At 37.8% G+C, this 72,089-nt stretch overlaps 3 protein-coding genes across 4 annotated transcripts; 1 reads left to right on the forward strand and 2 right to left on the reverse strand.

The window, feature by feature from the left end:
- Positions 1–200: 200 nt before the first annotated feature.
- On the reverse strand, positions 201–10,363 carry LOC103420644 (MADS-box protein SOC1-like). Of its 2 annotated transcripts, XM_029104744.2 has the most exons (9): positions 9,639–10,363; positions 9,252–9,468; positions 2,047–2,134; positions 1,899–1,960; positions 1,683–1,782; positions 1,522–1,563; positions 1,275–1,316; positions 743–915; positions 201–477 (listed from the first exon to the last, which is right to left on the reverse strand). In XM_029104744.2, the coding sequence occupies exons 2-8, from the start codon at positions 9,431–9,433 to the stop codon at positions 784–786; spliced, it is 648 nt and encodes a 215-aa protein (XP_028960577.2). In that variant the 5' UTR covers positions 9,434–9,468; positions 9,639–10,363; the 3' UTR covers positions 201–477; positions 743–783.
- A 10,060-nt stretch (positions 10,364–20,423) lies between these two features.
- On the forward strand, positions 20,424–21,198 carry LOC139197849 (uncharacterized). The gene has a single exon (XM_070825845.1). The coding sequence runs from the start codon at positions 20,461–20,463 to the stop codon at positions 21,196–21,198; it is 738 nt and encodes a 245-aa protein (XP_070681946.1). The 5' UTR covers positions 20,424–20,460.
- Positions 21,199–35,827: 14,629 nt separating this feature from the next.
- LOC103420645 (lysophospholipid acyltransferase LPEAT2) lies at positions 35,828–42,272 on the reverse strand. The gene is made up of 14 exons (XM_008358694.4): positions 41,698–42,272; positions 41,000–41,180; positions 40,827–40,886; positions 40,094–40,257; positions 39,945–40,008; positions 39,776–39,844; positions 39,541–39,642; positions 39,278–39,322; positions 38,481–38,551; positions 37,776–37,842; positions 37,005–37,055; positions 36,600–36,710; positions 36,442–36,489; positions 35,828–36,334 (listed from the first exon to the last, which is right to left on the reverse strand). The coding sequence occupies exons 1-14, from the start codon at positions 42,159–42,161 to the stop codon at positions 36,164–36,166; spliced, it is 1,668 nt and encodes a 555-aa protein (XP_008356916.1). The 5' UTR covers positions 42,162–42,272; the 3' UTR covers positions 35,828–36,163.
- Positions 42,273–72,089: the final 29,817 nt, after the last annotated feature.

Below are 72,089 nucleotides of genomic sequence, written 5' to 3' on the forward strand. Positions count from 1 at the left end.
CCTTATGGGTGACAAGCTCATTGGCTTGCATGGGCCCGAAACCGTGGGCTCTGATACCATGTTGGATTTTTGGATCGCCGCCGGACCTGTCCCACTCTAACAACACCGATATTGTCTTCAACTTTACCACCTGTCGAATTCGTCAGAAGTGGAGTTTTACGACAAAAAAAACCTCAATATTAGTTAGAGTAGGGTAATCCTATTTAAACCCATTGGGTTTCTTTAAACCCACCGATGTGGGACTTTAACAAAACTGCAATGTATTCTGTATACAAATGCTTTCCAATGTTCTCCAACATTAAAAATGTTTTGTATTGTTTGCTGAAAAAGAAAAAGAGACGACGTATCCGTGATGACAGTCAACATATTTATTACTCTTCTTATCTTCATTCAACAAGTGTTGTTTATGGGATTTGAACTCATAACCTCCTCAACAAAGTAGAGATGCGACCGAGTAGCCAATTGATGATAGATGCTCTGCATGTGATGAAAGAACACAGTATAAGGACCAGATAAAAAGAACACTGGAGAATTTCAATAAAACATAAAAGATATATAACAAAAATCAAATAGTCCATATATATTCATCAGTCATTTCCACAACGGCACCATGATCCCTCTTACAATATAGTTGTTATATATTACTTGCAGAGCAACATTACAGTATTAATTTAGTGGAACAACAATCTAATGCAGATCAAAAGTCCAATCTGAAACTATAGAAATAATAGATCTGCTCAACCATGGCTTTTAGATTATTCACATCCTCTCTCGGAGTGGAAGCTAGCGCCTCGCTCTACTTTCTGGCAGTCCAATGAACAATTCAGTCTCAACATCTGAGCTTGTACTACTATCAGTGTAGGTTGTGTTTTGTCTTCGCTCGTCCAATGTTTTCCTTGGCTGGAAACTACCACACTACAAAGAAAAAGTGAAACTGTTATTTTTTGTTCAACCATTAACATGAAGTTTTATCGATGATAAATACGATTTAAGCCTCTCAAGTGGTAACCAAATGTATATAACTCAGGCTTATGGCATTGAAATAATAGTTAACATGATATAAATGCTAGGTTTTGCTACTTTAGAGAATTTGTAAATAAAATTGACTAGGAACAATCACTCATGTTTCTTGAACACAAAGAAATTGAGCTTCTTTCCTCTTTCTCAGATGCCGTATCTCTATATTCGGATTTGTGCAACATAAAGAAACACCGGTGACTACAATTACAATATACATTATAAAAGAAGATTATGATAACTTAAGAAGGGTTTACCTTCTCAACCAGTCGTGCAGTTTCAGCTTTGAGGAGTTTCTCCTGAATTTTATCAAAAAAAAAAAAAAAAAAAAAAACTTATTTAGTTAACTACCATAATCACAACCTCTTGTTGGAATTAATTGTTCTGCACTGTCTGTAGATTTCTTAATTTTAGCTACGCATTTTGTAACATTTAGTCAGCTAGCAGTAGCACAACAGACATGCAATTTTTTTATTTTTTAACTTTATGTTGTAGCAGTTTTACCTTTTCTCTCAGTTGCTCAATCTGTTCCTTGAAAACCTGACTCTGTAGTATTAATTACACACAAAAAAATAAAGTTTGTTTAATATCCATTTAATCAAGGATAAGAAACTGCTACTGTCAGAATCTACTGGTGCTTAATTATCTTTAATTCTCAGATAAACCTTTCGGGCTCGGACGTTGTTCACGCTCTTCTCCAAGTGGTGCTCTATTTCTTGTAGTTCTGCAAGAGTGCATGATCCTAGACCCTCTCCCAAGAGTTTCCTGAGGCATAATTTGCAATTCCACGTTTAAAAAAGAAGCCTTTTGAAAAGGATAAAAAACTGAATATTTCGACGACATGTTAAGATATAAGAAAAGTTTCAGTCAAGGCCATGAACCGTTTTGATACTTCAAGAAGCTCTAACTGTTTCATCATGCTAGTTGCTTTTTGCTTCAGATGCTGCATGTTCCGATTTAAACGAAAACTCATCACCGAATATTTCGTGGGACTGAATTGTGAACACTTTCTGGGATGAGCTTACGTACCTGCATATTTTGTTCATTGGAACTGGATTTGTTGCCGGTTTGATTGCCTTTCGCGTGCTTCTGATATCGCTCTATGGTTCCCTGCATGCTGAGTTTATAACCAATTCCAAGTAATGATAAATCCTTCTTTTATATTAGCATATATGCAAATTGAATGCTTCAGCATGCATGTCTGTTGTTTTAGTATTGCTTCATAAAACTTTCCCTCTTTACACTATTAAACTCTACATTTCTGAAAAAGGTTGGTGACAATATATATTACTATTCATGAGCTACACCATATATAATAGGTCCCTATATCGGCTAACATAGAAACCCTATAGTTGCTATAATATCCAAAATGTTTGCATAAAGTTCATAAGTTAACTAGTTTGACTAATTTAGTATTCCTCTCTACTCTGTAAGTAGAGGTCTTAGATTCCAATTCGTTAATGGCAATTAGATATCAAATTATTATGACTTAGTCCATATTAATCTTCCCTGTCATTGTAAATATATAGTTGTATTTTTTTAGTTGGAAAATATGTTTTGTTCAAACACCAGTAGTACATAGGACATCATAATAAAGCTATCCAAAAGCTTACAACATAACAATCAGGAGTTTTTGAACTTTAATCTTTGAAGAAGATTAAAATTCAATAAAAATCTGGTGTTAGATTGGATATTGATTTTAATCCTCTAATGAGTACTTAATTCAAATTTATATTATATTTTTGTTTTAATATTTAATAGATATCTTATTTAATGTCATTACATTAAAATTAAAATTATTTATTATTATACACATTTTAATTCATTACATTTATTTTACTTCCTCTATTTAGTGTACCTAAACGTCCTTATTATAATATATTTTACTAAATTAGTGTACCAAAATGTCTGGACGTAAATATATGATACTAAATTTGTCACAGCCCGTTCCGGGATTTTATATATCGGGGACGTAAAATGACGAAATTACCCTTGACGGGTATTAAGGTATGTGTATGTGTGACATATCTTTTGGACTAAATACATTTATTTCATAAGTTTTTATAAAATTATTAAGTGGGATTAAAATGTTGGTTTGTAATTTATGTGGTTAGGGAGTTAGGAAAAAGAAATGGATGGTGAGGGGTTGTGATGGACCACACACACACACTTCCTTCCCTCTCTCCCTCCCCCGTGTCTCTCTCTCTCCTCCCTCACGGCTTTCTCTCTCTCTCTCTCCCTCTCGAATTGTATGGACAAGCTAGGAACCTCCCATTTCTTCACGGATCGAAGGTTCTAAGGTAAGATTTGAACTCCTAATAAGCTTGTGAGTTCGTATATGTGATTTTTGGAAGTTAAAACCCTCAGAATCGTCGTGAAACCCTAACCTCGAAAATGTGCACTATTCATGCACACGTAAAATATTGCATTTTAGGGAATTTTAAGCTCACAGTGAGCTTAAGGAGATCCTCACGAGCTTCGGGGTACTTCGTTGGTAGAATTTGGACCAGACCCTGCGTAAAGTGGAAGCCTTGTGCATTGGGTACGACCTTTTTTTATCGAGCTTTCTCAGGTAAAATCTAGTGGATTTTAGACATTGAAACTAGTCTATCGTGATTCTACATGTTGAGGGCTTCAAATTGATATAAAATACGAAGAAAACGGTTGAGAAATGAGGGAGAACAAGGGGATTGAAAAATCCCCAGTTTTCCAGCCACCGGAAAACACAGTCCGACGAACCAAGGAAGAAGACGCGCATGGGGGGCGCGTGTACCCGTGCCTGCCCTGGTGCGTGGGGCGTGTGCCACGTCAAAAAAAATTTCTAAAAATTTCTCGACGTCCGTGACGTCGAGTAGGTCGATGTGGTATATTCATATACCCAAATTGAGCACCGTATGAGAAGTTATTTCAAATTGTCGGTTATGTGCATTAATTAACGTTTTTATAGTTGTTTCGCATATAGGTGACACCTATCCCGAGGACGAGCGCATCCAGGGATGTCACGGGGGCTACGACCCATCGACTTACCAGTGAGTGGGCAGTTTTGTTTTCGTATATACCTATATACTATTAATTTTCCCAGAAATTGAATTTATATGAAAGTATGTTTTCAATTGCCATGCACGCATATTATGAATATTATGAATTGATATTAATGCATATATATGTGTGAATTGGTACTGTGGACTCACAGGTGAGTTTTATGTTAATCATGTGAATCATCGATAATGTGAATTGTGTTGAGAACTATAATCTGCACCCTTGGTGTTAGTGCTTATATTATTCACCGCACCGCACGCTCACCTTGGATCCAAGTAGGTGCATGTCGTACAGACCCCGAGAGGGTTCCGACATGCTAGTCGTACAGACCACTAGAGGTGGTTCCGACTAGTAGGTGACCTTAGATTACACGCGCAGATGATTGATGAGAGAAGCACTAGAGCGTATTATTTCACCATCATAGTCGTACAGACTACTATAGGTAGTTCCGACTTATGTGCAGTGTAATGCCGTACAGGTCACAGTTGGTGACTCCGGCAGGGCCGTACAAGTCACAGTGGGTGACTCCGGCTGGATGGGATATTGAGCTATAGAATCAGCCGTACAGGACCATTGTAGGGTCTCCGGTTGATTTATTATTTCACCTGATTTATATTGATGCATTCATATTATATTTTGGCATGACGTGGCATCTTCTTTCTGAAAAGCGGTGAAGGATTGTGAGTTGAGCTTTTGATGATATATATATATATATATATATATATATATATATATATATATATATATATATATATATATATATATATGTTTATATACTATTTTTCTGGGAAAGTATACAGGTTTTACAATGAGGGGTTAGAGACGTTTTAAATGTAATGTTTTGGAAAGCTTTGGTTTTACTGACCCACTCTATTTTGTTTTTGCGCCCCTCCAGGTTCTAGCTAGCAGTTGGTGGCTCACGAGGTTCTCTTCGGCGTTCTGACAGACACCCTGCATGTAGGACTCACCTACGGGTGTTGTAATTTAATTATAGTCCTACTTGACTGCACCTAGTACCTACGCTCTGAATTGTGTGTTTTACTACATAACTCACTCTAGCACGCTAGTTGGTTTTTACTGTTAGTAGTTGGTTTTTATTCCTTCGTATTTATTATATCCTTTGCTTCCGTATCGCACTTTTGGTTACGTCACACTCACGTGACAGCCAGCACGCCTTGATTTCTAGGTCGAGGTGTGTCAAAATTAATGTACCAAAATGTTGGTACCTAAATATATTATAATAAACTAGTGTACCGAAATGTCAGTACCTAAACATATTATACTAACCTAATGTACCGAAATGTTCGTACCCAAATATATTGTAATGAATTAGTGGCACAAAAGAAAATATATAAAAACATGTGTACCGAAAAATCTTTAGGAAAATATTTTCTTATATAAGATACTTACCACAATGAGAATTAAAATTTATAATATTTTCATAAAATTTAATTTATGAACCATAAAATTATAAATAAAAAGAGAGACATTTAATATGCTGGCATTAAATAAAGTCTAGGGACTAAAATCAATTTTTAAACATGTATAAGACATTTTTCTAAATTTCATCTTATATAAAGATTAAAATCTAATTTTCTATAAAATAAAATATAAAAAAATCTGCGTCTTATAGATAGTACATAGTACATAGGACATCATATATCGATATATTAAAAAACCAAAAACTGCTAACTAATTTGCATTATTTATGTCCAGATAATGTATACCATATTGTAAAAATTGGATCACATAGAATTAGGTTATGTAATGCATTATGCCAAAAGTAGATTGTTTTACTGTTTTCTACATAGTTTCATATATATTTTGTTTCTTCTTTCTATGAGAAGAAAGGTATTCGAATTTATGACATATTCAATTATGAAAAGAGATTTACAGCTAAACTTAGATAGTTTAATATAGGATAGTGTTATCCACACTTATTTTCATTTCTCACACACTTATTTACAGTCATCGAATTCAATGAATTGAAGATCAATAACAAAAAACTAATAAGGGTGTATGGGAAATAAAAATGAGTGTGTGAATAGCATAAAGGATATATTACTTGTGAGTCTTGTTTGATAATTTAAAAAAAGGTAGTTTTATTCATATACCTCTTTTTACCTCTCATGCACACTTATTAATATTTGTTCATTGATCTTCATCAACTTATTAGATCCAAAAGCCGAATTTAAGAGGGGTATGTGAAAAGTAAAAATAAGTGTTTGGATAACACAACCCTAAAAGAAATCTTATTTTTTGTAATTTTTGTAGTTTTTTTTTTTCTAAAATGAAATGAAATCTTTACATTTTTCAAACAATACCCTAATGAAATGAATATAAAATCATGTTGAGAGAAAAGTGGAGATAACACATTTGTGTCAAAGTAGATTTCTGGATGTGAAATATGGAATTGGATCGAATCCGGATCCTCTTTGTGAAGATCTCGGATTCACTTCATCGTATCCGTTTATCTGTCATCTTATGACTAAAAATTATTTTGAATTTTATTATTTAAAATTGAATACAAACAATACCTGACTAAAACTAACTGCACAATGTACAATGAACTGAGAAAACGAAGTAATGAATCGAGATCTTCATCCGTGAATTGCAAGGAAGATGACGTGGTTATGATGTCAATGAGGTTTGGTAAAATCCCCATAAAAGACAAAATAAAATTTTGTAAATCAGCGTCCTTTTTTGTTATTTCTGCTAATAAAATCCCTTATTAAATTCTCTTTTGTCAACAAGATCCTAAATAATTTTAAAAGTCATACAAGTTAACCCAAACTTTGTGATTAATCCAAGAATAATTGAATTAATTTTAGTTAACCCCAGATCTTGTGATTAACCCATTTCCCTAATATTAATTCATTTGAACTTTATTTTTGTCACAAAGAAGGTTTTCAACTCCAAATTGCTAGCTTACTCTTACTTATCACTCGACTCACCCTCGCTCCTGAACTAACCATACTGCATAAATTCTTTTGCATCTTTTCCTACCTTCTATTACTGAAAATGAAAGGCAAAGAAGAGAGGAGGAACGGAGGAGGAAAAGGAGGAGATACAAAAGAATTAATTGGTTTTTTTTCTTCCCCTCTCATCTCCTCTACTCCTCCTCCCTACATCCACCTCATTTTCCTTCCCCCTTTCTAGTCTCCTTCCTTCGTTTTCATTCTTGGTTCTCCTCTAAGTTTTATCTCAGTCTTCCCTGAGTCGGGTCTCATCTATCCATGAGTTTGTCTCATATTTGGGTTTCATGTCCCCTTATCTGATGTTTTTCGTCCGCTTTTACTGCTTTCTATCTTTTAAGTTTCCTTCCTCCTTCCTCCCTAGTTGTGATACTTCATCCTCATCCCATCATATGCTCGGATCAAAGGGTCCGATAAGAAATTGGATATCCGATCCACTTCCTTACCTCAATTTCCCTCCCCCAACTGGCATGCCGGATCCCCATCGAGACCAAGTGTTGGATATTTTACATACCCCCTTAGTCTCTCTCTACACATATGATACTTTGTATATATTTGCAAGGGTTCTTGAAGGGGACTTGGATCTAGTGTCTACTTTCTTGGTTCCGTGTTTGGCTTCCCCCGAGGATGTCACAGCAACGGTGGTGTGGTCTTTACTGTTGGAGATTAGGGTTTTTTGTTGTTTGTTTTTGCAACCTTCGAACCTAAACTTGTATGGACCTCCCGTTATATCTTGTTTTGCCGCTCTCATTTTGCTAGGGTCTTTTACTTTATCTGTAATTGTTTGTCCAGTTCTTTTTTGCCTTACACTAGTTTTTAATGTAATGAAAAATATCTTCCTTGACCAAAAGAAAAAAAAGGTAATAGGCAGCCAAAGATAGTGGAAGTAAAGGTCATAGGTAACCAGATCAAATGAGCCACTGCTACAGACTATATATTAAAGTTTACTATAAATAGTAATGCAAGGACTGCTACCAAAAATAAATAACTATGCAACTTGTTTCTGGATGAAAAGTAAAAAAGGACTTCCTAAATATAACCAAATATATAACCTAAAGTAATGCTAGGGAGATCGTACGATAAATTTGTAAACTATTTGATTTGTCACCGACAAGAAATAAGTACATTAATCAACATTGAAGTAATATTTCAATCATCACTAACGACGGGGCTAGGTAGAGGGCTACACTGGGCTCTAGCCTAGGGGAGTTTTGTGCTCTAATTCATTTTATCTCATGTAATTCATTTTATCATTGAAAAAGCTCAATGCCATTGATCATACAACAAGCTTCCTTGATCCAAATGAGTCCAATGTTATATTTTTTTGGTTTTTATTATCATATGTTGGTTCAATACTATTTTTTTTTTCTTTTTAACATTATTCACAACGCTACATTATTCATCACTAACCACGTCATATGATTTACACAATATATTTAAATAAATAATCTTTCTAACATTATTCATAACACTACTGTGTGCCAAAAAGGCTCGTACAGATCATCACAGTATGCATGACATTATTCATTTTAATGATCTGCTATTCTCTTGCAAATTAAATAAACAATTTTTATTGTTTTTTCTTCTTAAAAAAAATTGTTTTATTGGTACCTCATATTTTACATCTCATGTACTAAAAACAACTCACACCTACTTTTTAAATTAAAAAATGTTTTAATACACCCATTATTTTCCAAACTACCCTCACATCCGAAACTCTTCCCATACACCTCACATCAAACCTGGATATTCGTCTTCCCAAACTTGTTTCCTCCAGTTTTCTTTTCAATTTTCATATTAGTAATCTATATAATTCTTCAATCTTTCTTTTAGTCGAAATGGGCTTTCATTAAAGCAGAGACAAAAGGACTCAAGCCTCACCCAAACGGACTCAAGGGCAACTATTGCAGTTGTATGTATATGTGTTGAAGGTCTTGCAGTTGTATGTATATGTATTGAAGTGATAGAGTTTCCCATTGAGTTTTCAAACTTTTACAGAAAACTTGTTCATTCTTTTTTGAAAAAAAAATAGTCATACTGCTTATGTGAGAGCATAGAAGTAAATTTTAAGCATGACTCAAAGAAAGAACTTGGGGGTGTATTTAGAAACTTCTTTTTAATTTTTATAACATTTTAGGGTTTAAATAGTCATTTTAAGAGCAGTTTAATATTAAATTACTATGTGAGGGATTTATAGTTAATTAAATTAAATTAAAATACCTGGAACTTGCAAATTCGAAGAGTTTTCCTCTGGGAGAGAAGATGATGAGGGAAACCTCAGCATCGCAAAGAACTGAGAGCTCAAAGGCCTTCTTTAGCAGACCACTTCTCCTCTTTGAGAATGTCACCTGACGGCTCGTCGCGTTCTCTATGCGCCTCATCTGAGTTTTTCCTCTCACCATTTTTTATGATTTAATTATATTAATTTCCTTCTACCCTTTTAACACAAGAAAATGAAACTCTGAGATCAGTTTTTTTTTTTTTTTTTTGTCTTTGCAGAAATCATCAAAACAAAAACTTGATTAAAAAAAAAAAAAAACAATGTGTACAAAAGAGAGATATATATGAAAATAACTAAAAGAAGAAGAGAAGATAATTAAATCTTACCAAATAAGCAAAATTAACCCAGAAAGCTTTTTTTTTATATAGGTTTTGTGAGTTGGAGTGATGGTATAGATCAGGTGGAAGGCAATAGATCCTCTTCAATTCAAAAGGGTTGCAAGCAATCAATATATATATATAGATAGATATAATTTGTGTAAACAAAGGAGGAGTGCATATATTAAAATGAAGATATATATGAAGAGTAAAACAAAAACAGCCAAAGAAAGTGGATGCGACAGAGAGAGGGGCAAAGGAATACTAAAAGTGGGAAGAGAGAGATCTCTTCTCTAAGTTTTTTGAGCAAAGACTATGATTCCACCCTGAAAAAACACATATATTTGCATATTATATGTGTGTATATATATATATATATATAGAGAGAGAGAGAGAGAGAGAGAGAGAGAGAGAGAGAGAGAGAGAGAAAGAGAGAGAGAGGAGGAGGAGGAGGAGGAGGTGGGTGTTTTGTGATTGATTGATTGATTTCGAAGAAAAAGAGAAAATCTTCTTCAGAGTAGTGGAAAAGTTTAATGAGCAAATTTACCAAATATGCAAACAGACCCAGAAAAAAGTTATGGACAAATATGAGAGGAAGAAGATGCCAAAGAAAGAAAGAAAAACGAGAGGGGAGAGAGAAAATACAAAAAAACCAAGAAGGGAAGGAAATTATAAGGAAGGTGGGTGGAGTTGATTGACCTTTTACTTGGGGTAAGCATAGCCAAACAACAGACCTACCTTTCCTTTTTCTTTGTTTTTTTCTTGCCTTATTTTTCTTCTTCCTCCTTCCATCCTCTCTTCAAACCCCACCTTGAAAAGGAAACATTAAATTGTGACACCATTATTTTTACACACATTTTTGTAGATCTATTCCATAACATATTTTAATAATTCGAACCGTTTATTTTTTAGGTCTTTTACAAAATATTATATGTATCAAAAATCATTGAAATCTAAAACCGTATGACCATTAAATTCAATTTAGGTTTCTTTATAAAACTATATTCGTCCATTTCTTTCACTATAAATGAATGTATTAATGGTTTTAGATTTATCTAATTTTTTGTAAAAATAATCTATGAATGATTTCTAAAATATAAAAAAGTTCGGATCGTTAAAATATACTAAGAAATAAATCCTACAAAACGTGTGAAAATTTGTATAAACAAAATAGTATCACTAATCCGCCGTACTTTAGTAGTCCGTTAGGAAGGGGGAAGCCTATCAAATAAAATACACTTTAACAATATAAAAATCGAAGGTTGAATGTTTCATCCTTTGCTTGTTTTGGTAACCCCACAAAACACACCAGAAAAAGAAATTGTGGACACAAAAGGCAAATACTACGAGAAAGCAAGGAACTTTTTTTCTGAAATGCAGAAAGCAAGGAACATAAAAGTGCTTGTTTGATGAAAGTTCTGAGAAGAAAAACTAAAGAAAGGTACTGAGTCTCTGGGTTGGTACGTTATTCTATTAATATTTTTTAGATGATGCTTTAAGGAAAGTAAATTTTCTAAATTAAATTTACAAACTAAATAATGTGATTGTGGAGGATTAGATTAATTTTTAATTATTGATTAACATACTTATTTTTTATTAGTGATACATAATTTGATTTGCAAGTTTGGTTTAAAATTTTGATCTTTCTAGTGTTACCCATATTTTTATTGTTTAGTATGTACTGAATTTTGTTTTTTTTAATAAACGATATTATTTACTCTTAGCCACACAATAAGTTAGCAATAACGTGATTCAAATTCATTTTTGGCGAGAATCGAACCTAAAATCTCTTGATTACAAATGAAGAAAAATATCATTAGACTATAATACTAAATAATAATTTACTTTTTTTATTAAAATTAATATTTTACACCAATTTACATCAAAAAAAGGAAAAAATTCAAAACGCAGTGTCTTAAATAAAAAGACCCCAACCACCATAAATATTCATCATTTTCACATTAACTTTTGATATTAATGGTATGATGCGTTGATTATTATTTGGTTTCTTGTGATGGACAATTAACTAAAGAAAGGCGCCCACAAATGAAAGTAAAGGAAAAGGGCAAAAACAGAAAAGAAAGAAAGTATAAAATATTGGAGGGGTAGAGTTTAAAATGGCAAAGATCGTACAAGGTTAGCAATACATCAACGTCGTCCGTACGAATCGTACTCCTCCAGCCAATTAGAAGTCGAAAACGCAACAAGCCTATATCATTAGTTGCCCTTTCAAAATATAATGGGTGCAGTCCCCACAGCCCACCACCTTGTCTGGCACATCACATTTTCCCCTTTTCCCCAGTTTTGGTCCTTTAACGTTTTTAATGCCAAAATAATAAATATATATATTTATCATTTGAATTGATGGATTGGTTGGGTGTGATGTCATGAATCAAGTACACCCGGAAAGCAATTCGTAATACGAGGAGCTACTCAATTATTTATAATTACTTAAAAATACATAAAATATCTTCTTCTTTTTTTTTTATGTTAGATTCAATTCAATTATTTATAAATATATGCAGGTATATTCTTTTACAAATGTTAGATTCATACTCTCTACACATCTTTCATGTGTGGTGAATTTTGAAATCTAGGACGTGAAAAACATAAATCAAGTGCCATAAAGCACATGTGGCCTATAAACTTCACACTTAAGACAATTTGTTTTGCTAACATGAAGAAAGTTATGGTTCTTATGACAATCTGTTTTCATAAGAACCAAAAGTTGTAACATTGCATTCTGGTGCGAAAATTAACTTAACACACAAATTTTACCCTCTTTTGACAACTGTAGTATAAGTATAAGTAGGGATCGTTTTAGACCGGGGATTATGAGGGCTTGCTAATAACCTCTAAACTGACTCAAAAACATAAAACTAAACTTAAAAATACTTAACAAGACTCACAAGACTCAAAGCAAACTTAAAATACTCAAAACAGCTTAAAACAACTAAATAAACTTAAACTAGACATTAGGAATGACTTTGGACGAAAATTGACTTTTACTTGAATCAAAACATTTAAAAACACAAATTAAAACAGATTCTAACTAATTAGACACACCAAAGTAAAGGGGGATAGAGTTTTGGACGAAGTTGAAACAAACAAACAAGTATGAAAAACTAGACAGATTGTAAAATGAATTTGAGAAATAAGATGATGGATGGGATAGCTAAAAGTTTTTTCTCCACACATGATATGTATGCAAACAACTCGATTTCCAGTTACTACTTCATTGAATTATGAATGACAATGCTCCAAATTAACCATGACATCACTAGTTAACTCTCATATATTCCTTGTTTTATTGAATTGGATGACATCATTCGACAACCCAAAACATTCTTCAAAAGTTCCCTACATTACATCATAATAGAGATACAATAAAAAATCATTACGTTTAATGAAAATCATAAGCATTGACAAAGCACTTGCTACATGTGAATATAAGTTTGTAACGATTATGTGAAACTTCTTTATATTCTAGCAACAGATTTATGCATGCCAATTAAGTGTCGACCCTTAATTAACAAATACAAATAAGTTATCAATCAAATAGTTAAGCCAATTGCATTCACGATTCAAGAGTTCATAACTGGAATTTATCAAATCATATTACACACATAATCATGGCTTTGAAATCACCCCTAGCTAAGAGGGGTTTAGCCACTCATATTCACAACAAAACAAAAGAAAGAAAACACCTAAACGCTCTAACGATCCAAGTTGGACAACAAGCACGTCCAAGCACTTTCCTTCCCTTCCTTTGCTACGGCACAAGGTGTTGGTGAGTGTTTGAAGGTTTGTTTGTGTGGAGGAATGGATGTAAAGATGAATGGATATGTTTGGATGAAGGTTGTATTGAAATGGGGATGAATGATCAAGCAAAAACTAAACTATATGGTTGCCATACACACTTCCTTTTATAGAGGAAGTGCACGGCAATGGAGGGTGATAGGAGCATATTTATGCGCCTTAGTTAGCTAGTTCTTATGCATTTTCGTTATGTTTTCGTCGTTAAAGTAGTCTTTTGAGCTACTTTCATGTGTTTTCAGGCTTAAAGGGCATATGACATAAAAGGATGCAAATTGGAGCCTTTTGGAGCAAAATGGAGCTTAGATTGGAAAGTACATGCTTGGAGCACAAGGAATGGACGAGTTTGAAGGGCAAAGGAGCTTAAGAAATGAAGAAATGAATGTGAAGAACAAAGAATTCAGAATTAGAAACCAAAGTTTCTAAAGTTGGAAGTTTCTATTCTTGGAGGTTTCCATTTTCGAGAGTTTCTATTCTTGGTTTTGGGCTTTCTAGAAGCCCTATCTACAAACCCTAACCCTAGCCCACTAATTTGCCGCACCTAGGCCTTTAAAATTTCTGATTTCCTTGCCTTGCAAGGCATTCTAGAAGCCTAAACCCTAGCCCACTAAACCAGCCGAACCCTAGGCCTTTTCCCTTGCAAATTCTGATTGTTTTAACCTATTTTCTGGTGGATTTGGGTTTCTAGAAACCCTAATCTGATTGCTAGGGTTTTTAAGTGCCTATATATACTCTCTTAAACCTCTGGGCCGAATCTATCACCCCCCATATCATCCATTCACTCCAGAAAATCATTCTAAACCCTTGCCGCAACCACCAGTCCCATTCTCCCTAGTTCTAAGTCCTAGCCGTGCCTCCCTAATCCTTTTAACCCTTCTACCCTCTTCCATAGCCATCCATCCACCATAGCCGTGCCTTCCCACCACCATCACCACCTTGCGCAGCCACCAAAGGAGGAGAAAGGAGGAGTGCCGTGCAGTCCAAAGGAGGAAGACACCTTGCACATGCAATCTGCCATTAGTGGAGTGTTTGGAGTTCTTTCTTTCTTTGTTTCTGTTTTCATGTTTAATTTAAATTGTTGTTCAATTATGTTAGACATGTGGAACTAATTCCTTTATAGTTAGAGGTGAATTTGAAGCCATGGACATATGTTTTATATGATTTGATTTCTTCCAATTATGATTTCAGAAATTGTGAATGTGATTTACTTATCTATTTGATTGATAACTTGTTTATGTATGTGGGTTGAGGGTCAACACTTAATTTGCATGCCTAAACTTGATGCTAGGATATAAGGGAATTTCACCTAATCGTTATTAACTTGTATTCATAAGTAGTGAAAGTCGCTAGTCACGATTGTGTTAAGTGAATCCTAGGCAAGAGTAACATGCGTATCCCATAGTTATGAATGCCTCGTCAATGCTTATGATTTCCATTGAACTTAATGATCTTTGATATGTGTCTCTATCATGCGTATTCCATAGTTAGGGTCCTTGATAAGAATAATTTGGTTGTAATGCGTATTCCATTCAATTCAATGAATCTAGGGAAATCTGAGAATTAATTGGTGCAATCTAGTTAATTTGGGGCATTGTCATTCATGGTTTGTTGAAAGAGTAATTGGAGATTGAGTTGTATGCATATGTTCATGTGTGGATAAGGAATCCTCTAACTAGCTTCTCACCATTCTATTTAATCACAATCTGTTTTGCTTTACATTTGTTTTTAAAGTTTGAGTTTTAAAGTTTTAATTTCGTCAAAATCATTCCCCCATTTATTTTAAAGTGTTAGATTAGTTAGAAATCCATTTAGTTGTGTTTTTAAGTGTTTTGAGTCAAGTCATAGTCCAAATTCGTCCAAACTAGTGTTAGGTACTCAAAACTGCCCAGAAAGTGGTTTTAAGGCAGTTTTGAGCCTTTTAGTTGCTGTTTTGAGTTTTTAGTTTGTTTAGGTGTTTTAAACCCTAGTTTTGCATTAATTGAGTCTAGTTTAGTGTTCTACATTATATTTTTATGTTCTTGAGTCAGTTTTACATTGATTAGCATCCCTAGTTAATCCCCGGTTAGAACGATCCCTATTTGCTCATATACTACAATTGTCATCCATAGGGTTTAATTTGTGTGTCAAGTTAATTTTCACATCAAATTTTGGCGCCGTTGCCGGGGATTAGCAAAATTGCTAATCCCTTGTGTTTTTGCCGTGTGTCTTGATTTAATTTACCTAGTTTTCTGATTTTGTTTTGTTTTCTTGGTTTAGGTACTAGTGCATGACGCGGAGTTCTCAAACTGTGCATGCAAATATCTTGGACTTTAACGACGATTTTGAACGTGATTTGAGAAGAAAGAGGAGGCATCCCGAACCTAGTGAACCTAGTTCAAGTTCAGAGGCCGAATCTGAGTTTGAAGAAGTGGAAGAAGAAGTTATGGCCGCGGACAATCGGACCATTAAAGAGCTTTCGGCCTCGGGGTTGACCAATGCCGCACCATTATGCATTCAATACCCCGCGGCTGCCCAAGGCAAGACCGACGAATTCGAGCTGAAGTCAAGCTTGTTGCACCACATTCCGAAATACCATGGGCTTTCCATGGAAGATCCCAACAAGCATCTCAAGGAGTTCGAGGTTGTTTGTTCGAGCATGACACCCATCAATGTTGACGGGAGTATTCTGATGATGAAGGCCTTTCCATTCTCACTTTTGGAAAAGGCGAAAGATTGGCTTTACGAGTTAGCACCCGGAACGGTTACATCTTGGGATAGTATGAAAAGAGCTTTCTTGGAGAAGTTTTTCCCAACTTCAAGAGTCATTCTCTTGAGGAAACGGATTAGTGGCATCCAACAAAACCCAGGTGAATCGTTTCCTTCTTATTATGAACGTTTTAAATCACTTGTTGCTTCTTGTCCACATCATCAAATGAAGGAGGAGCTGCTCATTCAATATTTCTACGAAGGACTCCTTCCCATGGAACGCCAAATGCTTGATGCCTCGGCGGGAGGAGCGTTGGTGGATAAAACTCCGGGGGCTGCAAAAGTTCTAATTGCCAACCGAGCACATAATGCACAACAATACGAAGGTGTTGGACAAAGGGACCCCCCACGGCCACAAGTGAATGAGGTAAGTTCTATGCCCGAGATTCAATCCCAATTAGCTAACCTTACTTCTATTGTTTCTCAGTTAGCCGAGGGAATGAAGATTCATGGACCAAGTGTGTGTGGCGTGTGCTCGATGCAAGGACATGCCAATGATCAATGCCCTCAATTGATTGAGAATGGGGGTTGGGAAGCTGCCAATGCCGTGGGTTTTGGGAACCAAAATCAACCACGCCATGATCCATACTCTAATTCCTATAATCCGGGGTGGAGGGACCATCCGAATTTCAAATGGCGGGATCCTCAACAACCACAACAACAAGGAGGATTTAGGCAGCAACCACCGGGCTTTTATACAAAGCCATTCGTCCCCAATCAAAACCAAGTGCAAACCGCCCCACTAACCTCAGGTACGTCTTTGGATAATGATCAAGTTGTTAAGTTACTTACTACTTTGACGCAGGAAGTACAAACTCAAAATAAGGAGAGACAAATCCAAGACAAACGGGTGGACAACTTGGAGAAGCAAATGGGTCAAATTGTAGAGTTTATGGGGCAAATTAGAGAACAAGGCAGATTGCCTAGTTCAACCGTTGTGAACCCAAAGGGAGGATTTGAAACCGCTAAGGCCATCATATTGAGAAGTGGTAAACAGGTTGGAGCGGACTCAAATACATCCAAATCAAGTCAAGACGAGGAGGACAAGTTGATGCAAGAGGAGGCACAAAGAGCAAAGCCCACGGCCAAGGATGACCAATCCTTGCCGCCACCCTCTAACCCTCCTAAATCGTCCTCAACCACCAAGGTAAGTCCAAATTCGACTTTTTCTAGTTCTATTCCACTGAATGTGCCCTTTCCTGGCAGGTTTAGGCAATCAAAGAAGGAAGAGGCCGAGAAGGACATTCTAGAGACCTTTCGGAAAGTTCAAGTCAATATCCCGCTCCTTGATGCGATTAAGCAAGTCCCGAGGTATGCTAAGTTCTTAAAAGAACTTTGTACAACAAGGAGAAGGATTTCGAACAAAGAGGTGGTCCAGGTAAGTGAAAACGTCTCTGCTATGTTACAAAGGAAATTACCCCCTAAATGCAAAGATCCGGGTAGTTTTACAATTCCGTGCGTTATTGGTAATACTAAGTTTGAACAATGCATGTTAGACTTAGGGGCTTCGATTAATGTCATGCCATACTCGATTTATGCATCTATGAACTTAGGTGAGCTTAAAAATGATGGTGTGATAATTCAATTAGCCGATCGTTCTAATGCATACCCAAAGGGTGTTTTGGAAGATGTTTTGGTGCAGGTTGGTAATTTGATTTTTCCAGCGGACTTTTACGTGCTTGACATGGAGGATTCACCCCATTCCACCCCATTGCCGATTCTATTAGGGAGGCCCTTCATGAAAACAGCCTGCACCAAGATAGATGTGTTTAAAGGAACTTTAACGATGGAATTTGATGGGGAAGTCATTGATTTTAATCTTTCTGAAAGTATTAAATTTCCTAAGGACGATCATTCTTGCTTTTCTATTGATATAATTGATGATTTGGCGCAGGATTTTCTCGATTGTTTGGAGAGGGATACACTTGAAACGACAATTGTACAAGGAATTGGGCACAAAAATGGTGTTGCCGTGCCTAGAAGTGAGGATGAGGCCGAGATAGTGGCTGCCCTTGAGTCACTCCCTCAACACCATGGTAAGCCTTCTAACCCAATTTCAATTCCAGTTTCCACTAATAAGATGTTACCCTCAGTGATTCAGGCACCCGTACTTGAGCTTAAACCGTTACCCGATCATTTAAAGTACGTTTTTCTGGGAGACAACGAGACATTGCCCGTCATTGTCTCTTCATCACTCACGGCCATAGAGGAGGAGAAGTTGATTCGAGTGTTGAAAGAGCACAAGACGGCCATTGGGTGGACTTTGGCCGATATTAGGGGAATTAGCCCAACTACGTGCATGCATCGCATACTTCTAGAGGAGGGGGCTAAACCAACTCGAGAGGCTCAGCGCCGTCTCAACCCTCCAATGATGGAAGTTGTGAAAAAGGAGATTATTAAACTTCTTGATTGTGGAGTGATTTATCCGATCTCTGATAGTCGTTGGGTGTCACCGGTGCAATGTGTTCCAAAGAAGTCCGGAGTGACCGTGGTGAAGAATGCCGAGAATGAGCTTGTGCCAACCCGTATCCAAACAGGTTGGCGAGTGTGCATTGATTATAGGAAGCTCAACGCCACCACAAGGAAGGACCACTTCCCTTTGCCGTTCATTGATCAAATGCTTGAAAGGTTAGCCGGTCATTCTTTTTATTGTTTCCTTGATGGTTATTCTGGATATAATCAGATTGTCATAGCGCTGGATGACCAAGAAAAGACAACTTTCACATGCCCCTTTGGTACTTTTGCTTATCGTCGCATGCCTTTTGGTTTATGCAATGCTCCGGCCACATTTCAAAGGTGTATGGTAAGTATCTTTTCAGATTTTGTGGAAAAGATTATTGAGGTATTTATGGATGATTTCAGTGTGTTTGGTGATTCATTTGATGGATGTTTGGAAAATCTCACAATAATTTTGAAACGATGTGTAGAAACTAACCTAGTGCTTAATTGGGAAAAATGTCACTTTATGGTTAGACAAGGCATAGTTCTAGGGCATATTGTTTCAGAAAGAGGAATTGAAGTGGATAAATCAGATCTTGTACGCTACTTACCCTCTCCTACTTCGGTTCGAGAGGTTTGTTCGTTTCTTGGTCATGCAAGATTTTATAGGCGATTTATCAAGGACTTCTCCAAGATCTCAAACCCTCTTTGCCGTCTCCTCCAGAAAGATGTGGCGTTTGACTTCAACAAGGAGTGTGAGAAGGCGTTCAATCACCTAAAGGACATGCTAACTTCGGCCCCTATCATAGTTCCATCGGATTGGAGCCTTCCTTTTGAGCTTATGTGCGACGCTTCCGATTATGCATTAGGAGCTGTTTTGGGGCAAAGGAAGGACAAGAGGCCGCATGCTATCTATTATGCCTCTCGGACTTTAAATGATGCACAATTGAATTATTCCACCACTGAAAAAGAACTTCTAGCTGTTGTATTTGCTTTAGATAAATTCCGTTCTTATTTGCTTGGTACTAAAGTTATTATTTATACTGACCATGCAGCATTGAAGTATTTGTTCACCAAGAAGGAGGCCAAACCACGACTCATTCGTTGGATGCTTCTTCTCCAAGAGTTCGATATCGAAATCCGGGACAAGAAGGGAAGTGAAAACGTGGTGGCTGACCACTTGAGCCGTATGGTACATGAGGAGGATGCCGTACCTATCATGGAGACATTCCCAGATGAGCAACTGATGTCCGTCAAGGTAAGTGAACCGTGGTATGCTGATTTGGTGAATTATTTGGTGTCTAAACATGTTCCTAGTGAATTACTTAAACACCAAGGTGATAAATTGAAGAAAGAGGCACGGTTTTATGTGTGGGATGACCCGTATTTATGGAAATATTGCCCTGACCAAGTTATACGTAGGTGTGTGCACGATTCTGAGTTTAATGCTATTCTAACATTTTGTCACACTTATGCTTGTGGGGGACACTTTGGCACTAATAGAACAGCACTTAAGGTATTAGAATGTGGTTTCTATTGGCCTACCATCTTTAAGGATGCTAGAACATTTTGCATGTCTTGTGATAGATGCCAAAGAACGGGCAATATAGGTCCTAAACAACAAATGCCGCAAACCCCCATTTTTAGTGTTGAAATATTTGATGTTTGGGGTATTGATTTTATGGGTCCATTTCCTTCGTCACATGGATTTCTTTATATATTACTTGCTGTGGATTATGTGTCGAAGTGGGTGGAAGCAAGAGCCACCCGAACTAATGATTCTCGAGTGGTTGCAGATTTTGTGAAAACTAACATTTTTGCAAGGTTCGGAATGCCACGCGTGCTCATCAGTGATGGAGGTTCCCATTTTTGTAATCGAACCATCGAGGCGTTGCTCAAGAAATACAATGTCACGCATAAGGTGGCCACACCTTATCATCCTCAAACGAGCGGGCAAGCTGAGGTTTCGAATAGGGAAATCAAGCAAATTCTTGAGAAGACCGTGGGGCCTACGAGGAAGGATTGGAGTTTGCGTTTAAACGATGCATTGTGGGCGTATCGCACTGCCTACAAAACCCCCATTGGGATGTCACCTTTTCGGCTCATCTATGGGAAGCCATGCCATCTTCCCGTTGAGTTAGAGCATCGTGCACATTGGGCCGTCAAAACGTTTAATATGGACCTTGATGCCGCAGGTTTACATAGGAAGCTCCAATTGTGTGAGCTTGAGGAAATCCGACATGAAGCTTATGAGAATGCCCGGATTTACAAGGAGAAGACGAAGGCATTCCATGACAAGATGATTCGTGCCAAGACGTTCTATATTGGGCAGAAAGTGTTGTTGTTCAATTCTCGCCTTCGGTTGTTTCCGGGTAAGTTGCGTTCCAAATGGGTTGGTCCTTTTATTGTCACTAATGTTTTCCCTCATGGTGCAGTGCAAATCAAGAGTGCAAGGACGCAACAAGAATTCAAGGTGAATGGGCATCGATTGAAGCCCTATTACGAGATGTTTGAGGAACATGTCGTGGAGGAGGTACCCCTCCATGCCGTGGCACCTAGTCAAGCTTAAACGGAGGTACCGTCCGGCTGGAAGACGTTAACGCAAGCGCTTCGTGGGAGGCAACCCATGCATTCGACAAAGGAAGACCTAGAGAGCATTCCAATTCCAGATTTGCGTTCCTAAACCCTTCTCTTTGTTGCTTATTTAGTTTCTGCCATGTTTAGTTTGTTAGTATTTGTTTGTTTGTTTATGTGTTTTTGTGTTAGTTTATGCTTTGAAACATTGAGGACAATGTTTGATTTAAGTGTGGGGGGGTAACCAAAGTGTTTTGATGCAAATTCGTAGGGTTTTCTCACTCATACTTCCCAATGTTGTTTCTTGCTGTTTTTAGGTGTTTTTAAGCTGTTTTGGTGTGTTTGAATGTGTTTTGATTCAATAATCCGAAAATACCATAAAAATTTGAAAAATTGTTTCAAAAAACCCAAAAAGAGTTGTTTTTGTGTGTTTGTTTGTGTCTTAGGGTACCTTCCAACACAATGATGAGGATTCGGTTTTTAATTGCATGACTGTTAAAGAGAGTTATTAACATGGATGAAAGTTTGATTTACTCTTGGTTTATGCTTGGTTGTGGTTATAACTTATGAATTCACATGTAATCATAAAGAAAAAAAAAAATTAGTTTTTGTAACATGTTTGAAGGAAGGAACTCAAACTAACGCTACAACCTTGTGAGACTTGAGCCTAAACATTATTTGGAGAGTTAAAATCTGTGCATTCTTGTTTTGTAAAGTCGTTGCATGATCTCACTATTCTTTGCTTGGTTATTACTTAGAAGGCGTTTCATCCCTTTAGTTCCAAATGCTAGAACTCATGCCAATGAAACAAAACATTTCATTGAATTGCATAACACGTATTCAAGATGAAGTTGTTTAGTAGTTACCACCATAGCCAAAAAAGCCTTCATTCCATACATTTGTTTTTGTAGGTTGTAGCCCCGTTGAGCCTTGTTTAGCCTATATTGTTTGTTAACCCACGTTATCCTTACCTAGCCTAGATTAGGACCATCCATACCCTTGTTCTTAAAGCATAGTAAGCATGACTTAAAATGAATTCCTTTTGATCAAGGGTGTGCAGAAAACAAGTGTGGGGGAAAGTGAGCCTTGTGTATTGTGTGCCAAAGTCTTAAATGAGGCATGGGGTAGAAAAGAAAAAGAAAAGAAAAAAAAAAAAATTCGTAGGAAAAAGAAGAAAAAATGTGAAAAGTGTGAAAAAGAGTGAAAGAGCATGAAAATGAGCTCTAAGGTGTTGGTTGTTGAAGAAAGGGTCCAAAACATTGAATTTGACCCTAAGTGTTGCATGAATTTCCCCTTTGAGTTTAAAAGTTGATTTTTGCATTCAAAAGTGAATTCTAAGTGTCAATTTCATTGCTTTGCTTACTATTGTTTTAAGAACGTTTGTTACCCTTCACCTTTCTTTGTTAGCCAATACCCCAAGCCCCATTACAACCCTTAACTTCTATCTTGAGTGTTGTGTATTTCAATTTGTGGAGTTTGGGATTGGTATGAGCATATGGTGTCACTGGTTCTCGCGTCTAAGTAGTAGCATTCCTTTCATGAGATCATATACATGCTTATTAAATTCAGAAAAAGCTTTCCTTGTTATAACATATGTGAGCATTCGTTTTTATATTTACATCAATCTTCTCACATATAACTAGTATAGGGTGTGTAGTCAGAAAATCTGTGTGAAAATTGAGTGCATATCTAGTGAGGAATTGAGCAAATTCTCTAAGGCGTGTTACTAAGTTCAAAATCATGTTTTAATTGGTTAAATGTGAACTAGTATGTGGTGACTCTAATTAAGTATGTGCTTAAGTGTAAAGATGGCTAAAATCTGTGGGAATGATGATTTTAAATATGTCATGTGCATTGGAAATCACTGAGGCAAACGTTGGAAGGTTTAGGTTATTTTTGTTTGTTTTGTTTCGTTTTGTTTTTCTTTTGTTTCTTTGTTTTGCTCGAGGACTAGCAAAAGCTAAGTGTGGGGGAATTTGATAGGAGCATATTTATGCGCCTTAGTTAGCTAGTTCTTATGCATTTTCGTTATGTTTTCGTCGTTAAAGTAGTCTTTTGAGCTACTTTCATGTGTTTTCAGGCTTAAAGGGCATATGACATAAAAGGATGCAAATTGGAGCCTTTTGGAGCAAAATGGAGCTTAGATTGGAAAGTACATGCTTGGAGCACAAGGAATGGACGAGTTTGAAGGGCAAAGGAGCTTAAGAAATGAAGAATGAATGTGAAGAACAAAGAATTCAGAATTAGAAACCAAAGTTTCTAAAGTTGGAAGTTTCTATTCTTGGAGGTTTCCATTTTCGAGAGTTTCTATTCTTGGTTTTGGGCTTTCTAGAAGCCCTATCTACAAACCCTAACCCTAGCCCACTAATTTGCCGCACCTAGGCCTTTAAAATTTCTGATTTCCTTGCCTTGCAAGGCATTCTAGAAGCCTAAACCCTAGCCCACTAAACCAGCCGAACCCTAGGCCTTTTCCCTTGCAAATTCTGATTGTTTTAACCTATTTTCTGGTGGATTTGGGTTTCTAGAAACCCTAATCTGATTGCTAGGGTTTTTAAGTGCCTATATATACTCTCTTAAACCTCTTGGCCGAATCTATCACCCCCCATATCATCCATTCACTCCAGAAAATCATTCTAAACCCTTGCCGCAACCACCAGTCCCATTCTCCCTAGTTCTAAGTCCTAGCCGTGCCTCCCTAATCCTTTTAACCCTTCTACCCTCTTCCATAACCATCCATCCACCATAGCCGTGCCTTCCCACCACCATTACCACCTTGCGCAGCCACCAAAGGAGGAGAAAGGAGGAGTGCCGTGCAGTCCAAAGGAGGAAGACACCTTGCACATGCAATCTGCCATTAGTGGAGTGTTTGGAGTTCTTTCTTTCTTTGTTTCTATTTTCATGTTTAATTTAAATTGTTGTTCAATTATGTTAGACATGTGGAACTAATTCCTTTATAGTTAGAGGTGAATTTGAAGCCATGGACATATGTTTTATATGATTTGATTTCTTCCAATTATGATTTCAGAAATTGTGAATGTGATTTACTTGTCTATTTGATTGATAACTTGTTTATGTATGTGGGTTGAGGGTCGACACTTAATTTGCATGCCTAAACTTGATGCTAGGATATAAGGGAATTTCACCTAATCGTTATTAACTTGTATTCATAAGTAGTGAAAGTCGCTAGTCACGATTGTGTTAAGTGAATCCTAGGCAAGAGTAACATGCGTATCCCATAGTTATGAATGCCTCGTCAATGCTTATGATTTCCATTGAACTTAATGATCTTTGATATGTGTCTCTATCATGCGTATTCCATAGTTAGGGTCCTTGATAAGAATAATTTGGTTGTAATGCGTATTCCATTCAATTCAATGAATCTAAGGAAATCTGAGAATTAATTGGTGCAATCTAGTTAATTTGGGGCATTGTCATTCATGGTTTGTTGAAAGAGTAATTGGAGATTGAGTTGTATGCATATGTTCATGTGTGGATAAGGAATCCTCTAACTAGCTTCTCACCATTCTATTTAATCACAATCTGTTTTGCTTTACATTTGTTTTTAAAGTTTGAGTTTTAAAGTTTTAATTTCGTCAAAATCATTCCCCCATTTATTTTAAAGTGTTAGATTAGTTAGAAATCCATTTAGTTGTGTTTTTAAGTGTTTTGAGTCAAGTCATAGTCCAAATTCGTCCAAACTAGTGTTAGGTACTCAAAACTGCCCAGAAAGTGGTTTTAAGGCAGTTTTGAGCCTTTTAGTTGCTGTTTTGAGTTTTTAGTTTGTTTAGGTGTTTTAAACCCTAGTTTTGCATTAATTGAGTCTAGTTTAGTGTTCTACATTATATTTTTATGTTCTTGAGTCAGTTTTACATTGATTAGCATCCCTAGTTAATCCCCGGTTAGAACGATCCCTATTTGCTCATATACTACAATTGTCATCCATAGGGTTTAATTTGTGTGTCAAGTTATTCTCCTCTTCTTTGAGCATCAGCTGTTCATCCATGTTTTGGCTTGGTTTGGATGTCTTGGGTTCACCTCCAACCTCCATAGCACTTTCCAAAGTGATAGCATCATGGATTTCAAAATCTTCCTTCAAATTTTCAATAGTTGAGTTGGAGAGTTCACTTTGCTCTTGAATTTGTGCCGTGAACTCCATAATCTCTCCAAGTTGATTTTTTCAATTCGCTCATCTCCTTAGCTTGATTGAGCATTGTTTCATTTTGATTTTGCTGCCCCTGCACCAAAAAGCTTAGTAATTGAAAATTTTGATCACTATCCGTGGGCATACTTGAATTTGATTGGAATTGTTATAGGGGAAGCTGTGGTGGCTGCATAGGTGTTAAATAAAACTCCTCAGATTGCTGCCAATATCCATCTTGTTGAGCCTCCTTGGCTTGATTTTGTGAGCCCTGCACCAAAGAATTTATTTCATCAAAAATTCGATCATAATCTATTAACATACCTGAGTTTGATTGAGCATATTATATATGAGGTTGTGATGGCTGCATAGGTCTTGAATAGAACTCCTATTCTTACTGCCAATATCCACCTTGTTGGAATTGATGAGGTTCTATGTAATCTGAATAATCTTTCCAATCCGAATTGTAAGCATTGGAAAACATGTTGTCCCATGATTGGCTATGGCCTTGATAACCCCAAGCATCTTCATTCACAGCGAATTGAGAACATTGATGAGTTGGATATCCTTGCCCATAGAACATTCCACATGTAGGGACATTCGGCATATTGTGACAATTAAGAAGTAAGTTTCGCCAATTGAGCTTGAATGGTAGCAAAATCCATGTCTTACTTCTCTAGTACCTGAAATCAACAAAACTAAATCAAATATCAAAAGTAAAAATAAAAGACACAAGCAGAAACAAAGTCAGTAACTAAAACAAACGAAACGAAAAAGAAATAACGAGGGATTAGCAAAGTTGCTAATCCCCATCAACGGCGCCAAAAACTTGGTGTGAAAATTAACTTAACACACAAATTTAACCCTCTTTTGACAACTGTAGTATGAGTATAAGTAGGGATCGTTCTGGATCGAGGATTAGGAGGGCTTGCTAATAGCCTCTACACTGAATCAAAAACATAAAACTAAACTTAAAAATACTTAACAAGACTCACAAGACTCAAAGCAAACTTAAAATACTCAAAACAACTTAAAACAACTAAATAAACTTAAACTAGACACTAGGAATGACTTTGGACGAAAATTGACTTTTACTTGAATCAAAACATTTAAAAACACAAATTAAAACAGATTCTAAGTAATTAGACACACTAAAGTAAAGGGGGATGGAGTTTTGGACGAAGTTGAAACAAACAAACAAGTATGAAAAACTAGACAGATTGTAAAACGAATTTGAGAAATAAGATGACGGATGGGATAGCTAGAGGCTTTTTCTCCACACATGATATGTATGCAAACAACTCGATTTCCAGTTACTACTTCATTGAATTATGAATGACAATGCTCCAAATTAACCGTGACATCACTAGTTAACTCTCAGATTTTCCTTGTTTTATTGGATTGGATGACATCATTCGACAACCCAAAACATTCTTCAAAAGTTCCATACATGACATCATAATAGAGATACAATCAAAGATCATTACGTTTAATGAAAATCATAAGTATTGACAAAGCACTTGCAACTATGACATCATGTCACTCATTCTAGGAATTGAACTTAACGTGATCGTTTATAAGCGACTTTCACTACATGTGAATATAAGTTTGTAACGATTATGTGAAACTTCCTTATATTCTAGCAACGGATTTATGCATGCCAATTAAGTGTCGACCCTTAATTAACAAATACAAATAAGTTATCAATCAAATAGTTAAGCCAATTGCATTCACGATTCAAGAGTTCATAACTGGAATTTATCAAATCATATTACACACATAATCATGGCTTTGAAATCACCCCTAGCTAAGAGGGGTTTAGCCACTCATATTCACAACAAAACGAAAGAAAATGAATTTAAACATTGGAAACAAAAGAAAGAAAATACATAAATGCTCCAACGATCCAAGTTGGACAGCAAGCACGTCCAAGCATTTTCCTTCCCTTCCTTTGCTACGGCACAAGGTGTTGGTGAGTGTTTGAAGGTTTGTTTGTATGGAGGAATGGATGTAAAGATGAATGGATGTGTTTGGATGAAGGTTGTATTGAAATAGGGATGAATGATCAAGCAAAAACTAAACTATATGGCTGCCACACACACTTCCTTTTATAGAGTAAGTGCACGACAATGGAGGGAAATTGGTGGTGTGTGCAATGATTCAAGGGTGAAAATGAAGTAATGATGCAAAGCATGGGGGGTAAAATGGAGTGGTGTTGTAGCAATGAGTGCATTGAGTGGTGTTTGAAATGATTCAAAGGTGAAAGTGAAGTGATGATGCAAAGCATGGAGGGTAAAATGGAGTGGTGTTACAGCTAGGGAACATGAATGATTGTGCACATGGTAGAGAAAGGAAAGGGAGGTGGAATGGTGCAGAAATGAGTCAAAGGTGCAGCAAGACTCATGATGCATGGCATGGGATTCCAAATGTGGTGGATGGTGCATCAATGAGTGCATGTAGTGGAGGTAAAAGTTGTATGAAATCTAATGGGTGAAGGGGACAAGAAATGTGCAGCAATTGAGTGCAATGATTCAATGTTTTGATGCATGAAATCAGAAATAATGAAGGAGACAAGGGTGGTGCACGGCATGGGTGGATAATGAGTGTAATGGTGCATGAAATGAGTGCAGGAAATCTGGTGCATGAAGGGGACAAGGGTGATTATGCATGGCATGGGTGGAAATGTGAGTAAGTGGTGAATCAATGAGTGCAAGGAGGTGAAAGGATATTGTGCACATGGTAAACAAAGGAAAGGAAGTGGAATGATGCAACAAATGAGTCAATGGAGGGAACATGGATGATGATGCACGGCATAGGAATCCAAAGGGAGTGCAATGGTGGTGCACGACAATGATGGAAAGGTGAATGGTGGAGTGACACCCCTTTGTGGCTGAGCTCTTTATCCTTTTTACATTAATTCTTCTTTCTCTTTAACACATTCCTAGCCTCTTTAGTCTTCAATTTCGTCCATCCACCTTGCTCCATGCATGTGATATCCATTCCAAGTCCAAAACTGCTCCAAAATGCACCAAAATGCATCTTATTGCTTTATAAGGCCCATGGACCTACAAACACACGAAAATAGCTTAAAATACATAATTAACTAAGAAAAAACAACATAAATGCATGAGAACAAGCTAACTCAGTCGCATAAATATGCTCCTATCACATTCTCTCTCATATATTTCATTTTTCTTTTGGAAAAATAATATGGTGATGAACTTGGAAAATTTTGATTTTGTCGCACTTGACATCACTTGAAAGAACTACCTTACATGAGTCGTAGATCTTAAGATCGGGCGAAAGCCATGATCTTTCGTCGCTACATCCATTAAGGATTGAAGGGCGAATACCTGATGGTTGAAAACCCAATACTTAACAATTGAAGACCCATTGGCTCTTTGGAATACCTTGAGAGATGGATATAATGACCAGAATAACGGTGATTCTCCCGAGAGCTCATTATGATTGGACACCTGCGAAATTAAGATTTTAAGTCAGTTGCTAAGTATAATTCTCCAATGTTTAGAATCAACTCTCAAATGAAACTTTGTGGGGAGAATGTCATTGAAGCCGACATTCTGGAAAAAACATTCAGCAGCAATATATAGATAACACGATTTTATAAAGTACAATTAATTAATAACAGTACTTCTTGTGGTCAAACAGAACAATGAGGTTTTGATGAAAAATCATCGATTTCGACCAAGTAGATCAACACCATACTCAAAAAGTGAATGTTGCTTCCCTTGAAGCAAACACTACCTCATTTCGTGGCAGTAACTACAAACGAGGACTTGACCATAAACGAGGCCAATGGAATGAAATTGGTAAAATCCAGGATTTTCATAGTTATAACCAGGGTCTAATGTAACATCCCACATCGCCCAGGGAAGTGGATCCTCTAAACCTTATATATATATTCTCATCTCTACCTAGCACGAGGCCTTTTGGGAGCTCACTAGCTTTGGGTTTCGTAGGAACTCCGAAGTTAAGCGAGAAAGGGGCCAGAGTATTCCCAGGATGGGTGACCCATTGGGAAGTTCTTGCGTGAGTTCCTAGAAACAAAACCGCGAGGGCTTGACCGGGGCCCAAAGTGGACAATATCGGGCTATGGTGGAGTTGAGCCCGGGATATGGTGGGGGCCTGAGTCGGGATGTGACAATTTGGTATCAGAGCTAATCCCTGGTTGGATGTGTACCAACGAGGACGTCGGGCCCCTAAGGGAGGTGGATTGTAACATCCCACATCGCCCAGGGGAGTGGATCCTCTAAGCCTTATATGTATATTCCCATCTCTACCTAGCACGAGGCTTTTTGGGAGCTCACTGGCTTCGGGTTCTGTAGGAACTCAGAAGTTAAGTGAGAAATGGGCCAGAGCATTCCTAGGATGGGTGACCCACTGGGAAGTTCTGCTCGCGTGAGTTCCTAGAAACAAAACCGTGAGGGTGTGGCTGAGGCCCAAAGTAGACAATATCGTGCTACGGTGGAGTTGAGTCTGGGATGTGGTGGAGGCCCGGGTCTGGATGTGACATCTAAAGAATGATCCAGTCTCAAGCTTTAAGAATGCAAATCACTATAAAGGAAAAACTCATATGAATAACGCTCCCAAAAATTGTTAAGGAGGCTGCCATAACAATTGCCCAATCTCGTGTTTGTTACTGCGCTGGACAAACGTTAATAGGATTAGCCCGGACTCACCCAGACTAATAGGGTCGCTAGAGGTTCTTAGCGAGTCCCCCAATGTTAGAATACCTAATATCTAAGTATGGGTCAGCATGGGTTATAGCAATTAAGGTTTTGATGTAAAGTAGCTAGGACTTAGACTATGCAAAGCATGGGTCTACGTATGGTATGCGATGTCTTCCGTGTGACTCACATCACCTCTTCTCTTTTATATATTTCATGCCTTTGTAATTTCTTAAACACAATTAATATACAAATCTTCCAAATTATCACATGGTATCAAAGTAGGCTTCCTAAAGAACATGTTCTCTGAAATCTTTTGAAATGAAAGAAGAAAATATTCTTGATGTTTTATCCGAGAATGCCCTTGTTCCTTCATCAGTCTCCTCAAGTGAAGCTAATGGAAATCCCAATCAACGTCTTTGCTTCATACTTCTAACTGAGTTTAATTACCTTACTTGGTTAAGAGCTGTTACTTTAGCTCTTGGAGGAAGATCTAAGCTTGATTTCATCAATGGAACTGTCGTAACTCTCGAGGTTGGTGATCCCAAGTATGAGGAGTGGTTGTGCAAGGATCAACTCGTCATGTCCTGGTTGCTCAACTCAATGGGCTTAAAGGTATCAGTAATCTTCAGCTTCTCATAATCAGCCTTTAATTTATGGAAGGTTGTCAATGAGATGTATAGAAATCAAAACAATACAGCCAGGATATTTCAATTGTAAAAAAAGTATTTCTGTTCTAAATTAAGATGGAAAGTCTTAAGAAGACTGAAGTCTATGTGGAATGAGTTGAATCTTTATCGTCCTCACACCACAGATCCAGCAATTCTTCTTAAACGAGCTGAAGAAGACAAGATCTTTTAGCTCCTATGAAGACCTGCGAAGCCACATATTGATGAGTGTTGAATTGCCATCTCTCAATACTATATGCACTATTATCCGGCGAGAAGAAGTAAGAAGAAAAGTTATGAGTACTAAGGTTAGTAACCCTGAGTCCAGAGCCTTCGTTGCAAGTGACAAAAGGTTCGAAGGGAAAAACTTCAAAGTAAAGAAAGGAAAGATGCAATGCAACCATTGTGGGCAGAAGAATCATCTCATAGACACTTGTTAGGCTTTGTATCCATATCTTAAACCTAACTTTGCCAAGCAAACCAAGTCTAGTCGTAGTGCAAGTCAGGTATCTCGCTCATAGACTGCCTCAACTGTTGAGACCTTCACATCTAATCCCGTGGTTCTTTTGAGTGAGTTCACTTCCTTCATTCAGGAAAATGATGGAAACAATCCTCATAAGCGAAACAGTGAAGTCAGCATTGTTGATTTATTTGGGCCATTCATAAAATTTCTTCAGACAAAGGCATCATCTTCCGCTGATATGTCAGGTATTCTAAACTCATTTAGTACTGCACCTGCATCCAGAAATCTTGCAAATGTTTGGATAATAGACTCTGGAGCAACTGACCACATGACAAATATAAAAAGAGATATGCATGAGTTTAAAGATGCAGTTATTCCACAGTTTGTTTATGTTGCTAATAGAAATGGTGTATCAGTCTTGGGTGAAGGAAAAGTTAAGATATTTGATACAAATGTTGAATTAACTGCTCTATATGTGCCCTATTTTCCATTCCAGCTTCTATCAGTTGGAAAGTTGACCAATTCTTTAAACTGTGATGTTATATTCTTGCCATTCAATGTGGTTTTCCAAGATCGTATCACGAAGAAGAAGATTGGTGAAGGCATTTATACAGATGGCCTCTATATGCTCTCCTTGCAACCGGTTGAAGCTAGAGGTCTTCAAGTTGGATTTTTGCAGAATCATCTATTATGGCATAGACAATTAGGGCATCTTTCTAATCTTGTGCAATCACATCTCTTCCGAACTTCAAGGAATGTGATGACTCAAGATTGTGAAGTTTGCCATTTTTCAAAACGGACGAGGTTGCCCTTTGATTCCTCATCAACCAAGTCATGTAAACCTTTTGAGATTGTGCACTCTGATGTTTGGGGGCCTGCACCCTTGGATTTCTGTGATGGTTTTAAATATTTTGTCACTTTTGTTGATGATTTCTCAAGATGTACTTGGTTGTATTTGTTGAAATAAAAAAATGAAGTTATTTATGTGGTCCAAGAATTTCATGGTCTTGTTACAAATCAATTCTCAACCCAACTTAAAGTTTTAAGGTCAGACAATGGTACTGAGTATATGTTCAATGCCTTTACTCAATATCTAACTTGCCATGGAATAATTCATCAAACAAGCTGTGTTGGTACTCCACAACAAAACGGAGTGGCAGAAAGGAAGAACCGTGATCTTCTAGAAAAAAAAACTCTATCACTTATGCTTCAAATGAGTGTACCCAAGAAATTTTGGTCCCATGGGATTCTTACTACTGCATATGTGATTAATAGACTTTTAAGTAAGGTTCTCAAGTTCAAGTCACCATTTGAAACACTTAAGGGCAGGAAAATCAACTTGTCTCATCTTCGAGTGTTTGGATGTGTTTGTTTTGTTCATATTCAAAGATTGCATCGAGATAAATTGGATCCTAGAGCTGCAAAGTGTGTGTTCTTAGGATACTCATATGTTCAAAAGGGATACAAGTGTTATGATACAAAATGCAGGAAACTCATTGTGTCTAGAGATGTGAGTTTTGATGAGAAAGTTCCTTTCTTTGCAAGTACCAGGGATGAAGATCTTCTGGGGGAGGATTTTCTTGGCCAAATTCCCATGCCAATTGTGGAAACCAACATGCAACCTCATCACCCTTCCGTTTTAGACCTACCAAGCAATAACGAAACTTCAATTGCTCCAAATGAGTGTGATCAACCATCTGACATACTCGTTGATAATGAATTAGTTGAAAGCACTGACCAGAATCACATTTCGTCCGAAGAGAATCTTGCTACTACTCCTGAAGTGAACATTCCAAGGAGTTGAAATCGAGGTAAGCCAGCCTGGTTTAAAGATTATGTAAGCTACACTTCAAGATATCCTATAGAAAAGTATCTTGAATACTCAAGGGTATCTCCTTCTCATGCTGCTTTCTTAAGCAAAATCTCAGCCTTATATGAACCAAGCTCATTACAATAAGTAATTCCCAATTGATATGGCAAACAGCGATGGATGAGGAGTTTAAGGCTCTAAATGAAAGCAAAACTTGGAGCATCACTAAGCTATCTAAAGGGATGAAAGCTGTTGGGTGTAGATGGGTGTACAAGACCAAATTCAAGAGTGATGGTTCAATGGAGAGATACAAAGCTAGATTGGTGGCTAGAGGTTTTACTTAAACCTACGGTGTAGATTACAAGGAAACCTTTGCTCATGTGGCAAAGATGAACTCAGTGAGAGTGCTTCTCTCAGTTGCTGTCAACCATGATTGGCCTTTATTCCAAGTGGATGTTAAGAATACCTTCTTGCATGGAGAACTTAAAGAAGATGTGTACATGCATTATCTCCGGGACATCCACAAGAAGGAAAGGGCATGGTTTGCAAATTACATAAGGCCATATATGGTCTCAAGCAATCACCTCGAGCTTGGTATGCCAAGCTAAGTTCAGTGTTAGAGGGCATTGGGTTTAAAATGAGCAATGCAGGTTCCTCATTGTTTGTGAGAAACAGTTCAGCAAGTAAACTTGTCGTTCTCATCTATGTTGATGATCTCATTGTGACTAGTGACAATTTGACAAAAATTTAGAGGCTTAAGGGTTTTCTCCACAGAAAGTTTGCAATCAAGGATCTAGGAACTCTGAAGTACTTTCTAGGAATTGAAATTGCTTCATCTAGTAAAGGCTTGCTCTTGAATCAACGCAAGTACATACTAGATTTACTCTAAGAATAAAAAATGCTTGAAGCAAAACCAGTGGCAACTCCAATTGCTTGCAAAGAGAAACTAGGATTAGATGGAGATTTGTTGACAGATGTTGGTTTATACCAAAGATTGGTAGGGAAACTTATTTACCTTACCATTACTTGTCCTGATATATGCATGTTGTGAGCCTAGTTAGTCAGTTCATGCATTCTCCATGATCAATTCATTTACAAGCTGTTTGAAGGATCTTGCGTTACTTGAAGGGTACAATTGGGACTGGGATTGTGATGAAAAAGGTTGGAAATGCTCACATCGTTGGCTATATAGATGCAGATTGGGGTGGCTCCAAAATTGATCGAAGGTCTACTACTGGATATTGTACATTTGTTAGGGGAAATTTGGTGACATCGAAAAGCAAAAAACAAAATGTGGTAGCTCGATCAAGTGCAAAAGTTGAATACCATGCCATGGCCTTTACTACCTATGAGTTGATTTGGCTGCAAGGTTTGCTCCACAACTTAGGGTTCAAGACAACATAGCCTATGCCTCTTTTTTGTGATAATCAAGCTATTATTTACATTGCATCAAATCCTGTTTTCCATGAAAGAACCAAACACATTGAAATGGACTGTCATTTTTTTCGAGAAAAAACCCAATCCAATGTCATTCAACCTGTGTTTGTTCGAAGCAAAGATCAACTAGCAGATATCTTCACCAAAGGATTGTCTTGTGTTCAGTTTAACACTCTTTTGGTCCAACTTGGCTTGATGAATATCCTAGCCTTCGTTTGAGGGGGAGTGTTAGAATACCTAATATCTAAGTATGGGTCAGCATGGGTTATAGCAATTAGCGTCATGATGTAAAGTAGCTAGGACTTAGACTGTGCAAAGCATGGGTCTAAGTATGGTGTGCGATGTCTTCCGTGTGACTCACAGTACCTCTTCTCTTGTATATATTTCATGCCCTTGTAATTTCTTACACACAATCAATATACAAATCTTCCAAATTATCACACCCATGAGTTATAGCAATTAGCGTCATGATGTAAAGTAGCTAGGACTTAGACTGTGCAAAGCATGGGTCTAAGTATGGTGTGCGATGTCTTCCGTGTGACTCACAGTACCTCTTCTCTTGTATATATTTCATGCCCTTGTAATTTCTTACACACAATCAATATACAAATCTTCCAAATTATCACACCCAAAAAATCATGGGACTAGCTAAGACCTTGGATTCGTCTATGCTATGTCCTCTCTCCTACTCCGACCCCTTTTTGCTCTATGTCCTATCTCTGGCGAGAAAACACCATCAAACCATCAACACTCTCTTCCTCTCTCCTTGTCTTGCTCAACTGCAACCACCAGACCACCACCAGACGACCATCACTAGAAGCTCGATGTCGATCTCTGCGTTCGTGCGCGACCCAGACACAAGTCAGGACCAAAAGCGTACCAAATGCCCAAGTACCAATTGGGGTTTTCTTCGATCGTGGGGAAGAAGCTGAGAAACTTGTGAGATTTAGTAGAAAGTTATGAAATTTGGTATTTGAATTTTGTGATCTGTGAGAAACTTGTAGAATTTGGGCTTTATGTTTTGCGATTCATGAGAAGCGAGAGATAGGGTTTGACGGGAAAAAAGGTAGAGGGAGAAGGAAGAGAGGGGCTTCACGAGAGAGGGAGATAGTTCTAGAAAGACAAAAAAAATTACTTTTTATTATCCTGCTTGTTGTCCGATACTACACCAAATACATCACTAAATTAATCCAGCTTAGTCTATTCTAAGCCAATCCAACTTAGTTCTTGAAGTTAGTCCAGTATGAGATGGTCCAGAACAACAAACATAGCCTTATGTGAATTTGGTTTGGGGTGGATAACCATTGTTTTCCATTATTGCCCCTTTCACATGCATTTGCTTAAAATGGAATCTAAATAACAATTTTGGGGAGGTACAATACAAGACAAGATAATTTCCAGGACAAAAAACAAGATCACGTATCTTCCCAAATTCAACACGTTAATGGGAGAAAAATTGCAAATTTCACAGTGAAGGTTGCTACAAAGAATTTCTCTCAATTAATGTCCAACTGATTATGCAACACTTAATAATAAGCAATCCAAAGAAACAGCAATTAAATCAAAACTCTGGTATGATATGAGCAGCTTAAGGGTGCAAGGTAAAAATATTATGCCCCCTGCTCCCTCCTCTATACTTGCAATCCCGAAACTCCGCCCCTTTCCACTCCCTTCTCCACCCAAAATAATACCAGACCATCGGAGTTTACAAATGCTGCCCAAAATCTCCACAAAACCTAATAGAGAAATCCATCCACTACACAATCTCCTCCACCAACCTATTTCCATCTTCTGAAATGTCTTTGTTAAGCAAACAAGGCGAGAAAACTGCAATCAGTAGTGGGTTTTTTCTTAGGCAGGTCAAAAAATCTTCCCTGCTGATTCTTCCATCATTATCAGAATCAAATAGATTGAACAGTCCACGGACCTGCAAGCACTCAATTAAGCATTACTCATCTTGCAAAAGGGGCAACCTGAAGATGTTTCATGGTAATATATCTTGAAAATCCTAGCCTAAAAGGGTATGGCCATCACCTCATCCTCATTCAAATCCGGGATTGCATGTCCGATGGACTCTCCAAACTGATTGAAAAGCAATTAAGAAACAAGGAATCACATGTCAATTCGTCATAAAAAGGTTATGTGGGGACTTGAAAAGGAAAAAAGAAGGGAAATCAGTGCAAGCAGCATACTTTTTGTTCTGAAACGTAGTCATTCTCCCCAGAAACACATTCAGAAAAGGCTAATTCACAGGCTCTGCGGAACAATGGCCGCTTAACGACATGCGCTGATCCAAATAAGAACTGAAAGCAACAGAATGATATGATTATGCTCAACTTGGTATCATGACATTTAGCATTTAGAAAAGAAAAACCAAAACCAAAGAAGATGCACAAACAATTGCATCTATAGCCAATTCCCATATATGCATGAGTAATAAGTTATTCCAGTTGTGAAACTAAATTATTTGGTATCTAACCAAATATGAAATATACAAAGCTATTACGGTAGTTCAATATATGCCTGTCAACATGCATTGAACTCTCTAAAGTAACTTTGTGGATTTCTAGAGAGAGGGCTTGGGGGTGTTCGATTACCTGCTTAAACGTTATTACTCCATTTCTCTCAACATCCATGAATGCAAATATCTGTGACACAAAATCTTTCAATGAGAATGACGGAGAATTGAAAGTTAAATCCACTCAAGAAAACATTTGACATGCTGTGATGCCCAATCACGTGTATACTTTGTACAGTCAGAAACAGACAGGAATCATGGTAGTTAAAATAAGGAAAAGACGACAAAATATAAAAAAAATATAAATATCAGAAAGGTTATCATGCATTCTCCCCATAATTAAAGCCTTTTGTACCCTGCCTATAATTTAGACCTTGTGCACCCTGCCAAAAAAACACATGTTCCCCTGTCCTTGTACATTTAGACACCATTCCAACACACTAACCACTAAGCTAGTTGTAATAGAGGATACTGAAGTAAGTCCACAGGAGGAGGACAAACACTTGGAGCAAACAATTGCAGGATATAGAAAAAAAAGTAACTTCACCCGAGGACCAAGAGAATGGTATCAAAAGCCATGCAACCATATTCCTATCCTAGAGGAGAAAAAAAAATTAGGTTACTTTGAAGCATCAATTCATGTTACGTCTACCAACTCTTACTATTCTAAATCCCATTACACACGATTCTGATTTGGATATCTCTTATATTATATGCCAAAGTTCATATCAGAAAAGCTAGAACATATCATATAACCTTTATAAACTCTAAAACTCAGCATTAAGTTCAAGAGGGTAGCAAACCAAGAGATAAGAGAAATTGTTTAGCACAAAACTATACGGCAACTGACCTCTTCGGAATAGCTACAATCCTTGAGTCTTAGCACCCTTAGGAAATCATGGTAGTGAACATGACCTCTGCAAACAGGACACAACAATAAGAATCCTACAAGTCTTGTGTTTGCGATAAGTTTTGCATAGATTCAAAGCTCTAGTATGTTAAGCATTTCAAATGCCGCGGCATTTAACTAAATTATTAGCTAGAAATCTAATTACTAAATGATGTTAGATGCATTGTTCAAGGTTCTAAGCATTGTTAAGTGAAGTATTGAAGTTGCAAACATAAGACAAGCTTCAGGAATGACATTGTACAATCATGAAAGGAAAAAAATATTGTCAAAACGCATACAAAATAGAAGCAGGATGAACACATACATATGTACCCTTTTGGTTTTCTTGGTTGGCAGAAGGACTGATATTTGCCCAATAGCATTTAATATATTGTCCTGAACAAGCAATCTTACCATAACTAATTGCATTTATCTAACAAGAATTTCCACCATACGTGTTAAGATCATATGGAGGGAGGGAAGATACTTACAAGAAACAAGGTGGAGATAAAAACTATATATGAACCCTATTCAGATGACAGATGCTAAATTTAAATAACCGTGTCATTTTCTTAATAATAAAAATAATAATAATAGTTGACGAACACCACTAGCCAAAAGGGTGATGTAGCGACAACTTCACTTTAACAATAGTTTCAAGAATACCTTGGGTCTGGATTCATAGAAAGAAACTTATCTAGAAAGTCCACAGCCTCTATGCTGCTTATATGGAGTAACTGAAAAATAAGACATAAACTCTATCAGGTCTCACATATATCGTTAAACAAAGCAAAGGGCACAATAATGAATAGAAAAAGGACATAAAACTTAGACACTCATGTACTGGCAGCAGATAGAAATAGCATATACCATGCAAAAAGTTAATGCATCAGCCTATTAAAGAGCTATAGCCACTCTGGTAGAATTTCAAACTACTATAACTTGTCAATGCCTTGAATCAATGAACTAAGTAGGATAATATTGGCAACTTTATCCTCACCCTGGTATACTTGTGAACTATTCTGTTTTCAAATACAGTCCCACAAGCAACACGGTCATGACCAAGGGAATTAAATAGTCATCTTATACCATTTCAACAGACTTGCCCTTATTTACTGAATGCTTTTATAGGGCATATTTGATCAGATCTATAAGTGCTAATGGCTGATTTTGCAAATCATCCACAATTTGACAAGTATTCAGAGGAAATAAATGAGGCGCAAGAAAATATTAGACGAATCTCCAAATGTAACTTTTTTCTCAGAAAAACACAAGTTATTTCAACCATATAAGCTGAATGTCGCTCCTGTGGACATATCCAAAATCAGTTCTATTTTATAGAACTATATATGTTAATCTACACACCAGGATGTACAGCTATAAATTCTCTTGAAGTTTATAATATTATATATGTATACAGAGAGAGAGAGAGAGAGAGAGAGCAATTATATGCAATCACTTACTGACTTTACACTTGCCATTTCAACCATATACACTGAAGGTTGCTCCTGTGAACATATAAAAACGTTTAGTGTACTATAAATAGGTTGTGAATAGCTCTTAAAACATTTAAACATAAATTAAGAAATAGAAGCTCTTGTAATTCTAAAAATTGTTGGGCTTTGGCTAGGATAAACGAATGTAGCGGGGTTAGAGTCAGTCTCAGGTTGATAGGTTGGTTTCAAACAAAAAAAAAGTTTAAATAAGTATTAACCAAGATGTTTACCAGTTTCAATTTTGACTGAGATGCTTTCATGAGAAGCATTAAATCTCCATATGAATGAGATGTCTGTACAACGTTGAGTGCAGTTGCAATAGCATGACTAGTCTGCATATATTCATACGTGCCAACTTCTATTAATAATCTACAAAACAATGGCAGAACAGAAAATGTGCAATACAAAACTAAACTCATGGCTCAAGAAAAACAGACAGCAGATTAATTTCACCAAGATTCTCACCCTCTCCGAAAAACGGGTAGCACTTTCTTTCTTGTTATCAAAGAGTGAAACAACAGAAAGGTACTCTACCTGTTCAATTCAGATCAAAATACCTAAATCAATGCCGATGCAGTACAAAATGTTATAACACCACACAGTGAACCACAATCAAATAGGAGAAAGAGATTACCTCCATGAAATTGTGAAACTGTGTGAACATTCTAAACATGAGCTTTGCCAAAGAAATGTGCCCCCTGAACAGTAGTTCACATGAAAACATTAATAGATACCACTGAAGACAGCACCAACAGAAAGTTTCAAATTAGAAAAGTGTCCTACCAGGATTGATCAAAGTGTACGTGGGGATATCGTACAACTACTGGTTGGATGGTGAAACCAGGGATGAATGCACCAAGTTCAAATGAAATGAGATATCTCCCATTGGTTGTGGTTCCCTCGGGAAATAAAAGAACTCGAGGAAATCTACCACATGAAGCTTTTCTCTGTATATTTCAGATCCTTGAAAGCACATTTCTGTATCAAATAGCTTATAAAGGTGATAAAAACACTTGACTTTTTATCTCCTACACTATTATAGGCTCATACAATTACATCCAACATGTAACTAATTAACCGAAGATAAATACCTAAAAGGTGAAGTACAAGTATTCCAGCTGGAGTTGGACTAAAAAAGCGTGCATGTACTACATTCTATGGAACACATGAGTAAGAAATACATTAACATAGTGATGCAGGCTAAAATCTCACAGAATACAGTATCCAAGTCAAGACATCTAAGAACTAGACCACTCCACAAGGAATACAATTATAGTTTTAAGGAAACAACAATTTACAGTTGAAAAAGAGATGTTTCAAGGGTATCCAAACTTAAAAAAAAAAAAAAAATTAAAAAAGTAAAATAAAATAAAAACAACAACAACAACAACATAAAACAAAAAAACTTACTAATTATAAGAAGGAACACAGAAGCATCTATGTGCTTACTTCTATAATAAACGACAGGCAGTGACAATGGTTGCCAAATAACCAAGAACTAACAGAAACTTTTTACCTTGATTTCACTGACAGCATGCTTCCTTGATGATGCTGAAAACCTGTTAACATATATCACCTGAGAACATAAAACAATAAGGCAAATAATGAGAACAGAATATAAATTCTATCAACTAAAGAGAATGTAAAAAGTTTGCTAGCAAATGAAGTGCAGAATTACTGTGAAGTTACCTGCATTGCTCTGATGATCGTCCCAACAAAAGGTAGGGAATCATGGGATTCGGATGCCACAATTGTAGGGAATAATTCATAGAAAAAGAAGATAGGTTCAATAAAAGACACATGGTTAGAAACAACTATTGGAGCAATGTCTCGGGGAGCAGGTTTTCCTTTATGTCTTATCCAATGGTAGCTGCAACAAGAGGTGCAAAAGGGAAAAATCAAATTTTTTAAAACTACAAGGAAACAGAGATTACAACGAAAATCAACTATAACATGAAAGAGATAAACTATCAAACGATTACTTATTAGCGATTACCACTGGTTATCATTTCGCTCCAGTTTGTATATTTCAATTTTCCAAGAGAGTTTAATAGTTTACTCCAATACTATCCTTATCCTTCCTTTCAATTGAATCTAATAAACCATTCACTTCACTTTGATTGCAGCAATTAAATCTCCAAAAATCAAAGTTCACATTCCTTGCTCAAGTTTTCACTTTTCAGCATCCAAACAGACCAGAATCCTAGGCTTCCATCTGACCCTTTCCAATCAAACTAACTACTTCACTTCAATTAAAATAAAAATTCCAAATTCCACTTTCTAGTCCATTCCTCCATTTTCCCAGCAACCAAACACAGCTAAACCAACCCAGAACAGAATAACAAACAAAATAACAAAAACCCAACAAAATTTATGAGTAAACTTACCCAAAAGCGAAGAGAATGCATCGAGTACAGACCCTAGTGATCCACATAATCCTGCACCTCCACCTCGGCATAGGGCTCTTCTTATCCTTCCACCCCTGAAGAGCCAATTTCGTCGCCAAAAACCCAATCAGCAAAGACACCCCAAACAGCACCAGCCGAACAAGCGCGATGGGCAGGCAAATTCCGATCTTTAACCACTCGTAAATACCCGTAATCTCGAGGGTGTGGTTCCGAAAAGGGTCGGCGGTGATGGAAACGGGCACGGTCAACCCATCGGACCCGAGAAATGCAAATGGGTTGCGAAAGTGGTGGTGGTGGTCGGCGCTGGTGCTCTGATGGGTGTGGATGCCGTTGTGGTTGTGGTGGGATTCGGTATCGGTGTCGTCTTGGATGGTGAGGATCAAGTGGGGGTGATCGGACGGTGGAGGAGAGAGGAAGGGGGAGGTGAGATCTTGGTCTGCCATTAAAGTGGGTGTTTTTTCTTGGGGGAGCAGAGTGGCAGTAAGGCTAATGAAGCTACACGCTAGCTTCTGTAAGTAAGAGAGAGAGAAACAAATATTTACAATGGGTTCGTACAACGCTATTGAAGGCATGGAGCTCTCTCTCTACATGCGGTGGAATATTATTCGATAATGCTGGGAAATTTAAATTTTTTAAATTAAATTTACAAATTAAATATGTGTGATCAATAGTTACTTATTACTACGGTCTAATGGTAAGTAAGTGAGAATTTTTTAAGTTCGATTCTTGCCAAAGGAAAATTTGAACCACATTATTGATAGCTTCATCCCCGTAAATAATATTGTTTGTTAAAAAAAAAAGTGTCACCAATAAATAAGCACATTAATAACACTTAAGTAATGAACAATCATCAACATCCTCATTATCTGGTTTACAAAGTTTTGTTTAAAAACTTGATATTCCTAGCATTATCCAATATTATTTATTTTGCCCCGTTTTCTTAATATTTTATTGGAGAACACAAATTTACTTACGCAATGTGATCAAGAAATTTACTTATCCACCCACTTGTGATCAATATAATTTTTATTGTATAAATTTTATAATCAGAATCATATATTCTTTGTCATCATCAAAGAGCACCTCTACAAGACTCAAATCCTGGCCTACATCCTTATGGAAAATGCTAGGAAGTTTTATACAGCATTCGTGTGGCAAGCGGTGGTACACCAATTTGGTATATGTTGGAACCAACTTTATGCCCGTGTATAGAGGAAAGCAAGAATAGTCATGTACAAGAATGAACAAGCAACCATGAAATTACTAAGGTACCGGGGTGATACCGGCCAAAGTTTATCTGACGGTTAAGTTAATATAAAAACCTTAAAACCCAAGCGGTAGGTAAGAGAGCAATTGAGGACAAAGTAGGTGTTACCCATGTTAAATCTTAGGGAGATGTATTTATACCAGTCGAGAGAGAGTCATTTAGGATAGTAATATCCGAAGTAAACCAGGAGATCCTAGAGAATATCTAGCAATATATATTCTTTCCTTGTAGGATTGTGGTTACTTGAGGCTTAAGTCAATTTCTAAATTGTAGGAATCTGCAATATTATAGGAAACGAGTTCATCAGAACAAGCCTCTGTACTTTGCAGAGTAAGCATGATCATTCTCGACAAGATCTACAAGCCTTACGTACTATTTCGGAGCCTAATAGGTGTGTTGCGACAGTCGGTCCATTTATACAGTCCAACATAATTGGAGCCGGTTAGTCCATGCCCAAATTTATGAGGTGCTTGTATTCTGATCCTCCTTATTTCGGCCTAAAAATTCATGATCCCACATATAAATATTCTCCTTAGCATTGTTCTATTTTTATATTTGGGTCCAAAAACGTAAGAGATTTATGCATTTTGGTTTTCTTCTCCAATGCAAGGACTCAAATCCTAAAAACCAAAACATTATTTTGAGTTTTAAGATTTGAGTCTTTACATTAGAGAAGAAAACATTGGACTCAACTCATATTTGAGTTTTAAGAATTTGGTTATGTGCATAGGAGATAATTTGACTCAAAACTCAAATCTCATTTTTCTTTGTTGAATAATATTGTTCATATTTGGCACGGGATCCACCTTCAACTCAAATCTCATATCAATCCCAAATTTATGTTTCAACTTCAAATTGGAGATGCAAGACAATCTATGCTCGGAATGCTACTTGTTAGCCATCAATATGCATCAAACAATAGACAAGTCATCTTGGGAAAGCTACTTGTTATCAAATTATTAATTTTTTTGACACGCATAGATGACTAAACATTTTCAAATTGAATGATGTTTGTGTTGGAAATGTGCCCTAAAACCAATCATATGATGATACTTTACGGACATTTCACATGTTAAACTAATCTAGTTTAATATCAAGGGCATAGATTATTGTTTGAGCCGTCTCATATAAATGTTATATGCTTAAACGATAAGTCCAAGGAATATGTGATTGGGAGAATGCGATCTAAAGAAGTTAGATTCATGAGACCATTCTTTCGTAGACACATCCTAAACGTTCCTGATCATAGGATTGCCAATTGGGCATTGACAATCCGTTAAGATCAGTATGTGCTGTGTCTTCTCTCAGGGAGAGTGCCTAGTCTCGAGTCATTGGTGTGTGTGACATCAAGACAAGTACGTAGGTGCTCAATAGAGAATGAGTTCACTGAACACGATCAACGAAGAGTTCTCATACTCATGTCACATGAGAACTCATGGTTGGGATAATGCAAAGTAGTCATTTGACCTGAGGCATCACAGTTGTCTTGTGGTTAGGTCATTGATCTTTGATTATGTCAAAGTCACCCCATCCCCGAGTGTCCACGGCATCGTCAGGGTTAAGCCACTTAGCCATGGAGGCAAGTGAATGCGCAACAAGGGATCTCTAACCTTCAAACCATTTGGGGGAGAATACTCTATGATATGATTAAGAATCTCTGACCAGAGTATGAATGAGATTTAGGAAGTCGTTCCAAATCACATTCAAGGTAATCATATAAGCACACGAATCACATTGGATAGTAGACATGAATAAACTATCAAACCAAACAATGTGGTCAAGAGTATTGTATTAGAGAAAGACCGTATTGCATTTGTAATCCTAAACTGAATAGGTTCTCCACCTCTTCTGATTAGCTTGGGTAACCATGATATACTGCTAGGTGTCACTCATGGTTTGTGGAAGCCCTAAACGTGTATAATCACTAAAGGGAGAATTGAAAGTAAGTTTCAATTCACAATCGATTTGAAATGGTTTTAATCGCCCACTGCCTCGCTAAAAGGAACCTAATGGATTGTACACCGTGTAAGGTGGAGATTGAAGAAACAATGGAGATGAGTAAGAATAATTAAATGGTTTAATTATTTATGGCAAGGATTAATTAATATTTTAATTAATCAAACGAATAAGTTCGTTATAGACCTCGGGATAGTTTTGGACCTTAAGGTCCAATGGGCTTCGAACGTCAAGCCCATTGAATTAAGTTGTATGACAACTTAATGAATAATGATTCACAAAGGCCCAATTAGCCCAATAATACCCTAAGGCCGGCCATTTAGAGATGGAGTGAGTTTTGGACTTATTTACAAGTTTGCCACTCCAATGAATTAAGGTATAAATATGACTTTATAGCCAAAATTCATTTAGGGTTTTCTTTTTGGGAAAGGATGAGAACATAAGCTCTCCTTTGTCTCTAAAGTGGCCGGCCTCCTTGGAGGGTTTAGCTAGCAATCCTACTACTCCAAGGTCACTCATTTCTTCTCCAATCTAACCTTGGTGAAGAGACTTAGATGTTCTCAATTTTGGGAACTTGGAGAACCATTTCATCCATCCAAATCCATAGATCTAAGATGCAAGGAATGAAGGCCCTCTCTTTGGGTGATTAGCCTTTGCTTATGCAAAGAGGAATCTACAAAGGTATAATTTCTCAACTAACAAATGTTGTTTTAAGTTGAGTCAAGGTTCACCAATCTACTAGGCTTTGAATTTCATGGGTAATGTTTTGTTTTTGAGTGCCTGCAAGCATGATTCCGCCTTTTAATTGTTAATTGCATGCTATAGATGTTATTTAAATGAACATGTTTTCACAAAATTTCCTTCAGTTTGTACCATACTTAACCAATCCCGAACTACTGAGCACCGGTCAACGTTATACCGTCAAGGACCCAGAAAAGTTTCCCTCCAACCAAGAGGCCAATCACAATACGACACGTGTCGACATAAAAAACCAATCATATCGCGACACGTGTCAACATCAGAAGCCAATCACAACACGACACGTGTCAATGTCAGAATGAAACTAGAAACTCTCTTCTATAAATAGAGATCATTCTCTCACAATATTTCCGAATGTCATTTGTACTAAATCATTCACTTGTACTCACTAAAGGAGAGCTTGAACCTATGTACTTGTGTAAACCCTTCACAATTAATGAGAACTTCTCTACTCCGTGGACGTAGCCAATCTGGGTGAACCATGTACATCTTATGTTTGCTTCCTTATCTCTATCTATTTACATACTTATCCATACTAGTGACCGGAGCAATCTAGCGAAGTTCACAAACTTAACCCTTTCTATTGTACCAAAGTCCTCACTGATTTTGTGCATCAACATTTGGCGTCGTCTGTGGGAAACGACACTTATTCCCACTCTCTTCAGCTTTGCCAAGCTAGTTTCCACCATTCGTACTCTCTTTTGACCAGGCATCCCTCTCCAACATGGGGAGCGAAGGAAGCCACAACACACAAAATGACACCCCTCTTGCACCTAGTGTGAAACAATGAAAGAAGGAAGGAAAGAGGGTTGCTCTTCAAGCAAAAGTCGATGAGCTAGAAGCTCAGAACAACAAGATAGCAATGAAGAATGAGGTCCTCCAGGAGCAATATGAGAAGCTCTTTGAGGCACTCCACGAAACTAGGCGCACTCAAACACACGAGCTCGTTGCCCCTGTGGACGTCAACCATCATCTGGGTGCCTCCCAACAGGGAGGGTCACCTCCCTTCGACATGGGTATCCTTGATGAGGAGCGAGCTACTCATCAAAACATTGATCAACATGAGACTTCTTGCAACCCAGATGCTTCGACCCGAAGTAGAAGAAGTGGAGGAAGACACCTCCTTGCAGAAGGGTTGGAAGGATCGAAAGCTGTTTATCATGACTGTCGAGACTTCTTAAAGCAACGTCGGGAGAATCCTTTCCACATATGCTCCAAGATCAATGACCCAAGGGTTTCTAAAAGACTCGGTCCCCTCCCACGACCCGGGCCAGCTGCCAATCTAGGGAAGGAACATGAAGGTACGGGGGACTCTGAGGTATTCCGACAGACTAGCCCTAGAAGTCAGTACAACGAGTCCAAGAAAAAACCACATGCCCATGCTCAAACTTTCCTACTTCCAAGAGGCGATGGAGACTTACGAAAGAAAATTCCAGTGGTACATAACTCTACTCATGACCCTCTTGTCCTACAGCTCCTTAAGGAAGTAAACAAGTTGAAGGCTGAACGTCAGGGCGAGATACCTGACTGGAACCAACCCAGGCCTGGCCCTCTCATAAGAAGGATCCTCGACACCCCCTTTAAGCGTAAACAAAACAAAAGCTTGGTTTACAACCCTATACTAGAAGGGAGGACCCAATTGAACACCTTAACCTATTTGAGTCCACCATGGCATATCGGATGCACACCGACGAAGAGCGATGTCTTCTATTCCCCTCCACCCTATTTGACAGAGCTCTAAACTGGTATTACTGTCTTCCACCTGAGACAATAGACTTATTTGAGGAATTGAGGAAACTATTTGTCTCTTAACACATCTTCCAGACCAATCACTTGCATTATGCAGATGACTTGTACACTATTTACTAGAAGCCGGGCGAGTCACTACGAGAGTGTCGGTCGCTTCAGCCATAAGTATTCTCGCTGCGCTGAGGTAGATGACAAGACCGCCCTTAAGGCCTTCACGGCAGGCCTACATGATTGTTTCTTCAAATATATGATCAATGCCAACACTTGGAAAACTTACTCTGAGGTGATGGCATAGGCTTACAACCACGCTTCCGCCGAAGCAAGGACATACCAAAGGAACCCCTATATGGTTAACCCCTATCAATAAATGGGAAGTGGAAGTAAAGTTTTACCAAGTGAGGAGATATTGGCCATTCAGACACCCATTGCATCATCTCCTGCCTCATTTAGCTACTCGCTAAGTCACCAAACGTATCTGTCTCTAGGTAAGAGAAAGGATTTTTACTCTCAGCAAGCCCATTACAACAAAAGGGATAAAAGTTCGTATCAAGACAACCAGGGGTTAACGTACCGTCGACTATTATGACTATGGGGCTAAGCTTCACTCTTTCAAAGTGGAGGACTAGGTACTAAAGGAAATGCTATTAGAAGAAGGCATACACATTACAAATGTTTTTACTCTCAACCGCTTGCGATCTTTTGTCACACAAGCCATTCGGCAAATATTTAAAGAAGAGGGAATTCAGACAACTTCTTCTGAGTCTTTTGTGTTCCTAGTATTGGAACACTTGGTCTACGCTGACCTACCCCTATACTATAACTTAGAGCTTCAACATGCGTACTTTGACACAAAGTATGTGATACTAAGTGTTACAACCAACATGGTTCACATATTAAAAGCATGGATCCCTTCATGCATAGCAAAACATTCATAAGCATCACTCATATCAATCAACATAAACATTATACATTCCAACACATTCATACATAAACATCATACATTCCAACACATCCATACATAAACATCATACATTCCAACACATCCATACATAAGCCAACTGTGCTTCGAAAGGGTTCAACATACTTTGTGTCTTCGACACTTGCTACAATGTGCCTCGACACCTTGCCCTTATTCTCATAAACCAGGTGATGAAATGTAAAGAAAGAACTCATCTTCATGCCACCAACCAGGTGATGAAATGTACAATCCGTACTCTAATATCATTTGGCAACTTGCCATTCATGCCACCAACGAGGTGAAGAAGGAACTCATCTTCGTGCCACCAACTAGGTGATGAAATGTACAACCCGTAATCTCTTTCATGCCACCAATTAGGTGATGAAATGTACAACTCATACTCTAATATTATTTGGCAACTTGCCACTCATGCCACCAACCAGGTGATGAAATATACAACCCATACTCTCCTTCATGCCACCAACCAGGTGATGAAATGTACAACCAGTACTCTAATATCATTTGGCAACTTGCCACTCATGCCACCATCCAGGTGAAGAAGGAACTCATCTTTATGCCACCAACCAGGTGATGAGATGTACAACCCGTACTCTCCTTCATGCCACCAACTAGGTGATAAAATGTACAACCCGTACTCTAATATCATTTGGCAACTTGCCATTCATGCCACCAACCAGGTGAAGAAGGAACTCATCCTTGTGCCACCAACCAAGTGATGAAATGTGATGAAAGGTAATGAAGGAACTCACCTTCGTACCACCAACCAAGTGATGAAAGCAACTCACCATTCATTCCACCTACCAGAAGACGAGTGGTACAACTTGTACATGTGAACACCTAGCATTCACAAATAATCAAAAACCCTCAAGCTTGACAACTCAATTAGGGGAGCACTTATGCCCAACAAGAGTTATAGTCACCAACAAAGTCTTATTGCAAGCTAACAACAACTTCAGTGCATGGCATACGAAGATTAAGCTATTCAGCCCTTTTGCATCTGCTTCAAACATTTCCCCTCTGTAACAATGCAAACACTACAATTCTCAAAAGCTTCACACATTCTTGATCAAGACAGTATGGAACAAAACCAATTTATGGTGCCAACAAGAGCTTCATCAAAGGAGTTCAACCATAATTCTCAAAAGCTTCACACACTCTTAATCAAGACAGTGTGAAGCAAAACCAATTTATGGTGCCAACAAGAGCTTCATCAATAGAGGGCAACCACAATTCTTAAAAGCTTCACACACTCTTGATCAAGACAGTGTGAAGCAAAACCAATTTATGGTGCCAACAAGAGCTTCATCAAAGGAGTTCAACCACAATTCTCAAAATTTTCACACACTCTTGATCAAGATAGTGTGAAGCAAAACCAATTTATGGTGCCAACAAGAGCTTCATCAATAGAGGGCAACCACAATTCTCAAAAGCTTCACACACTCTTGATCAAGATAGTGTGAAGCAAAACCAATTTCACACACTCTTGATCAAGACAGTGTAAAGCAAAACCGATTTATGGTGCCAACAAGAGCTTCATCAAAGGAGTTCAACCACAATTCTCAAAAGCTTCACACACTTTTGATCAAGACAGTGTGAAGCAAAACCAATTTATGGTGTCAACAAGAGCTTCATCAATAGAGGGCAATGATAAGCTCATATTTATATATATTTTACATAAAATTCACTTGTCTTTTCTTAGTTAGTTCCTTATATTTTTGAGCTATTTACTATGTTTTTGTGTTTTGTGTGATTTATCAAGAAAAGAAAAGAAAAGTAGCACAAGTGAGATATTAAGTAACAAATTCGTCAAAACTGCTTGTACAGATTAGCTGACTTTGGAAGCATGTTACGAACAGCTCAGAATGAATGAGAGAATTAGCCTTATATGCTTGGAAAGCTACGGATGTCTATTTTCTGGAGCAATTTACGGATTGCTAATATCCTTTTTCTAGAAGAAGTTATGGGCATTATAACACTGAAAGGTTCAGAAAAGGGCTAAGCAGATTTGGCTAATAAAATGAGAAAGTAAAGGCACTTGTTTTGTGTTTTGCTTTGTCATCAACACTCAGCAGCAAATGGGGTTATGATTGCACTCATTTGGCTTTGGAGCAAGTGGAAATGTACAGCTAGAAAGAGAAGGTACAACATATGCAAAAGAGAAACATGGACAGATACACACATGCAAACTGCACAGGTTGGAGGGCATACACACACTCTACATGGATAGTTTGGAAAAATAAAGGAGAGACAACATGGAAAGGCATGGCATGGGGAGCAGGAAACATAGAATGAAGGCACATGGGCGGCAGGAAATGTAGAATGAAGGCACATGGGCAGTAGGAAATCAGAAAATGAAGAATGAAGAAGTGGAAATAATGATAACATGACAGCAATGACACATGCAAAGAGGTCTTGAGCACCATCCTTCACACTTGTGCATCAGCAACCCTTCATCATTACTTAACATTTCTGCCACAAGAACATGGAACAAATACATGCAAAGGGAAAGAAAGACACACGACATGGGCAGAAAGTGTAGTGATTTATGGCTGAAATGATGAGTGCATGTGTGTGCAAATGTAGAAGGAAACATGGACAGCACACACCCATGCAAACTGTACATGCAAAGGAAATGGAGTGGTCCTCTCCCTAGCCTATAAATGCATCCACCATTCCCATTCCTAAGGAGAACAATCTCGATCCATAAAAAAAAAGCTTCATTCACAAACACAAGTCCCTTGCCGTGAGCTCCATTCCATTTCATCCATACATTCAAACACATCTCCATACACTTCCATTTTCCATGCCATGAGATCCATTCCATCCATACATCCATAAATCCCACATTTCACAAACACAAATACATTTTCCTTTCCTTGGCTGAGACATTCACCAATCCTAAATACATTCCTAACCTTTCCATATATCCATACACATCCTAGAAACTTGTGCCGCAATAAAGAGAAGAAGGAGGACCCTTGGACGTGCTTGCCATTCAAGTTGGATTGTTGGAGCGTTTTTAGGTGTTTTCATTCTTTTATTTTCAATATCTAAATTTGTTTATCTTTGCTTTGTGAGTATGAGGAACTAAACCCCTTTAGCTAGGGGGAATTCGAAACCATGTTCATGCTTGCAATATGATTTGATTACTTTCAGTTGTGAGTCATAAGTTGTGAATTCAATTTACTTATCCATTTGAATTAAAACTAATTTGTGTATGTTGGTTGAGAGTGCACGCTTAATTTTCATGCATAAATTTGATGCTAGGATATAAGGGAGTTTCACCTAATCGTTATGAACTTATATTCACAAGTAGTGAAGGTTGCTCGTCACAATCGTGTTAAGTAAATTCTTGGCATAAGTTTCATGCAATTCATAGTTACAAGTGTTTCGTCAATGCTTATGATTTTCATAGAACTTAATGATTCTTGCTTGTATCTCTATTATGCAATTCATGTATGGAACTTGTAGGGAATGCTTTGGGTTGTTGTATGTAATCATCTAATTCAATGAAATTAGGAAAATTTGAGGGTTAATTAGTGCAATTCACAGTTCATCTGGGGCGTTGAGAATTTGTAGTTTATTGAAAAGCAACTGGAAATCGTTTTGTTTGCAAGTGTGTCATGTGTGGAGAAGAACCTCCTAGCTAGCCTTCCATCCATTCAATTTACTCAAATTCGTGCAGATTTCATTAGTTCTTTAATTTACTTGTTTTGTTTTCAAATTCATCAAAACCAAAACCCCCTTGACCTTGTTGAGTCATATTAGTTAGAAACTGATTTAGTTTGTGCTTTTAAGTATTTCAAACCAAGTTGAAACCAAAATTCGTCCAAAAGTGTGTTTAGAGTCCAAATCCGCCCAGTTTGTGTTTTTAGGCAGATTTGAGTGTTTTTAGCTTCTTTTGAGTTCTTTGAGTTTGTTTTGAATTCTTTGAGTCTAGTTTAGTGTTTTTAACTTTGTTTATATGTTTTTAAGTCAGTTTAGAGGTTATTAGCAAGCCCTCCTAATCCCCAGTCCAGAACGATCCTTACTTACATTCTTTACTACAATTGACAACAAGAGGGTTTAATTTATGTGTTAAGTTAATTTTCGCATCAGGCAACCACAATTCTCAAAAGCTTCAAACACTCTTGATCAAGACAGTTTGAAGCAAAACCAATTTATGGTGCCAACAAGACCTTCATCAATGAAGGGCAACCACAATTCTCAAAAGCTTTACACACTCTTGATCAAGACAGTGTGAAGCAAAACCAATTTATGGTGCCAACAAGAGCTTCATCAAAGGAGTTCAACCATAATTCTCAAAAGCTTCACACACTCTTGATCAAGACAGTGTGAAGCAAAATCAATTTATGGTGCCAACAAGAGCAATGGAGGGTAACCATAATTCTCAAAAGCTTCACACACTCTTGATCAAGATAGTGTGAAGCAAAACCAATTTATGGTGCCAACAAAAGCTTCATCAATGGGGGGCAACTACAATTCTCAGACCTTCGAAGCAAATTCTATTTATATGGTTCATCCAAACCTTCGACTACTACAAGGTGTGGCTTGTATCACAATCTCTTGCTCAACAGTGTGGAAGCAAAATTTGTATATGTTGTCTCTCCCACATTTTCAAATTTCTAGTTTCCCAAAAAAAAAAAATATTGGGAAATTCAACAAAGCTTCATCAATGGAGGACAACTACAAATTCTCAAAAACTTCACACTATCTTGATCAAGATAGTGTGAAGCAAAATCAATTCATGGTACCCAACAAAGCTTCAACTCCAAAGCTTTACCTACAAAGTTTCAACTCCAAAGCTTCACCTACAAAGCTCAACACAAAAGCTTCACCAACAAAAGCTTCATCAATGGAGGACAATTACAAATTCTCAAAAGCTTCACACTATCTTGATCAAGATAGTGTGAAGCAAAATCAATTCATGGTACCCAACAAAAGCTTCAACTCCAAAGCTTCACCTACAAAGCTTCAACTCCAAAGCTTCACCTACAAAAGCTTCAACACAAAAGCTTCACCCATAAAAGCTTCACCAACAAAAGCTTCAACTCCAAAGCTTCACCAATAAAAGCTTCATCAATGGAGGACAACTACAAATTCTCAAAAGCTTTACACTATCTTGATCAAGATAGTGTGAAGCAAATCAATTCATGGTACCCAACAAAAGCTTCAACTCCAAAAGCTTCACCTACAAAGCTTCAACTCCAAAGCTTCACCTACAAAAGCTTCAACACAAAAGCTTCACCCACAAAAGCTTCAACTCCAAAGCTTCACCTACAAAAGCTTCAACACAAAAGCTTCACCCATAAAAGCTTCACCAACAAAAGCTTCAACTCCAAAGCTTCACCAACAAAAGCTTCATCAATGGAGGACAACTACAAATTCTCAAAAGCTTCACACTATCTTGATCAAGATAGTGTGAAGCAAATCAATTCATGGTACCCAACAAAAGCTTCAACTCCAAAGCTTCACCTACAAAGCTTCAACTCCAAAGCTTCACCTATAAAAGCTTCAACACAAAAGCTTCACCCACAAAAGCGTCAACACAAAAGCTTCAACTCCAAAGCTTCACCTACAAAAGCTTGACCCACAAAAGCTTGACCTACAAAAGCTTCACCCACAAAAACTTGACCCACAAAAGCTTGACCCACAAAAGCTTGACCCACAAACGCTTCACCTACAAACGCTTCACCCACAAAAGCTTGACCCACAAAAGCTTGACCCACAAAAGCTTCACCTACAAAAGCTTCACCCACAAAGCTTGACCCACAAAAGCTTGACCCACAAAAGCTTGACCCACAAAAGCTTCACTTACAAAAGCTTCACCCATAAAAGCTTGACCCACAAAAGCTTCACCTACAAAAGCTTGACCCATAAAAGCTTCACCTACAAAAGTTTGACCCACAAAAGCTTAACCCACAAAAGCTTCACCTACAAAGCTTTAACACAAAAGCTTCACCTACAAAAGCTTCACACTATCTTGATCAAGGTAGTGTGAAGCAAAATCAATTCATGGTGCCCAACAAAGCTTCAGCTACAAAGCTTCAACACCAAAGCTTCACCTACAAAGCTTTAAAAAATATATATATATATTTTTTCTTTTTTTCGGAAATTCGAAAATTCAAAAATTCAGAAATTCGAAAATTCAAAAATTCGGAAATTCGGAAATTCGAAAAATCGAAAAAAAAAAAAATCCTAGGCATCCTCTTCTTTGGGCCCAACAACTTTCATAACAAATATATATGAAGAAGGAGTTTTGGGCTACCACTTAGAAAGGAAATGCCTCATTTGTTAACTTCCTCGACCAGAGACTTGGGGGACTCCTACCATATGCTACTGCACCTTGATACTCGGAAGTCTCACGACCACTCAGTGACTTGGATTTTTCAAGTCTCCAAACAAGAAGTTTTCCTCACTTGGGAAAGTAAGGGAGCACTACCTCAACCTACATGCTTCACTCACAAAGCTTCAATATACAAGCTTCAACAAAAAGAAAAATTCAAAGAACTTAGTGAAGAAGGCCTTGGTGTATTTAACACAATACGTTGAAATGAAGCAAAGCTTGTTTATTGATATCTCTGATAAGTTACAAATATGTACATATACATGAATCAAAATAAACAAACAAGAGTGAGCCTTCACAAAGGTTACTCATGAGAAGTCTCAGTAGTCGGCAGAGCCCCAGAAAGAGGAGGCACCAGAGGGTGATTATTCGGAGCCTCAATACTAGGTAGAACCCCAGAAGGAGGAGGCACCAAAGGTTGATCATTTGGACCTTCATTACGCGGTACAGCCTCAGAAGACGAAGGCAATAAATGCCTTTGGAACAAACCCATAAACCTCTGATGATCAAGTAAAATCTGACCATCAGATTCCTGCAGTTGGTCAAGCTTCCTCTTCATGTTTATAGCATAGTTATGTGCGAGCCTGTGCAACTTTTTATTCTCGTGCTTGAGCCCTCTGATCTTCTGTTTAAGACTTATCACTTCAGCCGACAATGATTCAACTTGGCGGGTTCGAGCAAATAAGCGTTGGGCTATATTAGACATAGAACTTACACACTGAACACTGAGAGCCAGAGAATTCTTAACAGCCAACTCATCAGACCGTTTGGAAAGTAGTCTGTTATCTTTGGGAGTGAGAAGGTTCCTAGCCACCACTGCAACGGTCATATCATTCTTCATCACAGAGTCCCTAACAGTAAGAGAACCAGTAGGGGATAAGAAGGATGGGTGCCATATGTTGTCTTGAGAAGGCATGGCTGCCTCTTCACCAAAGTTCAAGTCAAAACGACGGTCGGATGGGCCAGACATTCTTAGAAATGATGAAGGAGAAATAAGGTGCAATAAATCTCTGAAGTAAGGGGAAAATTCCTACAAGCAATAACTCTCTTAATGAACTCTTTGCACACAATTGGTGCCCTTATAAAAGAAAGGGCAACAGGGCCGTTGGTTCAAAAATCGAAGAGGCACCACTCTCCGAATTTCGAAGAGGCACCACTATTCGGATTTCAAAGAGGCACCACTTTTCACACGCAACATCAGCTCCTCAGGTACCACAGATAACTTTGCCAAAGATCTTTGACAAATTTTAGACACATAAATTTTGAAGGTCCAGCTACCCTACTATTACCCACAAGGGTAAAGGAACAGCACCACTGCTTGATAACTAGAAAGTCTCAATGTGTGTCAACCTTCATGCTCTGTGGCAAGGCAGACTGGCAAAAATGCCCAACCTTTACTCACATTCGAGAAAACACTCCCAACAAGATTGCTTGCTAAAAAATTGAAGAGGAACCACTCTCCAAATCTCGAAAGCCAGACTCCCAACATGATTGCTTTCTCAAAAATCAAAGAGGCACCGTTCTCTGAATCTCGAGAGCCAGATCCCCGATAGGATTGCTTGTTCAAAAACCGAAGAGGCATCGTTCTCCGAACTTTGAGAGCTAGATTTCCTTGGATAAAGCTTGTTTTGCAATCTTCACACGCAACATCAGCTTTCCAGATACCACAGATCACTTTTTCAAAACGCTTTGGCAAAGTTAAAACATCTGAAACTTGCAGCTCCCACTACATTGCTATGACTAAGAAGGGTACAGGAATAGCATTATTACTTGCTCAAAAATCGAAGAGGTACCGCCCTCCAAATCTCGAGAGCCAGATCCCTGACATGATTGCTTGTTCGAAAACCAAAAAGGCATCGTTCTTCAAACTTCGAGAGCCAGATTTCCTTGGATAAAGCTTGTCTGCAATCTTCACACGCAACATCAACTTTCTAGATACCACATACCACTTTTTCAAAGTGCTCTGACAAAGTTAAAACACGTGAAGCTTGCAACTCCCACTACATTGCTACGACCAAGAAGGGTAAAGGAATAGCATTACTACTTGTTGTTAGAGATACTCCTATATATGTCAACCTCCATCCTCCACGGACAGGCAGACCTGCAAAAATGCTTAACCCTTCCTCATATCTAAGAGGGCACTCCCAACGAAGCCTCTTGAAATACTCAGCTTTCTTCCCTCCCCCAATAATACCTATGCAAACTAGCCACACTAGAGCAAGAGTATCTCATATCATCAGGGTCAAAAGCAAGAGTATTCCATATCATACTTTTTCCCTGTCTTTTCCTTTGCCCTTGTTCTTACCTGCAAGACAAGGAGAAAGAGAGCAATCAGTCAACACTTGGAATTAAGCTTCCAGTCAGGAACTGACTGCCTGGAACCCCTTGCCTGATTACTTACCTGGCATTGCTCTCGAGTACTCATCTTCAACATCTTATGCTTCTAGAAAAGATACCACATTTGCCTGAGGAACAGATAGGGCAAGTGAGAAGGATACAAGGAAGCATGTGGAGATAAGCGCAACAGAACACATGCTGATTCATCTATTACTTCGTCAACAGCAAAATTATCCCATATCATCAAGGTTGAACGCACTCTTGATTTGATGGACTTGTTTTGACCCTCAAATTCGTGAGTCGGCCTTATACTCTGGAGGAAACCAGAAAACCATCCAGCCCAGTTTAAGAATAAGCCTGTGGAAAGTTACTTATTCAAAAGTAAAAGTATCTCATATCATCTCTTCTCCATTTGCTTCTCTTTATCCTTGTTGCTGTTTACGACACAAGGAGAAGGAGAACAATCAACCAGAAGTTGAAGTCGAACCTCCGATTGAGGTTGCTTGCTTGGAAGTCTGATTGCTTACCTTGTTTGTTACCTCTTTCGGCAAATCGCCTAGCTCGACGACTTGGGGGACTTCTACTATAGGGTTTTGTATCGCACTTGACCAAGCCCGAAACTACAAGTAAGCTTCAAGTGAAATTGATACATTACCTTGTGCATCTTCATCGGTTAAAGATACCACCCTTGGATGGAGGAAAAGTACTTTCAGAGAAGATGCCACATCTACATATGAGACACATAAGGCAAGTGAAAATGATACCACACTTTGGTACTTAGAAGTTTCGTGATTACTCAATGGCTTGGATCTTGCAAGTCCCCAACCGATGAGCTTCCCTCACTCAGGAACTTAGGGGAGCACTATTTGTACCATACTTGACCAACCCCGAAACTATTGAGCACCGGTTAACGTTATACCGTCAAGGACCCAGAAGTCACAGTGCGACACGTGTCGACATCAGAAGCCAATCATAGCGCGACACGTGTCAACATCAGAAGCCAATCACAACATGACATGTGTCAATGTCAGAATGAAACTAGAAACTCTCTTCTATAAATAGAGATCATTCTCTCACAATATTTCTGAATGTCATTTGTACTAAATCATTCACTTGTACTCATTAAAGGAGAGCTTGAACCTATGTACTTGTGTAAACCCTTCACAATTAATGAGAACTCCTCTACTCCGTGGACGTAGGCAATCTGGGTGAACCACGTACATCTTGTGTTTGCTTCCCTATCTCTATCTATTTACATACTTATTCATACTAGTGACCAGAGCAATCTAGCGAAGGTCACAAACTTAACACTTTCTGTTGTACCAAAGTCCTCACTGATTTTGTGCATCAAAAAGTGATATTTGGTAAAGATGATCTTTAAATAATAGTAAAGAGAATGAACAGTTCTGATTATGATGTTTGTTTGATAAAAATACATTGGTCATAAATGAGTGGACAAGTAAATTCCCCAAATGATAAACATATGTACATCTTTCTTTCTTTTTTTTTTTTTTTTTTTTTTTTTTCTATTTTGACAAAATAAATGAAGGTTAATTCTCAGTTACTACCTTGAAGTATCTTGGTTTTCAAACTTTCATACATTAAACGGAGGCCCAAGATGTTGGAAATGTGCCCTAAAGCCAATCATATGATGATACTTTACGAACATTTCACATGTTAAACTAATCTAGTTTAACTATAAAGGGCAAAAATTATTGTTTGAGCCGTCTCATATAAATGTTATATGCTTAAACGATAAAGTCCAAGGAATATGTGATTGGGAGAATGCGATCTAATGAAGTTAGATTCATGAGACCATTCTTTCGTAGACACATCCTAAACGTTCCTGATCATAGGATTGCCAATTGGGCATTGACAGTCCGTTAAGATCAGTACGTGCTGTGTCTTCTCTCAGGGAGAGTGACTAGTCTCGAGTCATTGGTGTGTGTGACATCAAGACAAGTACGTAGGTGCTCAATAGAGAATGAGTTCACTGAACACGATCAACGAAGAGTTCTCATATTCATGTCACATGAGAACTCATAGTTGGGATAATGCAAAGTAGTCCTTTGACTTGAGGCATCACAGTTGTCTTGTGGTTAAGTACTTGATCTTTGATTATGTCAAAGTCACCCCATCGGGGTGTCCACGGCATCATTGGGGTTAAGCCACTTAGCCATGGAGACAAGTGAATGCGCAACAAGGGATCTCTAACCTTCAAACCGTTTGAGGGAGAATACTCTATGATATGATTTAGAATCTCTGGCCAGAGTATGAATGAGATTTAGAAAAGTCGTTCTAAATCACATTCAAGGTAATCATATAAGCACACGAATCACATTGGATAGTAGACATGAATAAATAAACTATCAAACCGAACAATGTGGTCAAGAGTATTGTATTAGAGAAAGACCGTATTGCATTTGTAATCCCAAACTGAATAGGTTCTTCACCTCTTCTGATTAGCTTGGGTAACCATGATATGCTGCTAGGTGTCACTCATTGTTTGTGGAAGCCCTAAACGTGTGTAATCATTAAAGGGAGAATTGAAAGTAAGTTTCAATTCACAATTGATGTAAAATGGTTTTAATCGCCCACTGCCTCGCTAAAAGGAACCTTATGGATCGTACACCGTGTAAGGTGGAGATTGAAGAAACAATGGAGATGAGTAAGAATAATTAAATGGTTTAATTATTTATGGCAAGGATTAATTAATATGTTAATTAATCAAACGAATAAAGTTCGTTAAAGACCTCGGGATAGTTTTGGGCCTCAAGGCCCAATGGGCTTCGAACGTCAAGTCCATTGACTTAAGTTGTATGACAACTTAATTCACAAAGGCCCAATTAGGCCAATAATATCCCATGGCCGGCCATTTGGTTTTGGAGTAGGTTTTGGACATATTTACAAGTTTGCCACTCCAATGAATTAAGGTATAAATATGACTTTATAGCCAAAAATTCATTAAGGGTTTCTTTTGGAGAAAATTGGTGAGAACTTGTCTCTCCTTTTCTCTCTAAAGAGGCCGGCCCCTTGGAGGGTGTATCTAGCCATACTAACTACTCCAAGGTCACTCATTTTCTTCTCCAATCTCTCCTTGGTGTGGAGACTTAGAGGTTCTCAATTTTGGGAACTTGGAGAAACCTTTTCATCCATCCAAATCCATAGATTTTAGATGCAAGGAATGAAGGCCCTCTCTTTGGGTGATTAGCCTTTGCTTATGCAAAGAGGAATCTACAAAGGTATATATTTCTCAACTCACCTTGATTTGAGTTGAGTCTTGGTTCACCAATCTACTAGGCTTTGAATTTCATGGTTAATGTTTTGTTTTTAAGTGCATGCAAGCATGATTCCGCCTTTAATTGTTAATTGCATGCTTATAGATGTTGCTTAAATGAACATGTTTTCACAAAATATTCCTTCACAAGAGTGGTAGTTGTGAAAAGAACCATGTGATTTTTTATTGATTTTACTTGTTTTGGTAATTTATTTGCATTTTAGTATATTATTTTATTTACTAGTTTTAAACTTTAATCCACACATTCATAGCTAGAAGATGTAGAGTCCTCATATTATAAGAAAGAGGGCAAATCATTCCAGTTCATGAAATGTTGGGAGATTCTACGACCTTCCTAATGCGAATAATATAAGCACACAAATTAAACCCTCTTTTGATAATTGTAGCAAAGTATGCAAGTAGGGATCGTTCTAAACCGGGGATTAGGAGGGCTTGCTAAAACCTCTAAACTAACTCAAAAACAAAGTGAAAAATGTAAACAAAAGACCTTAAAACAAGAAAGTAAAAGGGGGATTTGGGTTTGGTGAAGTTGAAAGTAAAACAAATAAACTAAAACTTAAATAGATTTTTAGCTAGGCAGATTGTAAAATGAATTTGAGAAATAAGATGATGGATGGATTAGTTAGAGGTCCGATCTTCACACATGACACACTTGTACATGAATCAATTTCAAATTGCTTTTCAATAAACTATGATGCTCAACACCCCAGATTGACCGTGATGCACAAATTAACCCTCAGATTTTCCTATACTTATTGAATTGGATGAATGCATGCGACAATCCAAATTATTCTCTAAAAGTCCCCTATATGAATGCATAATAGAGATACAATCAGAGATCATTACGTTCAATGAAAATCATAAGTGTTGACGAGGCAATTGTAACTATGAATGCATGATACGTTTGCCAAGAATTCAATTAACGCGATTGTGACAAGCAACCTTCACTACTCATGAATATAAACTTGTAACAATTAGGTGAAACTCATTTATATTCTAGCATCTAATTTATGTATGAAAACTAAGTATGCATCCTTAATAAACATACAAGAATCAGTTATGAAGAAAATAGATAATTGAATTGCAATCACAACTTATCAAATCACAATTGGAAGAAATCAATTCATATCACAAGCATGTTCATGGCTTCAAACTTCCCCCTAACTAAATAGGGGTTTAGTTCCTCATGTTCACAAAACAAAGATAAACAGAATTATACATTGAAAACAAAAGAAAGAAAACACCTAAACGTTCCAACGATCCATGTTGGATAGCAAGCACGTACAAGAACTTTCCTCTTCTTCTTTGCTGCAACACAAGGTTGGAGTGATGTTTTGAAGGGTTGGTTATGTGGAGGAATGGATGGGAAGGAGTTTAGATATGTAGGGAGAGGCAAGGCAAGGCTGGGAGAATGGTTAATTTCTGGATGCCTTCAACGAGGCTGCTGCCATGGGTATTTATAGGGAGAGGATGGACTTGTTTAATTCAATTTTCTGGTGGAAAACAAGTAGGTGACACACGGCATTGATGTGGAGAATAATGGTGGGTTAGGTCTTGAATCATCCACTCAATTTCTGTGCACAATCTACTCATTTTCTGTTGAGTTGGGGATGAATCATCCACTCAAATGTCATGGTGAGTTAGGCATTGCATCATCTCAAATGTCATGGTGAGTTAGGCATTGCATCATCACTCAAATTTCTGGTGGAAAGCAACAAGGATGCACGGCAAGGATGTGAATTTCTGTGATTTTAGGGATGAATCATCTACTCAATTTCCTAGTGGGTTAGGTATTGAACAATCACTCAAATTTCTGGTGGAAGTGAGTCAATACCCACGGCATTGATGAATTTCTGGGGTAGGCATGGTTTTGAGTGAAATTTTGGTCAATCCTTCTAGAAACCTATCCCTTCTTGCAACTTGTATTTGTTTCACCAGATTTTTAGCATGTTCCTAGCCTCTTTTGACTTCAAATTCGTCCAAACTCCTTGCTCCATGCATATGCACTTCATTCCAAGCCCAATTTTGCTCCTAAAAGCTCCAAAATGCTCCTTTTTGCATACTTTGACAATGAAACCTGAAATTGCACGAAAATGACTTTAAACACTAAACTAACTAAGGAAAAACAACATAAATGCATGAGAACAAGCCAATTAAGTCGCATAAATATGCTCCTATCACTTCCCCGAAGTGGAATGAAACACTCTTCATTAATGAGTTATCTCCAATAGCAAATAGTTTTTTTGTCAACAATGAGGATCTTATGGAGTCGGTTTCGAAAACTCAAAACAGTGCACAAATATCAACCCAACATCAAAGGCCTATTGGAAACAAAAAAGCTAAAGCACAAAAAGAAAACGGTATTGCACATGATATTGGCTAAGAAGCAAAACTTTTAGCTAGCTCGTTCATGGCTTGCAAAGAGAGTTTTGACAACAAACAAGAGCTTAAATTTATGATGACGAAAACATCAAAGATTGAGACTCCGGCTAGGAGTGGATAAGAGGAACAAAACTCAGTTCTCCAAAAAAAAAGAAAAAGAAATGCATGCCTTTCAACTCCCATTTGCATTGGAAGAGTATCATGGAGAGATTTGATTATTATGTATTGTTCTAATATATTTTGTTAATGTTGTAGTTTGTGTTTCTGTTTATACTTATCCAAAAATATTGCACTTTGTGTTATTGATAAAGAAAGTGTTGTGCTTTGAGTTTAATTGCATGCCTAGGTTAAAAATTCATATAAAAAAAAAGTGATGAATTTTAAGATACCATGCACTTAAGTGATCAAATCTAACTTTATCAAAATTTGAACATTTTTTAGGTTGAAAAGTTCATGAAAACATTTAAGATAACATGTCTAAAAATCAACAAGAAAAGTTAAGACAAAAATAAAATTTACTGCATAACCAAATTACTACATAATATAAATATATATACAGCCCGAAAAATATATAGCCCCTCATTGGGATAGATTTTTTTAGAGCCCCGAAGATTCCTAAGAGCTCTAAATTGGAGTATTTCTGTGACAGCCCATCCTGAACATATATATTATTTTATCCTCGAGAGCGTGGAAATTTCTATTATGCCCTTTAATCGTTGAGCCGTGTGTGTGTATAGGCTAAGGTTTTGGACCAATTAGTTATATTACTAATTAATTAGACCTAATTAGAACTAAAAGGCCTAAGGTTTTGGTTGATTAGCTACAAACTGGACCACACACACACACCAACCAATCCCGTTGACTCTCTCTCTCTCCTCTCTCTTATATTTTCTTCCATTTCTGTACAATCGTACGGTCATTTGCTAAACCAGTTTTTCCTTGCACAGATCGAGGTTGTGAAGTTGGTTTTTGTGTTCCCTGCTAGTTCAGGAGCTCATCCATACCCTTGGTGGGACATGAGGACGTCGAGAACTCAAGAACCAAGAAGCTCCAAGGAGGTACATTGTTCACTCGACGTGATCGCGAGTGTTTCTTAAAGTTTTGAGTTTTTTGAAGGTCTTAAATCGTCTTCACGAAGTTTTTAGAAGAATTTTGGATGGTTTTAAACGTCAGGAAGCTTGGGTTTGGCGAGTTATAGGAGTGACCGAAATATCGAAGGATTTTCTAGCGACTTCCCGTTGGTTTTATGACTCTTAAGTGGTAAGAACTTGTTCCTTTCGTCCTAAGCTTCATTTTGGTTTAAGTTTCATCGAATTTGGTTGAGAAATGGAAAAGATATGAAGTTTTAAAATTTTTCCAGAATCTGGCGATCGCAGCGGTGACCGGCGCCGAACTCCGGCAAACCAAGGAAGAAGGAGGAGAATATTCCATCAAAGTTGACGGAATATTCTAATGGCGTTAAGTATCTTTAATGGCATATGATTTTATTTAACGGAATATTCCCTAATGTCGTTAGGGAATCCATCAGTTTGCCAGGCACGTGCCTGCGCGTGGGCCTTGCATCTGGCCGTGCCTTGGTCAGCGCGTGAGTGGTCGGAAAAATTTTCTAAAAATATGGGGATGTTCATGAGATTGAGTAGGTCGTGGTGGTATATTCAAATACCCAATTGAGCAATGTATGAGAAGTTTATGTGCTTAAAAATAACGTTTAAATAGTTGTTTCGCATATAGGTGAGACCTATCCTGAGGATGAGCGTAGTCAAGCAAGGCTCGGGGGTTATGACCCTTCCACTTATCAGTGAGTTGGCTTTTGGTTTTCAGTATATATTTATATACTTGGTATTTTTCCCAAAAAAATTAATTAAATGGTTTTATATTTTGAAATGCCATGTCAAATGCTCCCTATGTTTAATTGTGCATTAGTATGGTTATATATATATATATGTGTGTGTGTGTGTGTGTATTATTGCTCAATGTTGTGGATGCTCAGGTAAGCTTCATATGAGTATTTTGATGGTAATAATGGTAGTGAATACATTAGTGCTAAGATATATTTCGAGATTATTATCCTATACCCCGGTGTTAGTGCTCCGCCCTAGGACAGGGCCTAGCCTTCACGTGATCGTTCACCTCTCGCACCACACGCTTACCTTGGATCCACGGCAGGTGCTAGCCTGTCGTACAAACAACTTTAGGTGGTTCCGACTCGTAGGTGACTTGATATACTTCGCACAGCCTTTACGCGACCGTAGCACTTGAGCGTATTTATTTACACCTAGCCTGTCGTACAGACCACATTAAGTGGTTCCGACTCATGTGCAAAATTTGATTGATGAGTTGTGGACCCAGCCATACAGGTCACTTTAGGTGACTTCGGCTGGCATACTGTTTCATATTGATTTATTGCACCTGGCTTACTTATTTGTTTCTAAGGTTTGACATGGTATATTCGGTGGATTTGTTATTTTGAATATGATTTTGAGATATAATTGTATATGCTATTTTCTGGAAATTATACAGGTTTTATGACGAGGGGTTACTACTTTTGATAAATGAAATGGTTTTGGAAAGTTTTGTTTTTGCCCACTCACACTTTCTGTTTTGCGCCCCTCCAAGTTTTAGGTAGGAGTGCTCGTTGTTGGCTCACGAGGAACTCACGGCATCCCTGACAGATTATAACTAATGTAGGATCATCTTTGGTATTGTATAATTAGTATTTGTCCTACTGAACTGCACTTAGGCTACTTATGCTCTTATCATCGCACTTACACCTTACCTTATCTAGTGCTCTAGTTAGTTTGGTTTTTATTTATTCGCATTTCCTTAGATTAATATTGCTTCCGCACTGTGCAAATGGCTACGTCACTCTCACGTGACGGCCATCACGCCTCGATCTAAGTTAGGGTGTGTTAATATCCACCATTTTTCCAGCCTTATATAAGACCCCTCATTAGAGCATCCCCAATTATGGGCTCTATATGAGGCTGTAAAAGTGGTGGATATAGCCAATTTTAGAGCTCCGAGGAATCTTTAGGGTTTTATAAAATAATCTCTTCCAATGAGGGGCTATTTATTTTAGGCTGTATATGGGGCTGTATATATTTATTTATGCAATTTTATTATGTGATAATATTTTTTTTATGCTAACTTTTCTTAAGTTGATTTTTGGACGTGTTATCTTAAATTTTTTTATGAACCTTTCAATCTATAATGGTTCAAGTTCTGACAAAGTTAGATTTCATCACTTATGAATTGTTCATTGGATTAGATTCTCTTATCTCAATCTCATCCGTTGAGAGAAACAAACCCTCACTTCGTCATCTGACATAGTTTGATTTTCGCGTCCAACACAACAATTTACCTACCACCAATTGATAAATTAGGATCATACAATTTTGAAAAATAAAATATTTGAAAATTTCACCCACCAATACCCATGAACGTTAAATCAATTTGGAATTTTAATTCTTATGGAATTTAAAACAATCACTAATTAGCAAAATTGCAAGAAAAATAAATTAAAAAAATAAAAGGAGAAAGTATAAGTGTATTCACAAGTTGATGGAGAGTGATAGAATTTTGTTCACATGGGTTGCTATTTTTTGTGGGACCCATTATTTTTTGGGGCTAAATGTAGTCCAATTTTATGTTGATCAAAAAAGTAAGTTGTTAGAGCATCCCTATTGAGGGGCTCTATATGGGGCTGGAAAAGTGGTGGATATAGCCCATTTTAGAGCTCCAAAGAATCATTGAGGTTTTTATAAAAGAATCTCTCTCAATTAGGGGCTATATCTTTCGGGCTCTATATGGGGCTATATATATTTATTTATGTTGTAATTTGATTAAGCGATGATTTTTTTTATGTTAGCTTTTCTTAAGTTTATTTTTGGACGTGATATCTTAATTTTTTTTTTGTGAACCCTTCAAGCTAAAAAGTTCAAATTGTGACAAAACTGTTTCCTTTTTCCTTTCAGTTTTAATATTGCAGATTGTCTTATTTTTATTAGTTAAATTCGTTTTATTAAATTAGGTCATAAATATCAATCACCTCAATTTTCTCCTTTACAACAATTAACTGGAATTTGATTTGCTTTGATTTATTTAATAATCCATGTGGAGAACAATCTTGCGAGATCCATTTATATTACAATAACCTTGTCATTCTTGCTAGTATTATAGGAGTTTTTAGCTCGTTTTCATGCATTGTAAAATCCCTATCAGAAGTTGCTAGCCCCAGCGATGGATCTAGCCCATTTTCTGGTTCATTGGGGATGAAATTTATCGCTAAGGCTAGAAATGTGGTAGCCTCATGGAGGATAAAGTCCCAATTGGGGATGCTCTTAGCTCAAGTGGTGGATCTAGCCTCATTTTTTCGACTCATTTATTCTGAAATTTTCAATAAGACTTAAAATGTAATAGCCTCATAAAGAATAAAACCTCTGTTAGAAATTCTCATTAGGGATACTGTAACATTTCACATAACAGTATAAACCAATTTCATACAAGTCATTCCAATGCAAACGCAACATGTGAATTACGTGGATGCGAAAGCCGCGCGGCCGCAGCAAGCAGCTTCACAACGTCATTAAAGCCAGTCTCACTGGGCCACTGCTATTGAAAAATAATCTACTTTTAACTTTTGAAACATGCTTTGTTTCGAACCAAATAACTAAATAAATAAAGCTTTTGCTTTGTGATGTGTGGTTCTGCATCTCCTAGCCACTTTGTTGATATGCAGTATGATGCAATTGGAAGGTTGGGTTAGTGGTGTAGGTGAAAACAACGAAATTGTTTAAATCAACTAAATAATACCAATTTGAAAACCCATTTAATTTAGTAGTATTATTTCTTACTTGTAAGTAAGAGACTTTAAGCTCAAATCTCATTAATAGTAAGTTCGCAATCAATTTATTTCTCCACTCTTGAGTGTCATAATATCGTTATATCAACAACAAAAATATTCGAACCAATTTTATCTGGTTTTGACCAGTAATTTAAATATCGATATTATCGGCGATAATATCGGAGACAATATTTTCAACATTTTAATGCATTATTTGGGCAATATATCGCGATATTATCAATATCGTAAGATGAAACCCAAAAATACTTGAAAAATGCTGAAAAGTCTCAATCTTGAGCATAGAGGGATTCAAACCCCTCCCTTTGTCAACCACGCACCTGAGCCTTATCCAACTTGCTACATATGTGTTTGATATTACATATTCAGCCTGTAATATTTATATAGTTATTAAGACGTCTGCAAGCTAATATTTATTATCTAGGATAAATTTCTATATTTAAAAAAAACACCAAGGGGACTCGAACCCCTCCAATTTTACTCCTTCAACACCTTGACCACCATATCACTTATGCTTTTGTGAAAATATGCTAAAATATTTATATATATGGTTTTGTTTTGAATTCTTTTTACAAGAAACAAATTTGTACATGACAATGAATCTTTGACAATTTCTTTTCAAGTATCTACTTTTGAACTACTCACCACGTTCACTCACCTAACTAATTAGTTGTAGTCATATTTCTATATATATGGTTAGGTAGTTCTATTTCTATATATACAAATAAAATCAAATGGTCTCATGTCGTCCCTTATTCTCAACCTCTCTCCAAAACAAAATATAATGCTCATGTTATTCTCAACATCTATCAACCTCAATTCCCCCCCAAGTTAAAAAAAAACTGAACTATAGTAAGTTATTCTCATTCATTATTGTCATTTAATTTGCATGTTTGTTATTATCTATTCCAAATTTTTGGTGGTATTATATTTTAAATTGTGTCAATTAATTACTTAGTCAATGGCATGTGATTTTTAATTTTTCTATTTTTTTATTTGGTCACTTACATGTGTGTATATTGTCTCTTAATTCATTATTAAAGACTTTAAATGTTTTCATCACATTTTGTTACATTTGTGTAATTATTATTTTATTGTTGGTCCATGCAGATTCTATTTGGCCTTTTGTTTGGACCCAAAAATATTGTTTGGGCCGAGTTAGAGCTAACTCGGCCCAGTGTTGGATAGGCCGGGTTTAAATCCTCTATCAGCCCAGAAGTCGTGTACAGGTGTCAATGGGAGATATTTAGCCCATGAGCCGCACGGTCGAAATTGGCCATATCTTATTGGAAAGTAGAATGTGGACGAATCCTGTTGTGAGAGGGAGTCTCAACGGGATCAGGATGCTGAGATTGAATACGGTCTGATAACGAGTTATGTTTGGAGTCCTAGTAGGAATAGGATTGGCCAAAATGAAATTGGATAATGAGAAGGAGTTTTAATCTGGGAGTGATTAGGATTCAATACAGGTTGGCTGCTATAAATAGGGAAGGAAGACATTGAAAGAAGCCCCTCCAATTCAACACACAACTGCCCTGCACAAATTCTCTCAACAACCTTGAGATTTTTCTTTTCTCTTTTCGCCGACACACCTTCAGTTTGGATAAATAGCACTGTGAAGGTAACCGGTGATATCTTCAGTTGGCATAAATAGCATTGTCGCCGTAGAATTAGCCGATCTCGCAACATCTTTAGTCGGCATAGGCAGCACTGCGTCGAGGGCGACTGGTTATCTATCCAAGTCTCGGTCGAGAAGGATTTCCGAATCCTTATTGGTCGAGGTCATCTTATCAGCCTTCTCGACAAAGTCAAGTGTTACAGTTTATTAGGCTCGGCACAATGCACGTCGAGTTACTTTATGATTGGATACTCTCAAGTGGGATTTAGAGTTAGGCATTTCGACGGCCGAACCATATTTACTGTTAAGACTTATATCCGCTTTGAGTATTTGTGCCCTTACACTTTGGTGTCGATTCGGCGTGAGTTTACTCTGTTGAATATCATCACTATGACCGAATCCAACGACGACGATTTGTGAACTTCGTAAGAATAGTAGCCTTGTCTTCAGGTTCGAGAACCTAAGAGGCCGAGATGTGTTCCTTCCTCAGTCGTAATCGCTAGACACAGAAGTCAACCACGCATTCAGCCCAACATCAACATATTTTACTCCTCGGTCGAGCTCGATCGACGAGTTGGCACGCCCTGCATTTAACCAAAGGACGTAGTTAGCTCATAGATTACTCGGCTTGCGTGCCACGTAGGCTAGGTAATTTTTAGGCTACGAAGTTCATGCCAATTGAGACACGATCGGTTAAAAAGAAAACAACTATGGGAAAGTCAACAACCGATTTGCCAATTCAGAACATAGGACAAAACGTACCACAGGCGCAGAATCCCCTTAGCGTCGTGGCACATGAGTCCACAAGCGCGACTCGCCAAGAAAAAGAAGTTGGTCTCGATGGTCAGTTTCTCATTCTAGAAATCCCTAACAGAAACACTTGTGTTCTTAATGAAGGGATAGTGGAAGACTGTGATGAGGATGGAGGTGAAGGCTTTGATCCACCAATAAGATCGTTTCTTCAAAGACGACTTGACAAATAGTCTCGGGCGATTGAACAGACGTTTAGTCGAGGAATCGATAAACTGCACGACGTGATACGCAGTGCCAGTGAGACACAAACCAAATTGTTTGAAGTACTGGTTAGCAAGGTTTGCGACGACAGGTCCTTCGATTTTTCCCGGCAACTGCCACCAAGAAATAATCTGTTACCAATAGTACAGGCCGAGCCAATCCTTGCTCGGCTCAAGCCAATTGACTTAGAAAAAAGAGGAGGATCGACTAGCAGATCAAATGGATCTGACCAGAGAGTGGAAACAACATCCGTCGATATGACCGAGGTCTAGCGGATGATTGATTCGGCCATGAAAAAGGGGCCGAAGTTCCCCAAATTCATCCATCCATAACCAACTTATGTGGAAAGGTTCGAATATCCTAAAGGTTTCAAAATTCCATATTTTAGCCTTTTCGCTGGAGAATCATCCTTATCCTCGTTAGAACATGTGGCTCGTTTCACCGCGCAATGCGGAGATGTTAACAGTGATTTTAACAAGCTGTGGCTATTCAATTTTTCGTTGACAGGCTCAACATTTGCCTGGTATATCAACCTCCCACCTAATTCTATCCAAAGCTGGGAGGAGTTGGTCAAGAAATTTCACGAACAGTTTTATCGACTAGGGATGGAAATGTCAGTTTCCTCATTGGCGAGGATGGCTCAAACATCTAATGAGTCACCAATGGATTATCTTACCAGATTTAAATCGGCCAGGAATTGGTGCCGAGTACCTATCCCCGAAGTCGAATTTGTTAGAATTGCTCTGAACGGCCTCGACGTAGAATACAAAAAGAAATTCTTGGGGGTAAACTTTCTGGATATGTATGAGCTAGCCCAGCATGTCGAGCAATATGATTATTTGCTCTGAGAAGAGAAGATATCAAAATCCTTATCCTAATGGACGATTTACAAAAATCCCACTGTCAGTTATGCATCGACCGAGGGCGAGGAGTCTCAATACGTCAGCGTAGACGCGGCCGAGATAGTAATAGATAAACCATACGTTTGCAGGAAATTGACTCAAATTAGTTCCAATGAGGTTAAAACCCTCTCAGCCACTGAAGAAACAGCTAAAACATCCAAAGTTTATACTTTTTATATCACAAAGGCCGAAGCAATTTTTTGATCAATTATTATCAGCAAAGATCATCAAACATTGGCCAGGGCATAACATTCCCAAGGCCAAAGCAATTTTTTGATCAATTGCTATCAGCAAAGATCATCAAACTTCGGCCAAGGCATAACATTCCCAAGACCAAAGAGCTTAAAGGAAAGATATATTGCAAATATCATAACTCGACCAAGTATGCCACAAACAATTGTGTCATATTTCGTGATGATATCCAGAGTTGGATTGACAAAGGCAAGTTAACATTTCCTGAAAAACGCATGATGGTTGATACGAATCCATTCCCTTCAGCAACAGTTGGCATGGTAGACGCCCGTTTGCCCAAGAGCAAAGGAAAAAAGAAGGTCGAGTTTGCCCTAGTACAACACATCCTGAAGCAAAGTTCTCAGCCTCTACTTAAGATCGACCTATTTTCCAACGTGCCACCTACCGAGCTCTCAGGACCGGCCATAGTTGAATCCATGTCAAAATACAGCGAAGAAGAAAATGGCGGGTCGATAGGACAACATATCCTAAAGAAAGGTTCCCAGCCTCGACTCAAGATCGACCTGTTTTCCAATGCTCCGCCCACTGAACTCTCAGGACCGGCCATAATTGAGTCCATATCAGACTCCAGCGAAGAAGAAAATAGGGGGCCGATAGTTCTGTGTAGCAATTGAAAGGCACACGTGGTATTAACCGAGCCCAGGAGGAAAC

The sequence above is a fragment of the Malus domestica genome, chromosome 07 (genome assembly GCF_042453785.1).
Source record: "Malus domestica chromosome 07, GDT2T_hap1".
Lineage (NCBI taxonomy): Eukaryota > Viridiplantae > Streptophyta > Magnoliopsida > Rosales > Rosaceae > Malus > Malus domestica.

What these genes read in the sequence shown, in the direction of transcription:
- LOC103420644 (XM_029104744.2), bottom strand. Translation starts at nt 9,433, where the DNA reads ATGGTGAGAGGAAAAACTCAGATGAGGCGCATAGAGAACGCGACGAGC. An exon ending in TTCGAATTTGCAAGTTCCAG is followed by an intron (nt 2,135 to 9,251) that starts GTATTTTAATTT and finishes TTATAAACTCAG; the next exon opens with CATGCAGGGAACCATAGAGC. An exon ending in CTTCTTGAAGTATCAAAACG is followed by an intron (nt 1,783 to 1,898) that starts GTTCATGGCCTT and finishes ATTATGCCTCAG; the next exon opens with GAAACTCTTGGGAGAGGGTC.
- LOC139197849 (XM_070825845.1), top strand. Translation starts at nt 20,461, where the DNA reads ATGCCACGCGTGCTCATCAGTGATGGAGGTTCCCATTTTTGTAATCGA.
- LOC103420645 (XM_008358694.4), bottom strand. Translation starts at nt 42,161, where the DNA reads ATGGCAGACCAAGATCTCACCTCCCCCTTCCTCTCTCCTCCACCGTCC. An exon ending in GTACACTTTGATCAATCCTG is followed by an intron (nt 40,009 to 40,093) that starts GTAGGACACTTT and finishes ACTACTGTTCAG; the next exon opens with GGGGCACATTTCTTTGGCAA. An exon ending in TCTATGAATCCAGACCCAAG is followed by an intron (nt 37,843 to 38,480) that starts GTATTCTTGAAA and finishes TCCTGTTTGCAG; the next exon opens with AGGTCATGTTCACTACCATG.